General features: G+C 33.3%; 3 protein-coding genes and 1 pseudogene across 3 annotated transcripts; 1 reads left to right on the top strand and 3 right to left on the bottom strand.

Annotated features, from left to right (window-relative positions):
- Nucleotides 1–24,155: 24,155 nt before the first annotated feature.
- On the bottom strand, nt 24,156–25,782 carry LOC149543961 (zeatin O-xylosyltransferase-like). Its single transcript, XM_089798603.1, has one exon. It carries the CDS (start codon nt 25,711–25,713, stop codon nt 24,307–24,309), a length of 1,407 nt encoding a protein of 468 aa, XP_089654729.1. The 5' UTR covers nt 25,714–25,782; the 3' UTR covers nt 24,156–24,306.
- A 20,308-nt stretch (nt 25,783–46,090) lies between these two features.
- On the top strand, nt 46,091–46,931 carry LOC149543960 (uncharacterized; annotated as a pseudogene).
- A 5,947-nt stretch (nt 46,932–52,878) lies between these two features.
- On the bottom strand, nt 52,879–54,769 carry LOC149543959 (zeatin O-xylosyltransferase-like). The gene has a single exon (XM_089798602.1). The coding sequence runs from the start codon at nt 54,588–54,590 to the stop codon at nt 53,181–53,183; it is 1,410 nt and encodes a 469-aa protein (XP_089654728.1). The 5' UTR covers nt 54,591–54,769; the 3' UTR covers nt 52,879–53,180.
- Nucleotides 54,770–63,516: 8,747 nt separating this feature from the next.
- Nucleotides 63,517–65,267, bottom strand: LOC149543958 (zeatin O-xylosyltransferase-like). The gene has a single exon (XM_089798601.1). The coding sequence runs from the start codon at nt 65,130–65,132 to the stop codon at nt 63,711–63,713; it is 1,422 nt and encodes a 473-aa protein (XP_089654727.1). The 5' UTR covers nt 65,133–65,267; the 3' UTR covers nt 63,517–63,710.
- Between the last annotated feature and the right edge of the window lie 6,822 nt (nt 65,268–72,089).

Genomic DNA, 72,089 nt, shown 5'->3' with positions numbered 1-72,089 from the left:
TTTCATGATCCTTCTTTCGATTAAGGTTTCCTCCAGTGTCAAAGCCCACCTTCACTTTATACATTTTTTTAAATTTTCTTTCATTGTATGATTTATATGATTAGCTAGAATTTGGAAGGGTTGGAATTTATCCTCAAAGAGCCTATTGTTCCATTCCTTCCAGAGGAACCAAATGACACAAGGGAACACAAGCATCCAAAGGTTTTATTCAATGCTCCTTTTAAAACCCTTCCACAATCTCACATAGGTCCAATATATTCTTTGGCATTGTCCAACTCAAATTCTAGGACTTAAAGATTTCCATCCAAGTGTTCTAATAAAAAGGGAAAGCAATAAAGATGTGGGTAATTGATTTTGCCTCAGCTACACAGAAAAAACCTATTAGGAAAATACATACCTCTCTTAGTAAGGTTGTTCAGAGTCAATTTCTTTTCTTGTAGGGCTATCCAGTAAAACTACTTATTTTGGGAATAAGATTTTTGTTCCAAACTAAAGCCTAGATAAGAGCTGGACTTTCAGTCTCTTGAAATTGCTCGCACTATCGAAGAAACATAGAAGAACCTAGAGGGCCCTCTATCCCAAATCAAAGAATCATCGGTTCCTAGCTAAATAATAGAGGAATTGAGGTCGACTTGAATAGATTTTTAAGTAGGGTTGATAGCAACAAATCTTACCCATTGACCACCTCTCTAGTAGTCAGGTACCTTAGTACCTAGAAGTTGGGTGCATCTCTCTATGAGTTGATTGTTATCCACTACCAAAATTGAAGGTTTATCTAGAAGTGATCAGCCTTTCCAAAAGTCAATTCTTTTTCCATCTCCCAACTTCCATCTAGCTTTAAGATTGGAAATCACTTTAGCTAGTTGGATACCTATCCAAAAGGCAAAGCTTGACATCCTTTCATGATTGTTGAGAAAATTCTCTAGAGGAAGGGAAGTCTTTTAAGTATTTACTTCTCATAATACTATTCCAATATATTTTTTCCCTAAATCCTCCTAATTTCCTTAGCCATTAGAGAAAGATTCATGAATTTTATAGATCTAATACCTAGACCACCACTCTTTTTGGACCTACAAACTAGGTCCCACAACATAAGAGCTAGTCTTTTCTTTTCTTCCACTCTTAACCAAAGACATTTTTTTCATTCTTTCAAAATATTTTTAAAATTTTCCCAAAAAATTGAATGAACTTAAGGTGTAAACTGGAAGATTTTAAAGAGTGGACTTTATCACCTATAATTTACCACCTTGGCTAAGAAGCAAAACTTTCCATCCAACCAATTTTCTTCAAAAGTTATCCACCAAGGAAGCCTAGAAGGAACCATGGGGTTCAATTCTAAGAGGTTTAGACCAAAATAGGTCATAGGAAAGATCCCAATATGGAAATCAAAGATTCTACCTATTATTCATGGTCTTTTAATTTGACTATTTAACAAAAAAATAAAGATTCTTTCCTAGTTAATTAGTTGACCCAAGGACGAAGTGTGAGAATGAAGGAGTTTTTTACACTCAATAGCCTCATTTATAGTTGATTCTCCCATAATCATTGTATCATCAACAAAATTCTCATGAGAGCACACCAGATCCTTTCAAGAAGGTATCATGCCCTTAAGAAAACCTAAAGTGACTCCTACTTTCCAAAGGCAGCCTAGAGATTCAGCCATAAGATCAAACAAGATTGGAGAAATGTTGTCTCCTTGCCTCAAATCCCTTGTAGGCTTTGTATCATCTTAAAATGGAAGTACTTCCATGTTAAGAGCATTTAACCTTCGAAGTGAGTGATTTGAGGTCATATCAAGCACCTTGAATGGCTTCTTGGCTTAGATCTAGGTTTCTCCCTTGATTTTTCCCCATTTTCCACTTTCTTTTTGCCTTTTTCTAGCATCCTATACTGAGATCCAAAGATTTTTGACCTCAGGGTCAAGGTCAATATTAACCCTGACCTAGGTCAAGGATGACCTTGACCTTGACCTAGGTCAAAGTTAACCTCAACCCTAACCCAAGGTCCAAATTTCAAGGTCCCGTGATTTTCAGATGTCAAGTTTTGGAAATAATTGGTTTCCCACTTCCAAGTAGGCTATTTTGGTCTTCAAAATGGTAAACTCTTAAATAAAATTTAATCTAGGTCCATTTCTAGGGGTAAGGGACCAATACAAATTTATTTCTCATATGTTGGCCTCTCTAAGAGTTTGTGCCCTAGATCTCCATATAAGGAAGCCTTCCTCTCTCATTTGATACATCAACTATCTATTATTTATTATCAAAAATCCACTTTCATGATTAGGCTCTCAAGTACAAGCAAGCACTCAAGCCTTTAAGAGTTCAAGCATACAATTCACTAAGGAGATTCATTAGTAGCCATTGAAGGATTCAATCTCTATGGAGCCCTCTTGGTGAAGATTCATCCATTTTCATTCAAGCCTCTTCCTAATCCAAGATCCATTCAAGATTGGGGTTGAAGATTTTTAAGACAATTGATTTGAGACATCCTAGATCATATTCTACATTCATTTGGAGTATCCATACTTGTGGATTCAAGGATTCGAATCCTCTACACGGATTTCAACATAAGAAAGGTGAATAGTTCCATTTAATTTGTTTATACATAATGCAATTTCAATTATAGTTCAAGGTTAATTCCAAACTATGATCTGACCAAGGAAAACCACCCGTACAACAAATAAAACCATTTTTCCTATAGGTATAGGTTTGGAACAATGAATATCAATATAGATTTGAGTACCATTTTTGGTGAACTTTTAGGATCCAGGAATAGAATTTTTGTCAAAGCAGTGCAGGTCAAGGTCAAATTTTGGATCAAGGTTGACTTTTTGGGGTCAATGCCAACTTTGTCTACATAGGTCAAGGTTGACCTACCCTTAGAAAAGAAAATTATTTCTAGCTTTTGTAGATCTCTCAATTTTGGTTTAGTGGAGTGAAAGTTGACAATTTCTGAGATCATTTGACAAGGTTTTCAACTAATTCTTTTTCAGAGGTAAGTACCTTTTATTTCTTCATTTCAATATTAGTCATCTAGATTTACTTTACAAATCATAATAATCTATATGTATGTATAAAATATGGGTTTAGAATCTCTTTCATGTGCATTATTCTAAAGCCCTATTCATTACCCATATTTTATCTTATTCATTTTGGTGAACCCAACAAGCTTTCCTCCTATCTTTTGTGGAATTAGATGCCCTATTATGTTTTTGGTATTATATTTCCCTTCATGTTATCTTGTGTGTTCATTTTCATCTTACACTTTGGTAAACCTGTGATAGAGAACTATGTTAGATTTTCATTTTATGTTAGACCTTACATGCATATATAAGTAGATTTATTTTATGCTCTTATATTTTTCAAAAATACAAAAGATTGCAAAATTTATTTTAAAATACAAAAACATTTACATTTTTTATGCTTTGTGGAATTAGATGCCCTATTGTGTTTATGGTGTTTGATTTCCTTTTCAAGCATATAAATTTCATTTGAATGCATCTAGATCTATTTTTTATGCATTTCTTTTCATTATCATGTTACACAAGTTGTTTCAAATGTTTTCCAAATGTTCTTCTTCTAAGATTACACAACATCCTCCTCTTACCTTACCATCGCATGGTGTTATACCTAGAATGACTTTGTTTTGTGTGTGTGATGATGCTTTGTCCTCTTTTGAATTATCTTGTAAGGATCTATTATAGCACGAAGATGACATTAATCTATTTCCCCATCATATTTCTCTTTCTGGAGATGATCTAAGGATTGATGTTAATTCTTCTCACAATATGTCTCCTTTCTATGAGCCTACTTTAGAATATAATTTTCCTTCTCCCACCTTTAAGAATCAAGCTTTAGTGATTTATGGCGCTCCTACAATGTCCTTTATTGATAGGGATGATAATCCTCCTATTTGGGATGAACCTTTGAATTGGATGTTGATTACTCTAGATAAAAGTACAAAGCTATGTCACCTTTTAGGCTGACTTATTAGAATGAGTGAATTTGATTATTTCTATCCAAAAATCATTTTTTCTCAAACATATGATCTAGATAAATTCATTCTAGCTAAATTATATATGGTCACACACTTTTCCAATTTGAAATATCTTTATGAAATGCATGTTTTAAACTATTTTGCATCAAATTACCAAAGAAATATAATTATTTCAGAAAACTAATGTTTCAATAAATTTTACTATATATTATGATATTTTTTTATCAACATATAAACACCATATTATAGAGCTAAAAGTCAAGAATATTCTAATATAGAATTTATAGTGTTTAATTAGATATAATATATTGTAATTTAAAACTTCTATAAGAATGTATTTTAACACTAAAAAATATGTCAATTTTGAGAATAAAAAAAATATTAAATCATATCGAAACAATTTTAAAATTATATAACATTCTAGAGGAGAGAGTCCTATTTCAAAATGTATAATTTTTCGTCTAGTTATAATAGATTTGTTTTGAAAAATGTGGTGGGAGATGAAACATATCGATCTCATGCGAGTTGAAATTTGAATCATTATAAAAGAGGAAATATAAATCTAAAGTCAATTTATATTTTTGATTGTTCTAGATATATATGTTATCTATAACATAGTCCGACTTCAAATGAAAATAAGTTTTTTTTCTATATAGTTTCATGTTGGGAACTAAACCCCTAATTTTTAGCATTATTTAGCAACTTAAAAATTGTCTATAAAAAATAGAAAAATAAATCAATTTTTATTCCAAATAATTTTTGAAAACTATTATCCTAAGCTTCATCCATTTCTACACATTTCATTAGTTTACTTCATTGTCAAATTCTTAAAAACAATACCAGTTTTATGTCATTCAAGGTGAACAGTTATACTTTTGTTAGCCTTTTCCTTTGCGAAAGGGTGACACAGGTTTGTGCTTTTACCCTCTCTTCCTCATGAAACCATTATGGATGATCCTGTGGATAAAGACATTGATTTATCCCCTCCTCATGGAGAATATTTGATACAAGAGAGTGATTTATTAAGGGATGACATATTTATACATGATGGTAAATCTTTTCCTAAAACATCCTCCCCTTATGTAGACATTTTAGTGAAAGAAGATGACATTATAGATGTTTTACCACTATTTGATATTCCTTCTAGTGATGAGGCATTAGCACGGAATGATATGACTTTCCCTAATACTCTCCCTCTTAGTCATGATCTTTTGGAGAATCAACATTCTACTTTATCCTCTCCTAGGATGTGTTCTTTGCTTCTTTCTTATGAATTTTTTTATAGTGTTGAGACAACTAACATGGTTTTTCCAGAACCTCTATTAACTATCAAAGGTTTTCATCGCATTACTATTGTAGATAAATCTATGGAGTCTTTAGAGTCTTTTAGTGACCAAGATTCTATAGCTCACATATATCATACAAGGAGTGATCTTCAAGCTAATCAAATGGTTTCTACTTCTTCCCCACCTATTCAACTCATTTGTCCTCCTCCACCCCATCTTCCTAGAAAGGAGTATGATTTGATAAACCAATTGCAAAATACTCCTGCCAAGATTTCTTTATGGGATCTACTTCAAACTTCACCTATCTACTATGAAGCATTGAAAAATTTCTAGCAACTCTTTTGACTCCACCTCCTACTCGAGAGAACATTAATAACTTCTTACAATGCATGCATATTAATTGGAGTGCTCCTAAAATTGTATTTACTCAAAAAGATTTACCTTCTAAAGAAGTTCAAAATCAATATGATGCTCTTATGGTGGTTGTTGCTATCAATTAGTATCATTCATAGAACCTTGATTGATAATGTATTTGGTCTTAATGTTTATAGCATGGACATGCTCAAAGAAATTAAAGCCAATCTTTCAACTATTCAACCTGATAATTTTGTTGTGTGACTTTGATAACATTGCCAAGAACACTTTGGGAATCATTAGCTTACCTATCAAAGTAGATAAGATAATCCTTAATCATAACCTATTTTTTCATTTGGAATTAGGTTTCCATGGTTGATAAATATCTCATCTTGGAAGATGAATAGTGTGTTATCCCTCCCAAGGATTACTTTTTGTCTTCTTGTATGATATCTCTTTGCATTCGTCACTTCCATGGCATCATAGGAGCTATGGTCTTCATGGCTTAGACTGGGTGTTGTCTATGGATATTGTCTTGATGTTGACAAAGGCGTTAAATCCTTGTTCTTTTCTTTCCTTAACATATCAAAATAATATGTATTTTTTCCATCTTAAGGAGGGGGTCATATATATGGCCTCCCTCATTTTATATTATGCATTTTTGTTCTAACCTTTTGTTTTGGAACATGCTAAATCTCAGAAGGTAACACACATAAGTTGCTAAATCTTGAAGAGAAACACATTTCCAATTTTAAATATGCTAAATACTCAAAAGGTAACACACATAAGTTGCTAAATCCTGAAGAGACGCACATTTTACAAATGTATTCTATGGTGATATGAGAATATGGGTCCGTGCGTACTTTATAAAAGCCATCAGAAGATGCACTACATACATGCACAAAGCTACCAAAAGGCACATAACTTAATGGGGGTGACTATCAAGTTATTTCTTGGTGGGCCATCCTAGTCATTTTGTGGTTCATAATTAGATACACACATCTTATTGGGTGAGCTAGCCACTCCTCTCTCACTCTCTTTTTTTTCTAGTGATGTCTCTCTTATTGTAATCCTAGAGTTGACAAAGACTTTAATCCCTAGGGGCTTGATAATCTCTTTTTCCCTTTGATTTTAAAAGGTTATCTTTTCATTATGATCTCCTTTACCAAGAGTTTGCATCGATTCCATACTCTTTCTAAAGTGGGGGCTTAATGTATCATCTTAAAATGGAAGCACTTCCATGTTAAGAGCATTTAGCCCTCCAAATAGGTGATTTGGGGTCATCTCAAGTGCCTTGAATGGGTCCTTGGCTTAGATCTAGCTTCTTCCCCTGATTCTACCCCATTTCTACTTTCTTTCTACATTTTTCTACCATTTTGTACCGTGATCCTAAGATTTCTAACCTTAGGGTCAAGGTCAAACTTAACCCTGACCTAGGTCAAGGTCAACTTGACCTAGGCCAGAGTCAACCTTAACCCTAACCCAAGGTCCAAACTTCAAGGTTCCATGATTTTTGGATGTCAAGTTTTGGAAAGAATTATTTTCCCACTTCCAGGTAGGTTGTTTTGGTCTCTAAATATGAGAAATAAATTCTCATTAGGCCGTTACCCCTAGAAATGGACCAAAACAACCTACCTGGAAGTGGGAAAACAATTCTTTCCAAAACTTGACATCCAAAAATCATGGAACCTTGAAGTTTGGACCTTGGGTTAGGGTTAGGCCTCTCTAGGAGTTTGTGCCCTAGATCTCTATATAAGGAATCCTTCCTCTCCCATTTGATCCATCTACTATCTATTATCTGTGATCAAGCATCTACTTTCATGATCGAGCTTTCAATTACAAGCAAGCATTTAAGAGTTCAAGCATTCAATTCATCAAGAAGATCCATTAGTAGCTATTGAAGGATTCAAGCTCTATGGAACCCTCTTGTTGAAGATTCACCCATTTCCATTCAAGCCTCTTCCTAATCCAAGATCCATTCAAGATTGGTGTTGAAGATCTAAGACAATTGATTTGAGACATCCTACATCCTATTCTACATTCATTTGGAGTATTCATAACTATGGATTCAAGGATTCAAATCCTCCACAAGGATTTCAACATAAGAAAGGTGAGTAGTTCCATTTACTCTGTTTATACATATTGCAATTTCAATTATATTTCAAGGTTAATTCTAAAATGGAGTTTGACCAAGGAAATCCCCCCATCCAACAAACAAAACCATTTTTCTTGTAGGTATAGGTGTGGAACAAAGAATATCAATGTAGATTTGAGTACCCTTTTGACAAACTTTCAAGATCTATGAACAAAATTTCCATCAGAGCAATGCAGGTCAAGGTTGACTTTTGGGTCAAGGTCAACTTTTTGGGGTCAAGGTTGATTTTGTCTACCTAGGTCAAGGTTGAGCTATCCTTAGAAAAGAAAAATATTTCTAGCTTTTGTAGAGCTTGCAATTATGGTAATGAAGTGCAAAAATTGACAGTTTTTGAGATTATTTTACAAGGTTTTTAGCTGATTTTTTCTGAGGTAAGCACATTTTATTTTTTCATTTCAATATTAGTCATCTAGATTTACTTTCCATATCATAAGAATCTATATGTATGTGTAAAATATGTGTTTAGGGTCTCTTTCATGTGCATTATTCTAAAGTCATATTCATCGTCCATATTTTATCCTATTCAAGCTTTAAAAAACCTAGAGTAAGAACCACTCACAAGAAACATTGGTCTTAGATAGAAACATTGGTTCAAAATAGTCATAACAAGGTTTTTGTTATCATACTTTGGGAAAGGGTGTTCATGGATGACCTTAGGTTTCCAAGTAGTTTGAGAGGAGACTAAATCATTGACATTCTAAGTATGCAGCAGGTAGAATATTGGGTTTTTTTGAGTTTAATCTGAGAAAGCTTTGTGAAATAGGAGTATGGCATCGTGATAGAGTCTTAAAGGCCCCTGTATCCAAGTTAGTTGAGTGTCTATGAAACCAAATCAGCATCTAGGGATATTGTGACAGACCTAAACAAACCAGATCCTTGAAGTATTGACATGGTTGATAGGCTAGAGTGCCTAAACCTCTTAAATTTATAACTCTTATTATGTTTTGAATAGATTTTACCCTACTTGCTACATCACAAGCAGCCAATTTTTGTGCTAATATTCAAAGACCAATGTAGCCATCCATCAACATCTAATATTGCTTCTCCCTATAAGCCAAATACACACATTGATATTCTGATTAAGACATCATACAAATTTAAAAACACTATTGGAAGTAATGGACAAATTATACTCAATTAGTATTTGATGATAGAAAATAAAGTACGGTCATAAATACTAGACATTGGCAACTAAGATTATCAGTATTGGAACCAAGAAGAATAACAAAACTCAAATTAAGAAATAAAGTCAACAAATATAGATCTGTTGTGAAAATATATGATCAGCAACTACAATACAACATGACATCCAATGTAGATAGCTACGTGTTGTAAGAAACAAATACAATCTGAGAAAACCTTATAAAGTTCTTTTAAAATTTGTAATTGGAAAGTGCAGATTTCATGTCCTTAAAAATCAGCTTTCAGAATCATTCCCAATACCAATGTACTTAACTATGACTTCCAAAAACTTCATAAATAACTCATATAGATCACAGTTAACAAATCTAAAATAACATATAACTACCTGAAATGGTTTGTTAGCGGCTGTATCAATCTGAATATGCTCCCTAATTCACATAACCCATTTTTACCTATCATCTCGCACAAAGACTTGTAGTAAATACAAGTCAGAGTTCATGCATTTGAGATCAAACAATGAATGAGAGGATGGAAGAGGAGAAGAAACCATATCTACTTGGAAGAGGATGATAGTAGAGATAATGTCAACTTACCTCCCATACTGAAAATTGCAAGTGGTACCCAACACTACATAATAACCCAAAAGAATAATAGAAAAGAATAACAATATTACCTTGATCTCTTGATCTTATGTGTTAAACTCAACAATTTAATGAAAAAATTTGTATAAAATACTTGAATTGGATATGTTATATGAAAATAGTGCAAAGACACTATTACCTACTGGATGATATTTATTAAACTTTTTTACAACTCAAAGAACACAATGTAGCACAACGTGCACAAATAACACTAGCAGAAACAAAACCTAGAAATAATGCATGCATTATTTTCATAAGTAAAAAGAAAAGTCATATAAAATTTAATCTATTTTTATGTTATCTTCTACAAAATATATGTAACCATCTGTTTCCTTTTTTATCTCTTTCTACGAGGCACTAGACGAATTTTCATTTCAAATTGTTCATTGCATTGAACATCTTCGTCATTATTCTTCCTTCCCATATGTTGAGATGCAATGATGGTTGACTTCTAAGTTTCAAGAACATTTATTGCGTCATATGAATGCATCTCATCTTCATGCTCACTACCAGATGCTTGAGTTGACGAGTTTGATTTTTGGGCTTCCTATACATGACACATTTTTACTATGAAAACATAATTTATCTAATTAAATTAATCCATATTATAAAATATATTAATTGCATACATCATATTGATCACTATTGATTAATTTGTCCCCTCGATCAATCATATATTGTCGAAGGCCTTGTGAACCATGTAGGAGAGCATACTTCAAGTCCTCCTCTATTGCTTCCTTTTCAAAATGGTGAACCTATATTAACAAAGAGAAACAAACTTATAAGGTTCAATGACTAACACAATAGAAATAACTTTAAAACTTATTACTAAGATAGTGAATACAAATGATTAAATATTCACTTACCATGCTAGCACGAATGCTATTATATCCACCAGATCTTAATTTATGAGATCCAATCCTTGACACTCGAGCTTTGGTTGCATTCATTGTATCACGAAGGCGTCTTTTACTTCCTTCTATATATGGCTTGTAGTTTGGATTTTTATCAACCTTCCTCTTAAGCTTCCTCTTAAACTTGGTATCTTTCACAAGTTCATCCCATGTCACTTGATTTGTAATCCAAGCTGGACATGGATACTTCAAGTCTTTGAACAATTTTAACCTTAAATTATCTCTTTTTGAGTGTATTTACTTGCATGCAATATCTAGAATAACATCTCTATTAAAATCGGGATTGCCAAATGTTGTAATGACATAATTAAAGAGTTCTTCCTTTTTATCTTTAGGTTGATTCCTCCAATCCTTTTGGATGGTATCTCCAAATAAATTTTTCGCATGCCGATATATAAAGTGAAAGCATTTTAGGCTTGTTTCATCCTTCAATACATTTCCTTCAGAGGTGAGCAAGATTGTGAGTTTTTGTAATCCTTTTGTAGTTACCAATAATACTTTTTTAGTCTTGGGGATTGAGGTAAATCCTCTTATAGGGACATCAATCACTTGGTCATTTACTTCCTATATTTATAATGAAATTATGAAATCAGTTAAAGCCCAACCAAGAAATTAAACCATTGTCAAATTTGAAACAAGTGCAAAGACATTATTCAAAAATGAGCAATGAAAGAAAAGACAATGCTAACAAATAGAATATATGAAGGATAAGAAATTAATTTTCAGAAAATCATGTACCAAAAATGAATACTTGTTAGTCTATTATATCATTTATGTCAGCATTAACACACACACAATAAATATTACTATTGCACTAAGAGCTGTAATACATAGAGTTCTGCAAGGCATGTCTATCCTCAAGTAAAATAATATAAATAAGAAACACCCATACACAACTACATATATTTGGAGAATACAAAATTATACTTTCAATTACAGATCTTCATTGTGGTCAGATCTATCATTGACAATAAAATTTTCATCATCACCATCATGGTCATCTATGTCTTCAAGTGGGACTTCTACATCTCCAAGTAAATCATGCTCCTCTGCTTCAAAAAATTTTACTCTTCGCCCTCTTGGATCATAATCAATAACAAATGACCAACCAAGCTGTTCTAAATTTGGAATGAGAAATATTTGGTCACATTAATTTGGAAACACATAAAGTTCAGAAATGGCTTCAAACCTAGAAGTATTAATCATATAGAAACCATTATCATGCAAAAAGAATTTTTTTTCATCGCACACTTTGATTAGCCTATACCATTCAACACGAAAAACAACTTTCATGAAAGATTTAAAATCAAGTTCTATAATATCCTCTAGCACTCCATAATACTAAAGTGTGCTTGTGATTGGTTGTCTATCATTTGCATGTGAATGACATTCCACCTCAAATGATGCCGAAACACCACAATCATAGGTTTGTCTCTTTTCATTAACTTTTCTAATGTGAAAATGATGACCAAGATTCCACATTGCTTTGTAATATTTTACCTGAAATCATTAAAATAATAATTAATTAGATTGAATTAAACAAAATATAAAATAAAACACAGTAAACCTATCTAATATGCTTATATATATGAATCACCTTGCCATTCATTGATCCTTTAACAAAATTCAATTGTTGTGGTGTCACTCTATTCTTCTTCTTTTTTCCCTCATGTTCAATATTACTCTTTAGCCAATTCCATGAGCTTCTATCCGTCCATCTTCTTTTATGGCTTGCAAGTAGCCCTCAAGCAGTGTTTAGACCATGTTTATTATATATATCAGCCCATGCCTTTTCATCCTCTAATTTCTTTTGTTCAGCATACTTCTCCATCCATTCCAACATAAAATTGGAATTGTATGCAATAGAAAAATGCAATGCTTCCCACTCCTTAGCATCTAAATGAAAATATAGAATTGATCAATAAATTATTAAATATGTAAATTATTTCATTGTTAAATTTAACATAAAATGATTGCTTCAACATTATTGCATACCTTTTATCCTCTTTGATGTCCCCTAACCCTCTAATTTTTCTCCTTCAAATGATAGAGGTTGGTTATAATTCCATAATTGTGGAGCATCAAGGTGCAATTGAGGCAAGTACTCACTCAAATGAACCATTTCTTGGAAAACCACATACCCCTCAACCATGGATCCTTCTGATCACGCCTTTTGCCTAACAAATTGTTTTAAAACCTTCATATATCTCTCCACTAGCCACATTGTCTAAATATGTATAGGACCACACAACTCAATCTCTTCTACTAAGTGTACAAGGTAGTGCTCTTGAGAATTAAAAAAAATTGTAGGGAAGCACATTTGAATATCACACATCAAAAGTGAAATATTATTTTTCCAGTACTTCAAGTCATCCTAATGTATCTCTTTAGATGAGACCCACCTACAAATATTAGCAATTATTAGATAAAAAGTTTTGATATTCTCAGAACTGAAATGATTAGCTTCTATGTAGGCACAAGTAATGATGCAGTTAAAATGATAAGATAAATATATTATTAAGCATTATTGATTCAAAATACCTCAAATATTTGAACAATTTGTATATTGTTAATGTGATATCACAATCAAAACTGCTTGGTATTGTTGTAGGCAACACATACCACACAACTATTGATGAATAACCATTTTAAAATATGCATGAGATGATATTATCACTTGGATATGCAGATTTTTTACTAGGTTTCCAATAATTGTAACATACTACAAAGCTACCTTTATCTAATTATGCCAATCGTGTGTTTTTAACCCTGATAAATTTGATCCATCTCTTGTGAATAAATTCCTAAATGATGCGCCAAATCTAGAAGGAAATCTAATCACTTTCATTGTTTTAATGATGTTTTCTTTTTCGCTTGACATAAGAGTCCATTGAGCATCAGCATATGAGTTGTCTTCATGTAACCACATGTTTCGCATGATATTGGCAACTTGTAGGTCCTTTCGCAACTTAATTTGTGCTTCATGATTGGTTCCATTCAGATGTTTCCATAAGAATTCTGCCACATTTTTTCTAATGTGCATAGTATCAAATAGGTGGGCTATTGGTAAGTTCTCATAATATTCCAATTTATAGAAAATTGAGAGTCTTTTCATTCCTAGTGAAGATCTTGCCCCTTCTTTTTTGTCATACATCGCTTTCCACCTAGCACGATTCATTCTTCTTGGCTTTCTCATTTCCACTTCTTGTCCATTGAACTTATTTTTCTCAGCTCAATAGCAATGATTTTGTGGTAAGAAATGTCTATACTCATCATACATAGTTTTATTGAGATATTTTTACTGCCTATGTAAGGTTTTTGGCCCACATGTTGGACAACCATATTTTCCCTTTGTTTGTAGCCCTAAAATAAGAATGGAAGCTAGAGTTAGTAAATGACACAATAGAAATAATAATTAGAAAATGTAATTGTTTGTATATTATCACAACAAATGGAGAGCCCAGGGGCATCATGAATTGTGCAGATCAATATTGCATGAAAGAGAAAGTTTCTATCATTGATTGATCTTGATACATCATACATATTTACACCATTCCATAGTTCATGAAGCTCATCAATGAGGGGCTCCATGTATACATCCATATCTTTTACCTGATACTTCCCTAATAAAAATAATAAAATTATTAGGTTTACACAAAATTGAAGTATTTGTATAAAATCTTCAAGAAAACATTAAATTTATATGTTCTAATACTTGGTATGATAAGAGTTAACATTGCATGCTCCTTTTTCATTGCCATCCATGGGGGGAGATTATTGTTAATAATTAAAACTGGCCAAACAGAATATGTTGTTCTAAGATCTCCAAAAGGATTGGCACCATCCATTGCTAGAGAGATCCTTGCATTCCTTGGCTCATTTCTTAAATGTGGCCAATTTTTCCTCAATCTCTTTCCAATATTTGCTATCTACAGCCATATGCATGACACCATCTTGACTTCTCCCATGTGCATGATAATTCATATATTTCACCAACTCCTTGCATTTGAACATTCTCTCAAACCTTGGCTTTAGTGAAATATGTCATAATACTTTATGTGGAACCTTCTTGGACACTTGATCTTGGTGATACCTACATGTGTGACACAGTGGACATTGCGTCAAACTTGCATTCTTTCCATACTACAATATATGGTCATTTGGACATGCATCATATATATTGTACTCCATTCCAATGCCTTTCATCATTGAAGATACTTCTTTGTGAGAATGAGGTAACTTATTGTCCTTTGTAAGTATTTTGTTTGCCAAAAGCCTACATGATAAATAATAATTTTATTAAGTATAAAAAATACTTTAAAAATGAAGACACCAAAGAGAATTAATTTATAGAAATGTATATCCTACCTTAATATGTCAGTAAAGCATGTATTTGTCAATCTATGTCTAACCTTAGAGTTCAACAACAACATAAGTGTTGCTAGTATAGAAGTGTCTGCATTCAGAAATAGAGGCATCCTAGCCAACTAAGCTATGGGTGAATCATTAACTTCCTCACAAGATGTGTAGAAGTCTTGGATAAATTCATTAACTCTAGCCTCATTTATTTGTGAAGTGGTTTCATCCATAAATGCATCTTGCTCTTGATCTTGGGATTGGCTATCATCGGTATCATTCACTAGTTCTTCAACAATGTTTAGAATTGGAAGTGGCTTTTTATAAATTAAAAAAATCAATTCAAATGATCAGCAATAAAGTATTAAACAATATGCATATTAATTATTATTATAAGATATCTTAATTACAATGTACCTCTTCTATATAAACTCTATATTTCATTCTATGAATACCAACAAGTTATCGCTTATTTAATTTCCTATTTTCACACCTTTTGCAAGTGCAATATATCATTTCATTGAAGTATGTATTTGTACTTGGAGCAGGTCTTGGTGCTCCTTCATCTGAATATTTAGATGATGATGATGTCCTATTTTCCTGAATCCACCATGTACTATCAACAATAAGTGTGCTAAGTTTTTAACTTGCATAGTATATATTCTTCAAGAGCTCATGATTGCAACTTGAGATATTCAAAAGTTAAGAAACCCAATGTTTATATTTGTATGTCTTTAGCTAACTCGAGATAATATCTTAGAATGATTTGTATCATTTTTTAACACAATTCTATAGCAAAAAGGGATGTGACCATGGGTAAGAACCATCTCATCATACAATCATACCTAAGCACCATCTCATCATACAATTGTACCTAAGTACCATCTAAGTAACATTGTCTTCTTCAAAAATCTCTCTCAGAAAACTTATGATTTTCTTGGTTCAATATCCCAAAGGTAAAATTAATGTATTTGTATCACTTATTACACATAGTATTGTTGTATGGTAAGATTTTTTAAGGTGTTTTCTAATTTCAATGGTTTTATCATAGTCATAAAGACATTTCATAAAAAGTGTAAATTGCTCTAAATAATATTAAATTAACCAATTTAGTATTTTAATCATATTAATTATGAAATGAAATGTTATTCTATGTGCTAAATAATAAATTGTATGTAGTGTTTCATTTAAATAAAATGATATGAAGAGTACCAAAAATAACATAAATACTTGTTCTACCATTTTGTGTGGACACCAGGAAGATATTGGAATAGCAAGCTACAAAAGAAAATTGTAGATGTTAGTTACAATCATTACATATGAAGTTCTTAAAATATAGGAAAGCATGTATCCCAAGAAAATTAAAATTCACCCTAAATAGAAGAAAATAGAGCTTTTGTATGTTAAGTAAGAAGCTATTTCAGTAGGTGCAGCTCTAAACTAGTTTAGAAAAACAATAGTCATCAGAATTTCAAATTATTAGAATTGTAAGACTGTAAATCCTCTATTTCCTTCCAATAAGCCTACAATGTATAAATTCCTTGTATGAGAAAAAACTACCAACCATTTCTCTCTCTTTTTAAATACATCTTATTACTTATAATAAATCAAGCTGTAAATGTCAATCTTTCTCATCTGTAAAATTGTGTATTAACCTGAATATCCAATAGGATCCAAAATGGGCTTGAATTTTTGCCAAGCTCACAGATGATAGTTTCTCTCTAGTCTTTCTATTTTAAGCACATACAAAAATAAGTTATAAAATTATTCTCTCATCGAGGCTTCTCATTTTTTCATGAGATCTATAAAATTGTGTATTAACTTGAATATCCAATAGGATCCAGCTCAGAGTTGCAAATATTTAATTTCTCCAAATTTGTCTCCAGTAGACTTCACAAATTGCCCATTTGTACTTTTTTAATCATGAAACCTGATAGATTGGTAGAATACAATACTCTAATGCCATTGAAATATCACCCTAGGATATTTGCTTCAATTTTTTCAAATGGTCCATAGAAATTTATGCAAATATTTTGCAATAAAATTGATTTCTTCATTTAGCAGATTATATTGAAAAACCATATAATATCATCCTAGAATAGAGGTTTGAAATTAAATATGGATATTGCCTTCAGATTACAATCTTATTCACCAAACATATATGAAATAATCTTATAATACCTCTACTTTGGACTAGTAGGTCTACTATGTTCACCCTCACCTATCACCACAGATCCTCTACAAAGAAGATCTGTCTTGGAGGATCATTGTTGTGCACTATGATTATCCTTTATTGTGCTCTGTTTGTGTCAATTACCAACTCTGACTAGATCCCAGTTTTTTGGACAGTTCAAATTTATTTTATTTGGTCTGGACCTTTCAAATCTTAATTAAATATTTTGAACTCCTGAACAAATCATTTTTTTTGGAATCTGGTGTCTTAGGTTTTTGTTGTTAAGTACAATGATTGTTAGGATTATGATATCTCCTTATATTTATTTGTTTTCTCTTAATTTTTTTTATGTGTGAACTTAATTTGGGCTCTTTAGTATAGAATACTATTAAATGTTGACATTGTAGATTGCCAATTTAGTGATCTTTCATAGTTGTAGTCTTAGATGTTTTGAACGCCCCTAACACTATTTATAACAACTACTCTCTAAATTCATTGTCCCATAACTTGAGTTTCAAAAAGATGGCCAAGCCAACATCATGGAAGTATATGCTTTGCCTAGTGTAGAATGCTAACCAGAATTATAAGCATACATTCAAATGTACTAGAATCAACAAAGCATTTAATATCAATATCAAACCTACCAAGGTAGGTGAGGGAAACCAGTATGTTATATTGAACCATTGATGTGGAACATACAATCTTTTAAAAATAATTTTGTAGAAAATTTGAGTCTTTGAAGAGGCTCTAAGTATTCTCCATTTAAAGGTAAATGAAATGGTATGATGAAAATAGATTTTTAGATGGAAAGATCTTTGAACAGGGATTATACTGAAGTATTAAGGCAGGAAGGAGATTATTGGCACCAAAAGTCAAGGGAATCATGGCTAGTGGAAGAAGGTAGGAATACCAAGCTTTTCCACAACTCTATTAAGGTCATAAGAAGCTTCAACATGATTTCTTCAATCAAAAATTCAGAAGGAAACATATTAATAGAAAAAGAGGCAATTAATAATGAGGCTATTCAATTCTTTAAAGATAGTGGCAACTTGATGCAAGCCAAGGAGCAAGATCAAAGTCTATGGGGTGTTTCTCTTCCCATCAAAAAGAGGAGGTAACTCAAATATAGATATCCTTGTAGAAAGCATGTTCAAGAAATTAATTCCCTGGATGAACATCAAGATATCAAGCTCTCTAGATGGAAGTACACTTTGGCTAAATAGGAGAGTTGGAGATGTCATTGCTGCTAGACTTGACAAGTTGCTAATTCAACAAGATATTCTTAACCTCTTCCTCATTTTCACTAGCAAAATTATTCAGTGCATGATTTTTGACCATAAACCAATTCTTTTGGATAGTTAGTAGCAATAAAAATAGGGGTCGTAGTCCCTTTAAATACAATGCTGATTGAATTCACTTGATCGATATCCCCTAAAAATTTGAGTACAGATGGAATTCTTGATGCCCTTCCAGCAATGCTCAAGACATTTGTAAGTTCAATATCTCCAAATTATAATTTTATTTGAGAAAATGGATAAAAAATTATTGATGTGCCTAAGAAATCCCCGTTGCTCCAGCTTGAGAAAAAATGAAGAACAATCTAAAATACTACCCCTCACTAAAGCTCTTAAATTAAAGAGATTTTTTTCCTTGCCCAGTTGTATAAAATAGTCAGGCAGGAAGATCATTTGAGGGTCAAATTCTACATAACTTGATGCTATGAAGGAGATGCTAATAAAATACTTTTTTCACCTCAAAGCATATCAAAGGTGTGAAAGGAACATGATAAGAAAAATTGTGTTGGCAAATGGCAATATGATTTTTAACAGAAAAGGAATGAAAGAGGCCACTCAGCACCACTATAAAGATCTTTATCACAAGTCAAACGAGACCCTATTGTTCAAGATTCTCTCCTTTAATGACATTCCTAATATCATCACTAAAGAAATTAAAAATATTATATTTTCAAATGGTCACCATGAAGGAGCTCAAGGATTTCATTTTGAACATGGCTATAAGACAAGACACCTAAACCTGATGAGATCTCAAACTCTTTTAGCCATTAGTTTTTTGAACTCATTGTGGCTAACCTCCAACTAGTTGAAGATGTTCACAAAGTGGTATGCTCATTGAAGCCATCAATTCCACCTTTTTAACATTGGTACCTAAAGAAGAGAACATTGTTGCCAATAGGTTCATGCTTGTTTCTCTTTGCAATTCATCTGACAAATTCATAACTAAAATCTTAGCCAAAAAAATAAAAAAGATTTAAGTTTTAGCATCCTTGAGGAGAAAGGATGATTCATTCTTGGTAAGTAAATGCATGAAAATATTGGTATTGTTGCACTAGATACCAACAACAAGGTGACTAAGAAAAGAATTTCCATTGAACTTGACATGGCAAATGCCTTTGACAGAATTGATCTTAACTTCTTGACACAAGTCTTGCAAGCTTTTGGGAACCCTTTTTTAATCATGAAATTAATCTTTGATGCATAATTAGCCCTTGGGTGGGTCCAATTATCAACAAATCTCCAGCTCAATTTCTTAAGGCCACTGAAATTTTAGGTCAAGGCAGGTCAGTCATTCCCTACCTATATATCATTTTAGAAGAAGCTTTTTGTATGTCCCTATCAACTTCAACAAGAGCTTCAATTGGTATTGGAATCAAGTTTATCAATGAGATTAGAAAGATTACTGATGCTCACTTCATTAATAACACCATTTTGTGAAAAAGTCAATAACTTCAATGTTAGCCAGCTAAAGAGTTGTCTTGACAGTTTCTACTTTCACTTTGAATGATGCCATTGATGTTGAAAAATGCAAATTTTACACTATAAAGTATAAACGCCTCTTTTGTTAATAACAAAGCTTTTCCAGATTCCTCAATTTGTGCAAAATGATGTTAATCTCTTTTAATAGTTGAGTGTTCCTATTAACTTCAATTTGTAAAGCTCTAACTACTGACTTAACTCTTGGAAAAAAATTGACATGCACATTCAAAGCTTCAACAATGGGAAGCTAAATCTCACAGGTAGATTAGTTTGATAAAATTAGTCATCTCTAGCCTTTCTTTATCAATTCATGTCATATTGTGCTACCATTCTAATTCTTCAGTTTTGAGATAAAAAATAACATTTTATGGCAAGAGTGTAATTGGATCTATGAGAAGAAAATTCATTTTGTTAGCTGATCATGAAATTACTAAAGAAAAGTTACAAGGTGGTTTGGGAATTAGATCTCACTCACAATGAGTACTACCATAGGGACTGAGCTTGTTTGGACATTCTTATATATTCCATTAAGTCTTTGTTTTATTTCATCAAATATGGTGATGAAAAAGAATGCATGTGCTTACTAAATTCCATCCTTCAAAAGAAAGGCACCTCTAAAATATGGACTCTAGCTATTAGAGTTGCTGATAAATTAAGCATCCTAAAGATAGCCATAGAATTATAGCTTACTTCTTAGATGGTCCAGCTCTTAGTAATGAATGCTTAAGCTCTTTGAGTGGCCCCTTTTTTGTCCATGAAACAACTTGTGGCAAAAGCTTGAATACTGCATTCGACTAGAAAGGATATTTCAGAAGTGTTCTGGTATTAATGGGCTTTCTAAGGAACTTCAAAATGAATGGGTGTTGATTAGGAAGAGATTTTGGGGCATTATTCCTACAAATTCATATAGGGCTGAAATTTTAACTTGGAGAAAAATTAGTTCTACAAGGATGTATTCAGTTGGTGTGGTTCTCATCTTCTCCAAGAAGGGTAACCTCTTAATAGTCCTCTAAGTCAAAAACTTAAAAATGTTTTAGCATTACCTCTAAAGTTGCATGTCTCAATGGCTTGTCAAGCATAACAAAGTTCTCACCAATGAAAAAGGGGCATTTTGGGACCTAATATTTGCTTCAAATGCTACAACACCTATGAAACCCAGCCTCACCTTCTCTTTGACAAAAAGAAAGTGTTTTCTAGTTGGATTTCTCTCTCTCAATTTTGGTGTCTACTTTCAAACAAATTTGAAATTAGAATTCTACACTCGGCATTAAAATTTAATTTTGTAAGTAGTAAGTCCCTTATTAAGTTTATGTACTCTCCCTTTCCTATCTTTTGGTCCATTTGGATTGACAAGACCCAAAGAATTTTTATAGACACGGCTACCCTGAAGAACACCTTGATACGAAATATTCAACAGGCTATGATGAAAAATATCAAAGCTTATCTCAAGAAAAAATGAACTCTGACTGTGCTATCTAATGTGGAAATTCATTTTCTCAAAGAATGAAACCTTATGAAATTCATCAGTTACTCATCGACAAGTTTCCTTTGTCTAAAAATTCATTTCAAATATCCTTCTTTCTTTTTTTAGTGGTTCCTTGAAAGCCAAACTTGATATTTCTGCTACTAATTCTGTGCTTTGGTCTAAACCTCCTTTAAAGTCATCAGAATTCAACATAAAGCTCGAGCAAGCATCCAACAACATTGCTGAATTTATAATCTAGAAGTTTGGCCTTCCTTTTGAAATTAAAAAATTTAAAGAATCTTTAACATTTGTGGAGATTCTAAGTTGGCAATCCAATGTCTTTTGGGCAAACATGTAGTCACATTTGTACAGCTTCATCTTTTGTTTAATCTAATTTTAAGATTATTCAAAATTTTGATCAGATTAGCCAGTAGTTTATTCCCCCAAAAAATTAACACTTGTTGATAGAAAGGCCAATGAAAATAGCCTGCATAAGACATTTTCAAAGCTAAGGAGCTATCAAACCTGATTGTCCCTAGGCACGTCACTGGCTCTACTGGACCATCCTTGGTGTAATTTCTTTGTCAACATCCATTATATTTTTTCAACTTCTTCTTGTGATTAAATAAAGACTTCCCTTTATGAAAAAACAAGGTGTTAAGACTAATTTTAAGAATGAGAATTAGAAAAGTACACCTCTTTGTCTTTCAAACTATATTATTTTCAATGTAATGAAATATTGCATCCCGACATATTTGAACTAAAACCTTAGTAATCTACCTTAACAAATGTCATTAAAAAAAAAATTTGTGCATCCAAAGAAGCTTTAACTACTACCTTCCTCAATATGATGATCTAGTTAAATTTGTCCTTTCTATGCTCTCTATGAATGGATTCAAACTAGGAAGAAAAAAAATCATGTAGAAAAAGATAAAAATGGCCTACACAAGGTTCAAAATGATACATGAGCAGAAAGCTATTATAAATCACGAATCAAAAGAATGCACATTAATCAAGTGCAAAAAAAATAATTCTAGTAACATTAAGAGAGTAAAATGCAGAGTATTAATTCATGAAAATCTTTCACAAACTTCCATCATGTCTTAAAAGTTAAAAAATAGCCAAAACTTGAGAACATACAACTGAAATATCATGAGTATCCGGCGGTGAACAGATCTACTATTGTGGGTAACCTACCATAAAATGAATATAAACTGTTTCACCCAAATATTGAATTTAATATTTGCATAATACCAACATTGCAAATAGAAAAACACATGAGATCTAGTATAGGTCCATAAGAAAATTTATTACCTATGTGAAGGGCAGATCTAGATATCAGAACATTAGGAAAACTCAGCTTCTTACAGAGAAACTAAATCCTAACATTTATTTTTCTTTCTTGGCATCAAACCAACTGCATTATTGCCAAGGCAATATGAGCTAGGTTGCATCTCTAAGACATTGATTGGTGCAACCTTCTGGCTGTGATGGGTGAGCGGACAAAGGCATTTGATTTGCCCAATTTATCTCATTCACAATCTGTAGACTGAATAGGGGTCAGCGTTCTCGTACTACAAAAAGGAAAGGTCTTATTACCCATATGCCCCTCACTCGGCCTCATCTGATTACCCCATGAATCCTTCACTCTGCCTCATCTGATTACTATTGAATCCCTCACTCTCCCTCTTCGTGAATTAGACACAGAACCATGGAAGAAAAGAATTAGAGCATATTAAAAAAAAATTGGGAGTCTAATACAAATAGCCAGATCAAGGCCTTGCATGATGATCCTTCAAGCCGCTTTGATAATTTCAGTAGATCAAGCCTCGGTCCTTGCCTTTGGAGAAGTAGCAAACATTGAGTTCCTGCGGCAGAACCACGAGTTCAGAGCGCTCATGAACTAAAGATTATAATAATGAAAGCTTGGTTAAACTCTAAAAGTGCTTTTGTCTTTACTCGAGAACAATTATAAACTAAAATATATAATTTAATTAATTAAAATTTGTTTAAGACGGAAATAAGATTTTGTCTTTATTTATCGTCTTAAATAGCTATGCCGTGTAGTAGTGACACTTTCTTCATCTTTTTAGGGAAATTCAAACTCCACTTTATGCTTTAAAATCCCTTGCTTTGAGTTAAACACAATAGACGAGGGAAGATTCTCTAGTCTCCTAGTGTTCAAATATACCCAAGGATAGAGAAGTCTAAATTTAGGGTAACTTGTATATAGTTGATTATACACATGAATCATATTTTTTGTTACAATTGTATGTTGATTGTGTGTGTTTCCCTAAAGTGTTTCGAATTGTATGTTAACTTGTATTTCCCTAAAAACATATAAATTTGCTAATAATTAGATTCCACCTTAGTGACTATTTGATTGCAAAAATAGTATTTTCTTGTATCAATTGCAAGTTATTAATTTTGTAAGATTGAAATTCTTGCTGATAAATTTTAATCTCAAAGTAATAAAATGATATTAGATAAGAAGATATTATTTCAATAAGTACAAATCATTTTTACAAATACATAATCAAATTTATTTAGTCAAAATCTTACTTATAAAAAATAAATAATATAAAATTTAACAAAACATTTTTAGAGAAGATCATTTCATTAAAGACATAATTAATTTCATAATTAATACATCTTACTAACTCCCAACATATAAACACTATTTTATTGACTATAAAATATTGTCATTTAAACAACAACAAATATTAATATGAGTAAGACATAGAAAAAATTAATTTTATAATTTGCTTCATTAAAGATATAATAAATTATCAAATAAGAAATTGATGGTAAACTATATAATGATTGTCTATTTTTAATGTTATATAATAATAAATAAATAAATAAAGTACAACTGCACAAATTTCATATCTATAGCAATTATAAGAAAGTCACATGAACCAGAGTTTTAATTTTTAAACGAAGAGTCCCTTCACGTGAGGCTAGCCCTAATTTTGATACAGTTCTTGTAAAACGAGAATTTAATTAAAACAGACGCTACCAAGATTGCAGGGGCTGTTCGCAAGGTCCTCTAATCGGAAAAGTACTCAGAGAAGTGATGGAGAAGAGAATCCAGATCCTCCACCGAAGACCCTCCATCGCCAACAGCCCTCCGAACCTCGCCTCTCAATTCCTGCGCCCTCTTTCGCACTTCCATTCCCTCCTCACTCCTCATCAATCGTTTCACCGCTTTCTCAACCTCCTCCGCACTCACAATCTCACTTTCTTCGTTTCCCCAATCTTTCACATCCATGCCGGCTTTCAACTCTCGTGTTATTAGAGCGGCATTGGCAAACTGATCGGTATGCAGAGGCCACGCCAGCATACCCACTCCGGCGCTGATGCTCTCCACTGTCGAATTCCAACCGCAGTGGGTTAAAAACCCACCAGTCGACTTGTGAAATAGAATGTCAAGCTGCGGCGCCCAATTCCTCACAATAAAACCCCGTCCCTCTAATCGCCTCTCGTACCCTTCACGTTCCAGAAACTTACAAGCCGAATCGAACTGCACTTCTTTGGAGGGATGAGCCCCGTCGGAAATCCTGAGCACCCACAAGAAAGGATGTCCGCTGCGTTCCAATCCCTCGGCCAGCTCTCGGATCTGTGTCGCTGAAAGAGAAGATAAACTGCCGAATGAAACGTAGATAACAGATGCAGGAGCCTGTGTGTCTAACCATCTCATGCACTCCGTCTTCGCCTGCAATCGCAACCGCTGCTCGTCATTGAAGAATGCGGCCTGTGGAAGAAGAGGGCCCACACTCCACACGGGCTTCCCACCGTATACTGATTCCTTTCTTCCCTGCTCAATGAATTCGGATTCCAGTGCGGTGAAGGTGTTAATGATATATCCCTTGGAAGCCCCTAGGAGAGCCCTTTGCCGCCTCGAGTATTTGAGCAATCTTTCAGGAAAGCAACGCTCCAGTGATACTCGGGCAACAGGGAGCACAACCCTTGCCTCATCACACACCCGCTTCATCCACAGATTATAATAAGCGCCTGTGGGTTTGAACGCATAGGCAGGGATTGAGTACCTTGTGGCTACACTCTGAACCCATCCGATAACTGCATCGTAGACTAGAACCACCCTATTATTGTTGTTGGAGCAGATAGTACGCATTAGTTGATCCAAATGAGGGCCTAGCTGATCCTCCACGGCTTCGAACAAAGAAATCAAATGAAGCGGAAACATATGAGAGCTCTGCGCATCTTGCTCTTCAGGTGAGAGATTCGGCATGGGCAGCTCGTGGAAACGAATATCGAAGTTGTTAAGCTCCCATCCCTCAACTCGGCGGCGGACTTGGTGAATATGGGCGGAGGTGGAAACGAAGGATACGGTTGCTCCTCTTTGGGCGATAACTCTGGAGAAATGGAGGAGCTGATTGAGGTGTCCCTGTGCGGGGAGCGGCACCACCACCACTCGCATTCTTGCACCACTCATCGTTCCCAAATCAAATTCAAATCACCGCCTTACAATAACAGTAAACTGTATCCTTCCTTAGCTATAAGAGGCTGCAGCCACTAATAGAGGAAGATATTTGTTTTATAATTGAACTCAACCTCTTTATCCTGGCACATTCTGTCATTTAACAATCATACCCTCTTTTATGTCATTATCGTGACAAATCATCTAGATGCATTACTTCCTTTCTAAGTTTACTATAAATTTCTTACACTCATCATGTCTTCCCCTTTACCTCGTTGAAGAGCATGCTTCCCCTCCTAAAGTATATGTGTTATAACCGAGACAATTATATCTTAATGGGAAAAATGAAAAAGTACACGTGAGTTAGTTTAACAGGGACTATCAATGGCTATCACAATGTCAATATTGTGACAAAATATTTATTTTCCATAGTAATGATTCCATCGATCACATTAATATTGCCTATCTATCGTATTGTCTATCTACCATATGGAGCATTAGTAAAAATCCATCTTTAGGTTGCATTGGGGTCCACTCTCATGCTTAGGTTTGTATAACTTTTAATCAAATACAAACATATAATTAGATATATTTGAGTCAAATGTCTTTTAAGAATATTAATGGTTTAAGAGAACAAAATATAAAAGACAATTCAGAAATGGCATTCTTCATCATGCTAGTGTGTCTTTTTTGAATGAGACTGGAGTTTCATGGAATCTTCATTCACCCAGTGAATGAATATTTTGGAATTATCTCTTGCTGATAAGTCACTGACCCCTGAATTCAGTGGCTTTGACACTGTTGAGCTAAATAAAAGAACAAAAACAAAATAAAGTAAAATTGAAAGTTAAAACTAAATAAAAAAGATGCAAGAGTGGACCAAGACTTTATAGTGGTTCATCCAACTAATCTAGACTACATCCACTCTTTCAAGCAGGGGAATTTCTCTTATTTAGATAAATAACTAGTTACAATGAACATTAGCATCAAATATCTTTTCTATTCTATATCAGTAACATTCAATGGAAGGCAAAAGGGCTAAGAAGAGGGAGAGATGCCAATGATTGGACTGCACAATCTGAGCTGATATGTATTCCCTTGTCAGAATTGTTACAATCTCCCACTTGAAGTCCAATCAGTGTTGCATAGAGATATCACCTACTTGGAATGCTTATGGCTATGTCGTGACAATACCAAGAGAAGCTCTACAGAATTCAGACTTCTCTCAATGTACAACCTTTGTAAACACATCAGCCAAATTAACTTTTGTATCGATCTTCTCTAACTATAGCCTTCCCTCTTCAAGAACATGATGGATAAAGTAAAATCTAGTTTCTATATGCTTCATGCGACTGTGAAAATCTGAATTTTTAATAAATGAATGACACTCCTACTTTAAGAAAATAGGATAAAGTTGGATTGTTGAAATCTCAGCTCTCCAAATAATTGTTGCAACCATGTCATCTCTTTAGCCCCCTCAATAAGAGCAATATATTCAGCCTTGATAGATGAAAGAGTGACAACTTGTTTCTTATGAGAATTCTAGCTAATCATTGCCCCAAAAAAAGTAAACATGTAGTCTATTGTAGACCTCCTTTTATCTATATCTCCAGCCATATTAGAATCAACATATCCGCAACTATAAGGGGTCTTACTATTAAAACTTAAAACATGAGAGGAAGTGCCTCTTAAATACGGAAAAAATCTATTGAACTACTTGCCAATGAGTTTTACCTAGATTACTCATAAAACCACTTATGACTCCCATTGCATGAGCAAGATCTAGATGCATACTAACCATTGCATACATTAAATTCCTAATTGTTGAAGAATAAGGAATACAATCCATCTCATATTGTTCTTCTGGAGTGGAAGAACACATCTTTGAACACAATAAAAAATGATTAGCCAATGAAGTGGCAACTAATTTGGCATTTAACGTTTTAGACTTTTCAAAAACTTTTAAAATATATTTTTCTTGAGATAATCTAATTTCTCTTTTTTGTCTATTTTTTATTATATCCATCCTTGGGGAAAGAATCCTCTTTGCCATCCCTAAATCTGTCATGGAAAAATGAAGAGCTAAATGCATATTCAGTTCATGAATGACTTGCATACTATTTACAGCAATCAACATATCATCAACATACAATAGTAAAATCAAAAAATCACCAGTAGGAAGCCTTTTGTAGTAAACACATGGGTCTAATTCATAGCAAGTGAATCCTTCTTGTGTCATGAAGTTATCAAATTTTAAGTACCACTGGTGCAAAGCTTTCTTTAGCCTATATAAGCTCCTTTTTAACCTATAATATAAATGTGCTTGCCCTATTTAACAAATCCATCTAGTTGTTCCATATACAGTGGCTGGTTGGTTATGTGGCATTTGAAGTCAAGGAGTACCAAGGCTATTTCTAGTTTCCTCTTCCATTGCTTGAGGTTGGAATCCACCGTATGGTAAAGGGAAAAAAATAAAGTGGGGAATGAATCCTTGTGTAACTCATGGGATTGGTTGGATAGTAGAGAAGAAGTCGCCATGCAAATTCACAACGGAGGAAGAGTCCATTCGTGCGAACCCTAAAACATCAAGAAATATGGGTATGTGCAAGCTGACAGATATGTCACGTTGTGCAAGGTCATTATTTGGGCATTGAACACTCGGTGTCAAGTGAATAGACAGAGCATTGAGCTTGATCTCTTTCATGAAGGCCTTGTTTGATGTAGCCATAGGATATAGAAGGTATATTGGGGACATGGAAGTCAGTGTGGATAGCGAGAAAGATGGTATAGTGGGGAACAGAGCAATATATTCTAGAAATTGGGCACCACCTAGTGTGGATGGATCATAGGATACAAATGAGGGGTGTTTGAAAATGTTATATTTAGGATAGGAGCATGTATGTGTGGCAAACAAAGGGAATTATCCCTTAGAGGTATTTGCAACTAGTAGTGTGTGATGAAATGCAGAAATTTCGACAACATGGTATATGATTTGTTGAACTAGAGATTTTGTTATAGTTGGAGCAAAAGTAACAAATTTGACATTTGTGGTGTTTTTTTTTTTGAATTAGAATATGTTCCAATATCAAATAAATTATATTCAAAATGATTTTCAGAGCTAGTGACCAATTTGTGCAAACCTAAGAAAAACTTATCATTGAAAATAACATCACAACTATGAACAAGTTTCTAAACTATTGTATCCCAGAATCAGAAACCAAATTGATCCTCACCATACCCCAGAAATATGCACCTTTTAGATGTAAAATTCAATTTTGTTCTATTCTCCTTAGGAATGTGAACATATGCATCACACCCAAAAACTCACAAATGAGAAAATGAAATTCTTTTACAATTTCATCTCTCTTCCAGAATATCAAAATCCAAATATGGCAAAGTAGCTTGATTTATTAATAAACAACGATATTACATGCCTCTGCCCAAAATTCATTCCCCAAACTAGCATTAGATAACATACACCAAACCCTTTCCAAGATAGTATGATTCAACCTCTCCGATGCAACATTTTCTTCAAGTCTATAAGGGATTGTTTTAATCCTCTAAATACAATGATCTACATAAAAATTATCAAACTCTAAAGAGAAAAACTCACCACCATTGTCTATCAACAAACATTTAATATTTTTCAAATAAAATAGTGTAAAATTTTTGAATACAATAGGTTCATCATGAACTATTTAGCATAAAAGAGAAGGAATCTAAGGAAGCTACCTGAGTATCATACTTTTAACACTACCATATTGCCACTAAACATGACTTACAGTGTAGTCAACCCATTTCTTTCACTTGAAAAAGTACCAAAACAATATCAAATCTACATTGTATATCCAAAAGATTTACATAGTGCTAATTATGAAAATTAAACATGATATTGATTTATATTTTTGCCCCATCCATCATTAGAATCCAATGCTTGCAAGAAAGTTGTATCTAACAATTCATCATTCCATCCTACTAGAACCTCTTCACCAGTAGAAACATTTGGAAGGGGTTGTTGGGTACTAGTGGAAATGTGCAGATCCTCTATCATTATTTCAATTTGTTTAATGTCATTCAAATCTGTCATATCCTTGAATTGATCAAGGTACTTGAAATCCTTAACTTCATCTTTATGAATAAGTAGCATTCCATCCTTGACTAGTGTCATAAATTGAACCATAGAGATTTCTAGATAAAGTGACACTAGAGACATAATAGATAAATGTGTGAGTTTACAAGTAAACTTAGGAAGCCCTCTATCCTTCTACTAAAAGACATTTTCATTTATTTCTTTCCAAAGGAACCATAAAATCTCACATGTAAGAACAAACCTAAAATATTTAAGCTTAGAGTCAAAAGCTTCAACATATCCAACTAAAATTTCACTCTAGGAAAGACTTGGTTTTGAATTTCATAAAATAGGATTGCCCAAAAAAATTGACCATATCATAATAGAAAAATCACACTAAAAGAAAACATTTTCAAAAGACTCAACTATATCATAGACTTTTCAATGACCAAGAGTAAGACCTAAAGACTCCAAGTTAGATCCTAAGGCAAGTTTTCTGAGCAATAAAAGCCACTCAAAACAAACTTTTTTGGGTTCCACTCTTGACTGCCATAAGCACTAAAAAAGAAAGACCATTTAGAAAAAGGAGAACACAATCCTCGCCCTTGGATCACTATTTGAAATCTTTCAAGATGAGACACAAGCATATTATATAACTAGATAAAAGTACAAAGTTGTGTCACCTTTCAAGTTGACTTCTCAGAATGATTGAATTTGAGTATTTCTATCTAAAAATCAATTTTGTCCAAACATATGATCTAAACAAATTCATTCCAACAAAGTTATATATGGTCTTGCAGTTTTCCAATTGAAAATATCTATTAAATGCATGCTTTATACTAGTTTGTATCCAATTACAAAAGAAATAAAATTATTTTAGAAAAGTGGCATTTCAATAACTATTACTATTTTTTATGATATTTTTTTAATAACATACAAACACCATTTTATAGAGCTCGGAGTCAAGAATATTCTCATATAGAGTTTATAGTGTTTTAATTAGAAAATATATAGTAATTAAAAAATTCTACAAGCATGCATTTTAACACTTGAAAAGATGTCAATTTTGAGAAAGAAAAAATATTAAATCATATTAAAAAAATATTTTAAAAATTATATAATGTTCTAGAGGAGAGAGTCTACTTTTAGAATGTATAATTTTTCTCCTGGTTAGAATAGATTTTTTTTTTTAAATGTGGTGGAAGATGAAAACTATCGATTTTAGGTGAGTTGAAATTTGAATCATTACAAAAGAGAAAATATAGGTCTAAAGATGATTTTTTTTTTTTTTTGTTCTAGCTATATATGTTATCTATAACATAGTCTGAGATCAAAGGGAAATAAGTTTATTTCCATCTAGTTTTGTGGTGGGAACTAGACCCATAATTTTTAACATTTTATAGCAGCTAGAAATATATCTATAAAAATTAGGAAAATATATCAATTCTTATTCCAAATAATTATTAAAAAATATGATCATAAACTTCATCCATTTCTATACATTTCATTAGTTTACTTCATTTTCAAATTCAAAATAATAATACAAATTTTATGTCATTGAAGCTAAATAGTTATACTTTTGTTAGCCATTTCCTTTACAAAAGGGTGACACAGGTTTGTGCTTTTAGCCAACTATTTAACTATTACTAAGAATTTTTCCATCCTTCCACAATAGTTGTATGAAAAATTTTTTTGAGTCAATAGCCTTAGAGAAGTTACATGTACCAAGTGCCTTGCAAATTAATGTATAAGTTTTCTTTTGAGTCTGTGTGATACAAAATCTAGTTCTAATTTCATCCCAAGTACCCATCCAATTATCAATCATTAAGTCATTGATTAAATTCACTCCCAACACATTCCAGTGTTTTACTGAGCAACTTTGTGTAAGTGTGAAAGGTTTTCCATTTAGGAACAACCCATACCAGATTGATCTATTTGTGACAACATAAGATGGGGAAGAACCAAAAATAGTTCTAACTGGAAAGAGTATCCTTGAATGGGTCCAAGCCTTCCAAAGGGTAGCAAAAACATTAGAACTAAAGACCTTGATCTTGAAGTCACATAATAGAAAATCAAAGAATTGAATGTTCATCCAACTTTTACTCTTGGAGATGATAGAACATTGAATGTTATTTCTAATTAATAATTTCCAAGGTTCATTACCATATATGGCCTTAAGAATCCACTTAGAGGAAAGAGTAATAACATGAGTTTTTAGATCCTTCAAACCTAGTCCACCATATTGATTTAGTTTAAAACACCACTACTAATTCATATAGTGTCCCTTTTTGTTTTCCATTCCATCAGACCATAGAAGCTCTCTCCAAATTTTCTCAATTTTATTCATTTTTTGATTTTTTTTAACCAAGTAGAAGCAAAGTAAAGATGATGAGATGAAAAGTTTATGCACAACTTGTACCCTTCATTCCAAAGAGAGATAGTGAGTCTACCATTTTACATGTTTCTTTTGAATTTTATTAAAGACCCACTCCCACATAGCTTTAGTAGAAGGATTAACAACAAAATGGATACCAAGGTATCTAACAATCTCATTAGGGCCTTTCCATTGCCAAGACATCAACTAAACCCAATTTGAAGGAGATTTAGACCAACCTAGAACTAAGGATTTATGAATCCTATCCAAGGTGGTCGAAAAATTCATCTCTTCAAGTTCCAAGAACAAGGAAGTGTCATCAACAAACTAAGAATTTAGTAGCGTATCATTATTAGGAAGGAGGAGATCTTTAATATGAGGACCAAGATAAGGAGCTCTAACAAAATAAAATAGATCATCAAAAAAAATCACAAATAGGGAATGGGCAAGGAGACAACCTGTTGCAAGAGCACCCTAGGCTTGCCTATAATCCTGCATGTTTGGAGGGATATTGGTTAAGTATTGAAGAGCATCAAGCTTGGATTTTGGTGAAGCTATGATTTCATGGTTAGCGATGTGTTGGAGATACATTTAGGAACCTTTCCACGTGATTGCATAGAGATTAATTGGATTGAGTTGAAGTTTGAACTATTTTTACCTTACTGCTAGAACTGTGTTTTTCTGGTTTTTGGGTGCCTGTTGCAAGTTGTATAACTAATTTTTTTGCAATGAATGAGAGGCTTCACATTTCAAAGACCTAAGAGGATCTATATTACTATCTATGATCCAAGGTGAAAGTTCTAATTTCTTATAAGTTGGGAGATATGGCAATTCTTCTAGAGTGTCCATTTCTAAAAGTTTGCGCAATGAGTTTTTGTGCGTGACTTTCAGGATGGATGCACAATTATCCTTGGTGAATCATCCTTTGCACCTTTAAGTGTATTTAGAGGACCTAAATTAATACCCTTAGTTTGAAGCACAACTTTTGATTCAATCAGAGCTATGATATATCATAATTTTTCTTGGATATCAATTTCTGGACATTTTATTTCTATTGGAGGCCGACTTTTGGCATTTAATTTATGTATGGGTATTTAATTTGTGTTGTAGCCAACTTGTAGCTTAGATTGGTATAATTAGGGGTCTTTTTGTTGGATACAATTGATAATTGCATGATTGTCTTTGATGTTACACAAATGTCATATCAATCATCAGACAGAGTCCACCGAGCTCAGAAGGTAAGTACAGCTGTTGACAGAGTTTACCGAGCTTGCAAGGTAAACAAAGGAAGTTCAGTGTTTTCCGAGCTCACTCGGTAAACAAAGGATATGAGATAGGCTGTCAGTATTTACCGAGTTTACTCGGTCATCAAAGAAAAGTAGCAGACAGTGAAAAGTAGCAGACAGTGTTAACCGAGCTCACTCGATCATCGAAGAAAAATAGCAGATAGTGTTAACCGAGCTCACTCGGTCATCGAAGAAAAGCAACAGACAGTGTTAACCAAGCTCACTCGGTCATCAAAGGAAAGTCGGAGAAATCGGTGTTTACCGAGTTCACTCGGCGACTGAAGGATTTCATGAAATTCTCTGTATTAACCGAGCTCAGTCGGTTAACACAAGAATTATTTTCTGTGCAGTATTTACCGAGTTAAGTCGGCCAGCGAAGGATTTCTCGAAGGTTAAATAATTAAAGTTAATTACTTTATGTAATGTATGAAGCCGACTTATAGCACAATTATTTATAATTGTAACTTGTATTTGAGCCGACTTAATAATCTGAAAGGTATATATGAAGGATCAAGTTGCGAATTCAAATATGGATGTATGAATGTGAACAAACTAGCAGATATGATTGAATATCTAATATGTGAATTATAAGGAAGGTCAGAGCAAATTTTTAAGGACTAGTGATGTAGAGTTGCATTTGATCAGAGAAGATCCAGAGGAACAGAACAGAGATCTGTATCAGCAAAGATAAGTTGTATTTATTTCAGATCACTCATTGTTACTTTCTAACAATTGTAACAGTGTTTTCAAATCTCTTAACAGAGTGGGTTTAACAGCCTTTTGTAAAATCCTCTAACAAGGTGGTAATTCAGTTGAATTGATCTAAAGACCTCTAGCAAGGCCACTCCTAGCAGGGTGATTAAATCCTCTAACAAGGTCGCACCTAATAGTGTGTTTTGTAACTTTTAACAAGGTTGGCTCCTAACAGGGCTCACTTCAGAAGAGTGAAAAACAGTAACTAGTTACATTGGTGGTTTTTCCCATATTGGGTTTCCACGTTAAATCTGGTGTCTCTTGTCTCTTGTTTCTTGTGTTTTCAGTTTGATTATATGAGTATCAGCAATGAGTATTTCCTTTGACATCTTAAGGGACTTGTGGGAAAAGTTTTTGTAGTAACTGATTCACCCCTCCCCTCTCAATTACTCCATTCTCATTTCCAACAATTGGTATCAGAGCTTATTGGTGCTTGCAGGAAAAGATTTCAAGGATCTAAGCCAAAGATCAAGATGTCTTACAAGAGAGAAATTCCAAGGCTCAACAAAAATAACTTCTCTGCATGATAAGGATTGATGAAACTTCATTTGGCTACTATTGGTGATACAGGACTGAAATATCTTGATGAAAAATACAAAGAACCTTCCGGCACATTATCTGTCACTGATATTGCTGAAAAGAAGACTCATAACAATATGATGACAAACATTGCATCTGCACTAAGCTATGAAGAATTTGATGATATCAAGGATTGCCAAACCGCTTTTGACATGTGGAACAAGCTGAAAGAAATCTATGGAGGAGATGACAATGTGAAAAGAGCAAAAGCAGAAAGTCTAAGAGGACAATTTGACCAAATGAGAATGAGAGAGGATGAAAACATTGCCAAATATGTTGATAGAATCAAAGCATGTGTCAGTGCAATCAGGGCATCTGGAGGTGATATCAAAAAAGAGACGGTTATAAGCAAAGTTCTCAGAACCTTGCTTCCCATCTATGCAATCAGAGTTTCTGCAATTCAAGAAAGAAGGTGTGAAGCAAATCATAATATCAATTTGGAGGCTATAGTTGGAAGACTAACCGCATTTGAACTAGACAATTTTGACAACTATGTTCCAGCTTCCAAAAACACTGAATCAGCATTTGAGGCCAAACTTTCACTCAAAGATAGAGGCAAAAAGAAATCAGAGTCAGAAAGTGATGATGAATCAGACCAAAGTTCAGACAGTGATCTTGAAGTAATTGAAGCTCTACTGGCAAAGAAATACTCCAGAGGCAGAGGAAAATATAAAGGTAAAGTTCCTCTAATCTGTTTTTCATGTGAAGAAATTGGTCATATTGCAGCTAGGTGCCCAAACAAGTAGAAAAATGATGAAAAGAAGGGTCATAAATGGAATAGAAAGAAAGATTACAAATCATTCAAGAACAAAGGTAAGAAATCATGTTTCATGGCTGAAAATTCTAAGGATTCTGATAATAGTGAAGATGAAATTGTTTATATTGCTGTGAAAGATGATTCTGATAGTGATGAGGAAGATAAAATGGCTCTTATCTCTCATATAAGTATGAATGATACATGGATTATAGACAGTGGTTGCTCTCATCATATGACTGGTGATAAAACTAAGTTTGATCAGTTTGAAGATTATGATGGTGGCAGTGTAAGGTTTGGTAATAATGAACCTCGTTTTATAAAAGGAAGAGGAAGAATCTCTCTAACCAAAGAACTTATATGCAACAATGCCTATTGGGTTGAAGGTCTTAAACATAACTTGCTAAGTGTGGCACAGTTACTCAATACTGGATTTAAGGTGGAATTCATGCATGGAAAGGCAAGACTGTTAAATGAGCAAGGAAAGCTGATAGGATCTGGCACACAAACTAAAGGTAACTTGTTCTACCTAGAACTTGGTGAATGCTCATGTTTTATTGCTCAAATTGAAGAAAGTTGGTTATGGCATAAGAGGTTGTGTCATGTCAATTTTGATAATCTGGTGAAGATAAGCAAATTCAAAAAGGTAAGAGGCATTCCTAATATAAAGAAACCTGAGGTCGGTTTATGCAAGAATTGTCAGATTGGTAAAATGGGAAAGACTAGTTTTAAAAGTAAAAGCTATCAGTCTGAAGATATATTAGAAATTGTGCATACTGATTTATGTGGACCCATTGGAATTGAAAGTTATACTGGAGAAAAGTTCTTCATTCTTTTTGTTGATGATTACTCAAGAATGATGACTGTTATGTATCTAAGGAATAAATCAGAAGCTTTTGAGAAATTCAAATGGTACTTGGCAAGAGTAGAAAAAGAAACAGGGAAAAGATTGAAATGCTTAAGGTCAGACAGAGGTGGTGAATTCATTTCACATGAGTTCAATAACTTCTGCATTGAAAGAGGAATTAAAAGACAAGTTTCAGCACCAGGAACTCCAGAACAAAATGGGATAGCTGAAAGAAGAAATAGATCCATTATGGATTGTGCAAGGATCCTAATGATTGAAAAGAACATTGCTATCAAATACTGGAAGGAAGCTATCAGCACTGCAGTTCATACCTTGAACCGAGTACAACTGAAAAAGGACTCATTCAAAACTCCCTATGAATTATGGTATGGCTACAAACCCAATGTAAGTTATCTGAAAATATTTGGAAGCAAATGTTATATTCTGAAAGAATCTAAAAAAGGTAAATTTGATGTAAAAGTAGATGAAGGAATATTTCTAGGTTACTCTTGTAAAAGCAAAGCATATAGATGTTTAAATCTATCTACTCACAAGGTCATAGAAAGTGCACATGTGAAAGTTGATGAGTTTGCAGAGAAATCAGAAGAAGAAAGCAAGAAGGTTCCTGAAGACTACAGAAGATTTATTTACATTGAACCTGATACTATACCAAGTACTCCAGTTAATCAGGAATCCTCAACTCCCGAGTCATCAATGACCAAGTTGCAGGAAGTTCAAACCGAGATACAGGAAGTTTTTACCGAGCTAAAAGAATCCAAGTCACTTTCAGACTCTACCAAGCAAGTATCTACCGAGTCTGAATCTACCGAGCGAGAACAACAAGAATCTAAAGTACAAAGGGACAACAATGAAACTCATTCAAGAAGTAAAGAACCTGTGTTAGCTAAATATGTCAGAAGGCATCATGCTCCAGATCAGATCATTGGAGACAAATCTGAAGGAACTTTGACAAGAAGTAAGTTAAAAGGCACTTGTTTACTTGCTGATTTTGAACCTAGAAATATCAAAGATGCATTGGCAAATGATAGTTGGATTGAGGCTATGAATGAAGAAATAGAACAGATAGAGAAAAACAAAACATGGACTCTTGTATCTAGACCCAAAGATAAGAATGTGATTGGAACAAAATGGGTATTCAGAAATAAACTAAATGAAGATGGCAAGGTATCAAGAAACAAAGCTAGACTAGTATGCAAAGGATATGCTCAAGAAGAAGGTATAGACTATGGAGAAACCTTTGCTCCTGTTGCAAGATTGGAAGGTGTAAGAACCTTACTTGCATATGCTACTCACAAAGGATTCAAAGTTTATCAGATGGATGTCAAGTCAGCATTTCTCAATGGAATACTGGATGAAGAAGTTTACATTGAACAACCTGAAGGTTTTATTGATCCAGATAAGAAGGACATGGTCTGCAAATTACACAAGGCGATGTATGGTCTAAAACAAGCTCCTAGAGCATGGTATGAAAGATTGCATAACTATCTTATTCAGATTGGTTTTCAAAGGACTAATGATAACAGTAGCTTGTATATAAAAGAAGGTCCAGATAATAAGATTGTTTTGGCAGAAATATTTGTAGATGACACTGTTTTCACAGGCAATGATGATCTATGCAAAGAATTTTCAGAACAAATGAAGAAGGAGTTTGAGATGTCTATGTTTGGTGAGATTAAATTCTTTATAGGTCTTCAAATCCAACAAAGTAAGAATGGCATCTTCATCACACAGTCAAAATACATCAAGGAGATATTAAAAAAATTTGGTATGGAGGATTGTAAACCAGTTGGAACCCCTATGTGTACTGGATTGAAACTTACCAAGGAAGATGAATCCAAAGAAGTGGATCAAACACTGTATAGATCTATGATTGGAAAGTTGTAGTATGTAGTACATACTAGGCCAGATATTGCTCTTGCAGTCGGTATTGTAGCAAGATTTTCAGCAAAACCAAGAGAAACTCATATAATGGCAATCAAAAGAATAATGAGATATTTGAAAGGAACTGAAGATTATGGGCTATGGTATAAATTTGGAGGTAATTTGGATTTGAAAGTATTTACTGATGCTGATTGGGCAGGAAACCTTGATGACAGGAAAAGCACAAGTGGAGGAGCATTCTTTCTTGGAAAGAGATTGGTTTCTTGGACAAGCAAAAAGCAGAATTGTGCATCCCAATCTACAGCAGAGGCAGAGTATGTTGCTGCAGCAGTAAATTGCTCAAATATTGTTTGGTTTAAGCAGTTATTGCAAGGAATGAGGATGGAAATCAACGAACCAGTTGTTATGTTCTGTGACAATACTAGTGCAATCAATATATCAAAGAATCCAGTGATGCATTCTAAAACCAAGCATATTGAAATCAAATATCATTTTGTCAGAGAATTGGTACAAGACAAGGAGATCAGATTGGAATATGTCAATTCAAAGGAACAAATTGCTGACATATTCACAAAGCCACTACCTAAGGATGCATTCTTGTATCTCAGAGGTAAGTTAGGGGTTACACCCCTATCCGAAATTCACTAAAAACAAGTTTTAGTGATGCATCAACGCATACCAAAATGAAAATCTATCTGTTGATGCAGTCAAATCTGAAAGCTTTGCATATGAATCAGTACTACAGGTACATTCCAATTCATTTAAGTTCTATTGTCTTTGGCATTTGTTGTCAAAGAGGGAGAGATTTCCTTTACTGTCATATCTTTCTGAAATTTGTGTGAAAAAGAAAGTTCTTATGTAATTCCTTCACAGAGGGAGATTACTTAAAGAGGGAGAATTGTTGTGATGACACATTGTGCTGATAAGGACTTGTTTTCAAATTTCATTTCTGTTATGACATGTTGTGTTGCCATCAATGCCAAAGAGGGAGATTGTTGGATACAATTGATAATTGCATGATTGTCTTTGATGTTACACAAATGTCATATCAGTCATCAGACAGAGTCTACCGAGCTCAGAAGGTAAGTACAGTTGTTGACAGAGTTTACCGAGCTTGCAAGGTAAACAAAGGAAGTTCAGTGTTTTCTGAGCTCACTCGGTAAACAAAGGATATGAGATAGGCTGTCAGTATTTACCGAGTTTACTCGGTCATCAAAGAAAAGTAGCAGACAGTGAAAAGTAGCAGACAGTGTTAACCGAGCTCACTCGGTCATCGAAGAAAAATAGCAGACAATGTTAACCGAGCTCACTCGGTCATCGAAGAAAAGCAACAGACAGTGTTAACCGAGCTCACTCGGTCATCAAAGGAAAGTCGGAGAAATCGATGTTTACCGAGTTCACTCGGCGACTGAAGGATTTCACGAAATTCTCTGTATTAACCGAGCTCAGTCGGTTAACACAAGAATTATTTTCTGTGCAGTATTTACCGAGTTAAGTCGGCCAGCGAAGGATTTCTCGAAGGTTAAATAATTAAATTTAATTACTTTATGTAATGTATGAAGCCGACTTATAGCACAATTATTTATAATTGTAACTTGTATTTGAGCCGACTTAATAATCTGAAAGGTATATATGAAGGATCAAGTTGCGAATTCAAATATGGATGTATGAATGTGAACAAACTAGCAGATATGATTGAATATCTAATATGCGAATTATAAGGAAGGTCAGAGCAAATTTTTGAAGGACTAGTGATGCAGAGTTGCATTTGATCAGAGAAGATCCAGAGGAACAGAACAGAGATCTGTATCAGCAAAGATAAGTTGTATTTATTTCAGATCACTCATTGTTACTTTCTAACAATTGTAACAGTGTTTTCAAATCTCTTAACAGAGTGGGTTTAACAGCCTTTTGTAAAATCCTCTAACAAGGTGGCAATTCAGTTGAATTGATCTAAAGACCTCTAGCAAGGCCACTCCTAGCAGGGTGGTTAAATCCTCTAACAAGGTCGCACCTAACAGTGTGTTTTGTAACCTTTAACAAGGTTGGCTCCTAACAGGGCTCACTTCAGAAGAGTGAAAAACAGTAACTAGTTACATTGGTGGTTTTTCCCATATTGGGTTTCCACGTTAAATCTGGTGTCTCTTGTCTCTTGTTTCTTGTGTTTTCAGTTTGATTATATGAGTATCAGCAATGAGTATTTCCTTTGACATCTTAAGGGACTTGTGGGAAAAGTTTTTGTAGTAACTGATTCACCCCTCCCCTCTCAGTTACTCCATTCTCATTTCCAACACTTTTGGATTCTTTAGTGATTGAGTTGGGTATGGAATGAAGGATAGATGCAAATTTGAGGAGCTAGAGCTACAACTTAGGAACTAGAGGATCTCTTGGTGGACCTAAGCATACAAGTGTGGATTCTTCTTGGTGTTCTTATCTAGTTGTGTATCTAGACTAGATGAGATTGGTTTTGTAAGTTGGATCTTGTTGGATCTTACAAAACTAATTTTGTAATTTCTGTTTGTATTTGGCCCTAACCTAGAAGGCCTTACAACTGGGCATATTGCATGTAATCAGTTATATTTTATGAACGAATTATTGCATTTTGGTTTTATCTTGCATTTTTGTTTCTTGCTATTGGGTTTCCACTATGTGGTTATATTTGTTGGAGGATGGGACATCTCCTTTGGGGATACTCTTGCCCTACATTGCATCACAACCTTGTCTTATTTATCTTTCAAGAGGAATAGGTTTGGTAAAATTAACATTCATATCTATGACAGTGGAAGAGTCCTTGAAAAACATCTTTATCCATATGCAAGAATACTCAGGAAATCTAAGAGCTTGCAACATCCCAATAACAAAAGGCCATTCAATTCTATCATAGGCTTTTTCACAATCAAGTAATATCATATCCACATTTTTCTTGCTCTTCTTATTCCAATGCATTGCTTCACAACTAGTTATTAAATTTTCCAATATATAACTACCCTTAATGAAAAATGATTGTGTAACTAAGATAAACCTATTGAGAAAATTCTCAATTCTTTAGCTAACAATTTTGCAATGATCTTATAAGAGATGTTCAATAATGTTATTGGCCTCCAATTTTTTATTTCAGCTTTGTCACCATTCTTTGCCATCAATTTGATAATGCCTGTATTGATTTACTTTTTTATGGATCCTCTACTAAATGAGTCTTCATAAAGTGCCAAAAAATCACTAAAAAACCAATCTATAATAGTTTTGTAGAACTCAGCAAGTAGATGATCACATCCTGGTGATTTGTCATTGGCTAAAGAGTTAATAGCCCATTTAACTTCTTCCAAAGTAATAGGATTGTTTAGTCTATTACTATGTTCTTCTGACACTATTCTAAGAATTAATTGAAGACATTTATCAAGCACCTCATAGGTAGCATCAAACATCTCATATGAAAGAAGCTGAGAATAATACTCAAAGAAAGTTGATTGAATTAACTATAGGTCCAAATATTTTCCACCATTAAAGTGAATGTGTTGAATGAGTTCCCTTTTATTCTTTTCCTTGATAGTATTAAAGAATTATTTAGACCAGCTATCTCCTTCCAGATTCCAATTCAATTTGGATCTATCTCTCTGACCTTGGATCTTATAGTTTTGGATCTTCCTTAAAGAGTGTTTAGTCCTAATGAAATCAACTTCTAACTATGAATCTTGAATTTTGATTTGGAGATCTTTCTCTATTAGGTTAAGATTAGTCTGTGCCCTAGTTTCTTCAACATTTAGATCCATACTTTTACTTTTACCAATAATTTGGAAAATCTTTTTCCAAACTTCAACTAATCCTTCCCACATTTCTCTCAATTGAACATCACCACTAACTAGTTTATAAATACCAGCAACATACTTGATATGACCAATAGTATCCTAGTATTTACAAAGAGAAAGATTAAGTTTAAAGGGCTTGTTAACCTTTATCCTAGAAGCCTGAGTCTGATCTTCCAACCCAATATTTATAGAGATAAGGGAATGGTCAGAGAGAAAAGCTAGAGTAACTGTGATAGGTGAGTGCCCAGGATCAGAGTAAAAACATAGAAGAGAAAATATTGTTAGTGTAAATAATTATTATTTACACTTTACTTAAATTTACTTAGGTTAAATGCATTATTTTATTATTTATTAGGTTAGACACTTAGGAGTTTGCTCACTCATATGAGTTGTCATGTTGACAACACAGGAGTAAGCAACTCTAATTTAGCACATGGTGTCTACAACATCTCTACATGTGAGACACCTTGTCATACTTATCCTCTCATTGATGCACGTATATTCATGCACAATGAAGGACATATTCTTAGTTGTCATGCTTATCTCCTAGTTCATTCTAGATGCATCTTAGAGGCCTTTATATGCAGGCACCTCTGATGTACTATACAATCAATTGAATATCATATTGTTATTCTAATCATACTCTATTGGTCTATTTTGTGCTAGTTATTATGCTTCTTGGTCTTGGGTGAATTTTTCTCTAAGGAAAATTCTGACATTGTATCAAAGCTGGTGCAAATTTCACATCCAAATAGTCGTCGCAGCAGTTCTATTTGGCCTGAGATGATGGTCATATGACTATCAAATTTAATGATGGGTTCCATTGATGTCACCAAACAATTGGCCCCCTAGCTGATGTGGCAAATGAAATCATGACGATGTCAACAATTTAAAGACTATATGGACTAGTTTGATGTGGCAGGGTACAGATTTGACATACCAGGTTGATGACATGTATGTTTGCTACATGGCAATGTTGACATGTTTGACTATACTAGATCTGTTGACTAGATAGGGTCATTACATAGACAAAATGCCATGACAGCAAAGGAAGTGAGAGTAGACATTCTACATGGCAGAGTACAATCTATGTGTCCTTTGCTAGAGTTATAATCGACAATGCTAAGTTTTTGAAATTCTGTTAGAAAGACTATCACCGGAGGAGAATTGATGGTGGGTTTTAATCCCACATTCCCTATGCTAGGGAACCTAGAGTGTTTAAAAACATAGTGCCTCGATAGTTAGAATAACTAAACTGGCTAGATTATATATGAAGGTCACTGGTGATTGTTGCTTACCGTGTGTAGTGTTGGATTTGTATGAGATTTTCAAACTTCAGAGTTTGATTTTTTTATATTTGGGACTTCTAATGTTATTTCACCAAATGATGTGGTTTGGGAAGGTTTGAAAGATCAACACACACAAGAAATGATTGATGAAAAATGCTCTTCTAAAATTATGGCTGATCACACAATACAATGTCTATCAACATGTTTGGATGGCTCTTCCTACAAGCATTAAGTTGATTATGAATTATTCATGTTTGATCTCTTGGAGACTAATGAAGCATTATTACAGCCTAAAGCACCAAATGATTGCCAAAAAGTAGGAAAGGATTCATGCATATTTTAGACCCTTGTAGATCTTTTCCCCTCTGTTCCTTTGGAATAATTGATGCAACAGATTATAATAGAAAAATCACACTAGCAATCCAAATATCAAAGGACTCAAGGTATGGAAAAATAGTTGGCATTTCATCTATCTTTTTAAAAGATAATATTGATTTAAAATATGTTGAAGAAAATCTTGAGTCTATATTTATTTTCCCTCCCATGCATTCATTTTCCATACATGAGTTAAAGATCACATTGGCCATGTTGCTCACTTGTGTGCAAAACATTCTTCCATTCAATCAGGAATTGACTCGAAAAGCCTCATACTTTTTCCAGCTTATAAATGGTCACATTTAGTTTTTAGGGTTTTCCTCTATCCAATGTAAATAACCTTCTCCTTTCTGCAAATTTTGGCTTGAGTTTGTTTCTTGTTTTGTTTTTCTATTGTTTCCCTTGAATAGGTTGCATCTTTTTGAATTTTTCCCTTCCTTGAATCAATCCATATTCTGAAGGATTTCCATAAATAAGGGTCCTTATTGAATTGATTGGTAACACCTTATGCCCATCTAGTTTTACTTCCAAAGTTGTCAATTTCAAATTCCTTTGTATTTCTGGAAGCCATGAACCTTTTCTACATTTTCATTTTGAATATTTGAGGCTTTCATGGAGATGTATGGTGGGTCATCTAGGTCATGGAGTTACAATTACATTTGTCATTGGTAATTATATGAATCCTTCACTCACATTAATATGTGTGGCAGCCTTCCAAAATATTTTGTAGCCTTTGAAATATTTATTTGATTGACAACCTTGATTGTAACACTCTAATTTGACCACATAGAAGAAATATTAAGGCAGATATGATAGTTCTTTTCAAGGAATGAGATATTTCCCCAAGATGAATTTTCAAATAATGATGTATACGAACTGTAACTATTTTTCATCTGTATTTGGACATAGTGGGTACCTCCAAAAGAGTTTGGGAGCTTGAAACATGTGGGATCTCATTGTTTGGAAATGTTGTTTCTCTGATATTCACGGATTGCAGTAGAGTTGCAAGTTGGTATAAAAGTGGCTCATATAGTAAAAGGTGATGCATTATAGACCAAGAGAATTGTAGGATGGTTGCTTCAGCATGCATCAAGTGTAGAGGAATGCAAAAATAGTTATATTTGATGGACAGTTCCAAAACTCATCCAAACACAGTGCATTCTATAAGCTTATTGGTCGCTCCAATGACCACTGCCATTATTCTTGATCAACATATCGATGCAAACTTCAAGGATAAAGTATTCGAAAGGTCAAAATATGCCAATGGATATTGTTGTGTGCAATGATTCTCTATTTCTAACCATGGGTGCTCTATCTCTGTCAAGAAACATCTTGAGTTGAGAAGTAGAATGTGGGCCAACCAAATCAAGCTGACACTGAATAGATGCCACAGTTACTCAATTTCCTAAAAGGTGTAATGCTGAATTCCACAACAAACAAGATCACATGTGATGGCATCTTAAAGTAGTGAGTGTGATATTAAGTCTCTCCAAATAAGAATGGTTCATCCAAATGAGATTATAGAAGGTGGTTTGATTTGGAAAGTTGAAACCATGATGACTACTCCAAATGCACAAGTAATAATCTCAAGGCTCATCTAGCTATTGAAGTGCACAGGTTTGTTCACATGTTGTCAAGGTCCCAAAGAAAACAATTGTGAATGTGTATTATGCAGAACTAAAGCTTTTTATAAAATTGGATTTGGGGACAAAATGATTATGTCTTTTGATCAGGGTGATAATCAGTTTCATGTTTGTTATTTAAGCAATCATCAAATAGTTGACCCAATGCTAAAAGTTATCCCTATTTTTTGATGTCACATTAGAAGATAGAAAACAACCCAATCTACAACTAATGTCCATAATTTATTATACAAGTTTGAATTTGGATGAAGAGATGCCACCAATATAGGAAATCAAACCATCATTCAGCCGATTGTGATAAAAAGGGACATTGATTAGCATTTTGAAGAATATTCTAGGTTCATGGCTTTTGAATTTGAATAGTTTGGAAATGAAACAACCCATTTTGCGAATTTTGTGCCCTTCATGGATCTGTGCCTCCTTTTACTTGTAGGCTACCTTTGAAAGCTTTTAGTTTCTCAATTGAGAGAGTCATGTGGCTCCACAAGCAGGAAACTTGTCAAAACTGCCATGGTCAAAGATATAATTCAGCAAAATAGTGGCAAAGAAGTCTTAGAGATGGAAAGAAAAAAACATGGTGAAAATGTTATATGCCCTAATAGTTTCATAAAGTCTATTTGACATGTAGAAGGTGTGGTGGTAATTTCCTATTTGATAGAAAATGGATGATTTATTATGCTGATGGAATCATGGTTCATATTGTAAAAGACACTCAATGTACAAGGTAGTTCAAATGTATCAAATTGCATTTGGCCATGCTAGATGAGCTTTAACAATCTACCTAAGAGAGGCTGGTGATTTTGTATCTATAGCATGGAGGAGTTAAGGAAAAATATCCAACTTACAAGAATGAGTTATGAGGGAATGCATGAGGTAGTAGTAACCTTTTTATCCAAGTAGTGTTACTAAACTTCAGAAAGGAGATAACCCCCTTTCTACCAGAAAAGATAATGGATTCAAAATAGAAAATGTTGAACAGTGCTCAGACAATCTTGTTCTTAATATCTCCACAACACTTGTTGTGCATAGTGAAGATGAGAGAATATCTGTGATAGGTATTTGGTAAAGGCAACTCTCTAGAATAGAACTTCATTCATAGCATACACATATGTTGGTGAGCTTCCTAGCTGTATATTTGGGTTAAATAATCATGGGTTGACTTTTTACATTGAAATTTGTTCATCCAAGTAAGGAGTTTGAAATGGGAGACATTGGGAGAAATTTTATGTCTCATGATTTACTTGAAGTAGTCAGCATCAGAGATGCATTAAGTTAGAAATTTTGAATGAGCACTTAGATTGATTTTTGTTTCTTCATTACCAGCATGTTTACTACATCCAATGTTTCATTTGGATATAGCTATAATCTGATTGATGTTAGATAGTGCAAAATTTTGAATGTTGAAACTACATCCAACAAAAAAAAAAATTGGATTTCATTGCTAGAAGTAGGCTCAAATTCATTCTTCCATGCAAATATGTTTTTTGTACCTTGATATCAGCCAAACAAATGATGAAAGTTCCATTAACAAATAGAAACGAACAATATCTAAATAGTTTGGAGATTTAGTGGGTAGGTACTCTATGAGTGGAAAGTTGTTAAGCATAAAGAAAGTGTTCAGTATTACTACTAGAACATCAGAGCTTGAGAAATCTTATTGGTGACTTATTTTATAATTGTTCAAGAAGTTGCGGCAAATAGAGATGTACTGAAGTTAGAAAGCTCTTGAAGAGACTAATAATTTTGTTTGAGGTCCAACCTTGAATTTCAATATTCAAGATAAATGACTCTATGACCCAAAGGATAGGCACTAGACCATCCAAAGATTTTGGAGTTCTCTACATCCTATATAGAATGCAACCCCTAGAGAGAGCCACTGTTACCTAGGGTTTTGAAACCCTAAGGATTTCCCTCTCACTCAACTATGTGAAAAGAAATTAAAAAAAAGAAAGCTTTTACATTAATAATTTATTAATTATTTTTCTTTATATAATATTTAATTCCTAAAAGAGTTAAATATTAATATATTTAAACGCAAAATTATTAAATGTCAAATTAATTTAAAAAGAACATTAATCTCTCACATAATTAATTCTACAAGAATTAATTTATTATTATTATCATGGGAAAAGAAGTAAACTAGTGAGTTAGTAGGAGTAGATTGAACTTGAAGAAAAATGTAAAATAATTAATTCTTAATAGAATTATTTTTTATTGCAATGTGCATAACGATTTGTGAAATTGGATTGGGGGATAAAGTAAAGAGATAAAATTAAATTTGTTTGGCAAGGAGAACTCTATTTTTCATTGTCTTTTGCATTACCTTAACTGGAAGGAGGCTTTACTTGGAGTTGGGCTTCGAAACAATGTCATTGCTAAAAAAATTCAACAAACCATCTTATTGCACATCTGGAGAGTCTGTTGTAAAGTAGCTTTTGATTAACTCCTATTCATTTTATTGTCTTGCTTCTATTTTCTCTCAATTGCAAGCAGATTCCAAGAAGAGTACCATGACAACATATTAGGTGCAATGTATATAGCACCAAGTAATTCAGCTAATCAAGAATCAACAAAATGGGATAAATTGTATTTGAAATTGTGCTCTCTTCTCTTTGTACCCCTGTGGGCTATTTTGCCTCTTATTTCTCCATTGTAATGTTGTCTTCATTCTTTCGAGGAATTTTCTATGATCTGTTCTTCTTACCTTTGTAATTTACATTATTTCAATGTGTGTGTGTGTGTGTGTGTGTGTGTGTGTGTGTGTGTGTGTGTGTGTGTGTGTGTGTGTGTGTGTGTGTGTGTGTGTGTGTGTGTGTGTGTGTGTGTGTGTGTGTGTGTGTGTGTGTGTGTGTGTGTGTAAGTTGGGGTAGTCAAACTTCTTTGGAAAATTATTTAATGGGTGAAAAAGAATTGTAATAGGTTCTTCTTCTCAAGGAGAGATGTCTATACATTTTTCAAGAAAGGGGAAGGCATTTTAGTTCTAAAATATTTTTAATAGAAAAGGGAAGGAACAAATGGTATTTATTTTTGTAACTTATTTCTTATGTAAGGAAAAATAATCATATGGTTGTTTGCTTGTCTATTTGAAATGAAGAGGAATTTATCATGAAATCCTATGATTTTAATTTATTTTTCTCTAGTTAGAAGTGATCCTATGGTCACTCTAGTCACATTTGAAATAATGTATTGCTCTCATTTACCAAGATTTTTGGTTATGATGAAATCTTGAGGTTTCATTCATCCAAACATGCAAACTGAATATTACATTCCATTTCATTTCTCTATAGCAAGAAGATTTATTAGGTGGCCTCTATGTTATGTATTTGATTTCCTTTCAAAATTATTTAAATTAAGGTTCGTATTCATATCATGTTGATGAATGAATGTTAGTGTTCCTTCTTGGTTAAAGGCATAATAGAAAATTATTTATTTTGAATCCAAAGGAGGGAGTTGTACCTCTATTTCAAAATTCAAAGAGTACTTGACAAAATAATTGCAAGTGACTCTATTGTTGGTTTCAAAGTTTGTCTTTCTTTTTGGGTATTCAAGAGTCAGTTGTGAAGGTGTTTTTTGGAGAGGACAAACCTATTTACTAACTTATAGGATATTACTATAGAATCCATCATGGTTTTGAACTTATGTTGTTGCTACTATCTTCATACTAGAGTCGATGGTGGGTCATGGTCATAATAGAGGTTATGTTTGTACAACACATCAAACCAAATCCTAGATCTCAATTGTAATCCTTTCATATTAAATAAATTGCAATATTTTACAATTCATTCAATAACAAAATCCTTAAACAACAAGACGCAGGACTAATGGCCCTGGTAGGTAGTGGATTTATGACTTTGGGTTTGAAGCTTGCACTACACAAGATGTGCATTTAATTCCTGAGGCTTGTATGCAAGCATTACCATTTAAATTAAATTCTCAATAAAAGTGTCTATCAATTTATGAGTTGTCACCGTATTCAAAATCACAATCAGTAAATTATTTCCTAATGACTTTTTCCCGTCATGAGTCAATTTTTTATCAGAGGCAACTCCAAAAGGAAAATCTATCAACTAATTACATCTCAAACCATTCAAACAAGTTTTTGCACAAAGCCTAAAGTTCAAATATAATTCTTTAGTTATTCTAATTTTTTATCCTTGTATCAATCTCTTAGTTTGTACATACCAAAATACTAAAAGGGAACATTACATAATCTATGTGAAATTCATAAATCTAGAAAAGAAAAAAAATTAATTATGTTGTCTCTTAATGATGTTGTCGAATAAACTTAAATTGGTTTAAGCTTCTCAAAATAGTGCAACAGAGTATCAAGAAGAGAGAACAAACACATACATCAATTCAGCATGGTAAAGATAAAAGATACATAAAACCCATTTGTTCCCTTATCTTGTTAATGCTGGAAGCTATGCTAATGAAATACAACTAATCTAAATTCACAAAGAGAGATGGATCAAAAATATTAACTTCTTACCATTGGAAACAATTTGTTGCTCTTTACAATTTTTTGTTCTTTAATAGAGCTAAGGAAGTTGAGATGCAGATATAATTGTTAAGCTTGTAAGTCTATTTGTTGAACCATTGATATTCGATCAACAAAATGAAAGTTTTTTTCCAATGCAAAATCATTTGTTCCTCTATTATTGTGACAAAGCTCTAGTAGATACATCTGCAAAAAATGCTATTCGAAACAAAGTATGTGAACTATTCTACAAGACACCTCAAAGAGATGAGTCTAATGAAATGCAAAGAGTGAAAGCACAAACAAAGCACATAAACTATCTAAAAGATGTCTCAAGTCCCAACAAGATTTCAACTTATGAAATGCTATCTAGACTAGACTTTCGAGTTAATTCTACAGGCTGGTGTAAAAGTCCTATCCATCATGCCATCCCTCTAATTGAAGCATTGTGGTTAGAATAAATGTCCAAATATAATTACTAGGTGACAAGAAACCAGTAATAAGTATCTATTCTATTATTAGAGATGAATAATTAGAAATCATGATCTGAAAACTATTTTCTAATAGTATTTTATTAGTGTGAGAATAATTAGAAACCATGATCTGAAAACTATTTTCTGGTAGTATTTTATTTTTGTGAGACAACTCCGAAAGGAAGCCTATCAACTAATTAATTTGGATGTTAGAAACTTACTTAAACAAGAGCTATGTGGTGCTATAGTCCCGCCTTATGAAAGAAAGAAGATGTATTTTTTAAAAATTATTTAGTAAATATTTAAGACACTACAGATGAAATGATAGGATGGTTTATTTAGGTGTTTTCTTACTTATTTAGATAAATATAACATAATATTTGAGTTGAGATATTTTATTGTATTAATATTTAATAATAGAAAATTATGTATAGATAGAATTTCAATTGTATAACATATTGTATTCCTAAATATAGCTTCAATAGTAAGTTTAATATGAACCATAATCAAAATTACAAAATTATAATTCTAACCATTGTGGTAACAAGTACAACCCATAAAAAAGATGAGAACATTATCTATTTTTGTGTTAGATGAGCCTGATAAGTAATAAACATGTTATCTTGAAGAGTACAAGCTCTCATTTACAAGAACAATGATGTGTTTCAAATTGGCTGGGTGTAATGGTCTTTTGTGGCTATGCTTCCCTTCATATGTAATTATTAACACTCTGTGATCTATAGCACCTATAGTAGCTTCATGAAATCTAAATTAGTCTGGAGAATTTTCAAAACAAGTGGCAAGTAGAACTTTTGCCAAATAGACCTTAGTTTTAACTTTTGGTGACAAAATAAAATTATGAGGAATTTAAAGTTATGCTTATTATAAATAAGTGATTAAAATTCAAGTAAGAAAGAAGACTACAGGTAGAAGCCTCTGCACAATAAACCCCAATTAAAAATGGCTTGAGCTTTTTACAAAATAAAGGTCACAGTCATTACAAATAATCAAAAGATTTTTTGCTAATAAGTTGGAGAGAGGGAGTAACTTCTCTAAACAAATCTCATTGATAAATAGATTGGGCTCTTAGAGAGAGAGAAACTCTGAGACAACTTCATGAAAGTCAAATTAGCTCAAAGAATTTTCAAAACAAGTAGGTAGGTTTTCCATGGGCCAAGAAATAGAAAGAACCTTTATGACACAAAATTATACAACCCAGCCTTTAGTAATTAACACCTTCAACTCTTAATTAAGGAAAAGATAAATTCAGTGAACAGAAAACCAATAATTTTTATTCCCACCTCTACTGTAAAAAAGCATGAAAATTATGTACAACAAGAATTTTCCTTATTATATGACTACAATGAATCAACAAAACTATAAAAAGTTATGGAAAAAACCAAAAAAAAAATCATGGTGTCCTCAAATTGTTTGATTTAAAGGTGCAAAACAAAAATCATTGTATTATTATTTTGCAACAATAGAATGGAATAAAACATGAAGAATGGTGACTAAATGTACACATTGTTCTTGTCAATCACTTTTTAATATACATAAAAATCAGAAATTAGCTTTGGAGAGTACAAATTGGCACTAGATGAACTTCTGGTGAGAACTTTAGATCAGCATCACCAAATGTTGAAATGCATCGAAGGATGAAAGATTTTGCAGATAGGCTTTCAAAAAAATGATTATCAAAGACCTATGAAACACATCCACAATGCTTGGTATTAACTCCTATGATCATGCTAGTTATCATCATGGATACATTTAGTGATTGTGTGGTTAGGATGTCTCAATGGCTGCAAACTAGCCAATGCACAAGAGTCTTAAGAGCATGGAGTTTTATAAGAAAATCGATGGAAGAGATGACAACTATGTCATCCTCTAGCACATTAATCTCAGATCCTGTCTTGAAGGCATATTTAGCCCTTTCCCTAGCTCATTTTCATCTTCTTGCTCTTGCTATCATTGAACAAAAATTGCATAGAGTCTGATCTCTAGCTTTTTGTAATTTCAATCTTTAACAAAAAGTACTAAAACATTCTCACAGTCTCATTATTTAAGATTCAAGACAAATACATGAAACATTCTTCTACAATCTCAAAATTGAAACTTTGACAAACTTGTAATGAAAGACATGTGCACACTCTCAAAATTTAAGCTTTGAAAATGTCAAAATCTCAAGCTTTAACATACCTATAATAAAAGATCCTCGCACAATCTCAAGCCTCAAAGTTTAACACCACTGAGAAAAGAAGAACAGACAACAAACATGATCCTCTTGAACCAAAATTATAGCAGAAATATCAATGGAGACAAAATGCTTGAACTCATTGTTATTAATTACAGTTACAAAATTTCAACTCCAAATAATATAAGCAAAGGATACCACGTAACAACAACATGCATGCATCCATTTGAATCATTATAACAATGCCATCTGTCCATGATCCTTAGATAGGTGGACTCTTACTTTTTTTCTCAATTTGTTAACCCTAAAATGAAAAAGACTGGTCGTAAAATTGGACAGAGTCAATCATAAAATAGTAATGAAAATACAAAAATTATGTTTAATAAAATAATATGAGAGAACCATAGCTTATAATTTGTAGCACAAATTTCAAAACAAAGATTAATTGGTGACAAGCAGGTGAAAACTATAGTCTCGGCTATACTAATAAACAGACACTCCATATGAACCCTAACTTTGATAGATATTTGTGAAATGCTGCAAACACACGTGTAGCTCATATGGTCACTAATATTCTGCACAACAAATAGATTCTGACAATGTTTCCCACTAAAGCGGTCGCAATTAAGAACGGTCCCCTGGGCACACGGAGCACATTGATCTAATCAGCAATTGATGCAGAGAAGTGATGGAGAAGAGAATCAATATCCTTGGACGAAGAACCTCCGTCGCCTAAGGCCCTCTGAGCCTCCCCTCTCAACTCCTGCGCCCTCTTTCTCACCTCCATTCCTTCCTCACTCCTCATCAGTCGTTTCACCGCTTTCTCAATCTCCTGTGCGCTCACCACCTCATTTTCCTCTGCGTTCTGCCATTCTTTCACTTCCACGCCCGCTTTCAACTCCCGTGTGATCAGAGCCGAATTGGCAAACTGATCGGAATGCATAGGCCAGGCCAGCATACCCACTCCAGCGCTGATGCTCTCCAATGTAGAATTCCATCCGCAGTGGGTTAAAAACCCACCCGTCGACTTGTGTAGCAGGATGTCAAGTTGAGGCGCCCAATTTCTCACAACAAGACCCCGTCCCTCTAATCGCTTCTCGTACCCTTGTTCCAGAAACTTCCAAGCCGAATCAAACTGCACTTCTGTCGAGGAATTAAGCCCGTCGGAAATCCTCAGCACCCACAAGAAAGGCTGCCCGCTGCGTTCCAATCCCTCAGCCAGTTCTCCGATCTGTGTCGCCGAAAGACAAGATATACTCCCGAACGAAACGTAGACAACGGAGGCCGGAGCCTGTGAATCTAACCACCTCATGCACTCCGTCTCCGCTGGCAATCTCAACCGCCGTACTTCATCATTGAAGAATTCCTGCGGAAGGAGAGGGCCCACACTCCACACAGGTTTCCCGCCGAAGACGGATTCCTCTATTTCTTGCTTAATGAATTCTGATTCCAGTGCCTTGAATGTGTTCGTGATATATCCCTTTGCAGGCCCAGCCAGAGTCCTTCGGCGCCTCCAGCTATTTACAAATTTTTCAGGAAAACAACGCTTCACGGATACGTTAACAGGGGACGGAAGCGTCGTCTGATCACGTGCCCGCATCATCCAGAGGTTGAAATAAGCACCAGTCGGTCTGAAGACATAGAAAGGGATTGAGTGTTTGGCAGCCAGATTCTGAACCCATCCCATAGCCGGGTCGAGGACTAGAACCACTCTGTTACTCTTCTCAGAGCAGATTTTGTGCAGCAACTTATCAACATGAGGGCCTAGTTGATCCTCCAGGCATTCAAACAGAGGAATCAAATGAAACGGAAACAAAATAGAGCTGTCATGAGCATCGAGCTGTCCAGCTGAGAGATTCGCCATGGGCAGTTCCTCGAAGCGAATATTGAAGTCGTGAACTAGCTCCCATCCCTCAGCACGGCGACGGACTTGTTGAATATGGGCGCATGGGGCAACGAATGATACGGTTGCTCCTCGTTGGGCGATAACTCCGGAGAAATGGAGGAGTGAACTGAGGTGGCTCTGTGCGGGCAATGGCACCACAACCACATGGATTCCATCTCCAGCCATCAATTTCTATTTCAATTGCACAATAACTACTACGATAAAATGAATTGGAATCCCATGTATATTAAAAGGACTGATTTGCACCCGACCGATGACGTGTGACACTAGAGCCGGGCCGTCAATTGGTCAAAGATAGTTGTTTATTTGGAATAGCCGAGCTCTGTGTCCTTTTGTCGTGACGTCTTTTTTGAAAAAGTACTGTGGGCCCCGTGTTCTTTTGTCCTGGCACGTAAAAAGAACTACGGACACGTGAGGGGAACTCGATTGAATACACTAGGGAATGGCTTTTAGTTGCAAAGGTACTGCACATGTAGTACACTCGAGGCTGTCTAATTTAATTTGGGTAGTTATGATTGAGGACCACATGGGCAATTGAATATACAATAAGAATATACTAGTAATTAGACCATTAAGTCAACAGATGCTGCTTTTTCGTGAGAGTTGTGGATGAGATATATTATTATTTTTTAATTGCACTTAAATCGTATTTAAATATAATATAATATAATATAATAGGAACGTGTGCAAACTAAATATTAAATTGTTGGACATAAAAGTAGATTGTGTTTGTCTTTCTAGGATACTACTCTAAGTCTCAATAGTTGAGAGGTTGTTATGAAAGTTAGTTATGAAGATTTTGTTTGTCTTTGTAGGATACTATTCAAGTCTCAATAGTTGAGGAGTTGTTATGAAGGTTAGTTTGATTTTTTTTGTTTTTCTTCTAAAATTTAGTTGTACATTTATCAATTGTTATAATAAAAGTGAAATTGTGTTTCTTATTCATATCTTATATCAATGTCTTGATTCAATAGAGTGCATACACTTATTTCAAGTGTCAGACAAGTTTAATGAGATAAGCATTTTCTCCTATTTTTCTCATAAGGTTGCATATTAGTGCAAAAATTAATGTAATGAAATGTTTAAATATCTATTGATTCCAATATTATTCAATATTCAAGGGAATGAGAAAAGTTAAGGTATAATAATATAATTGATTATAGTAATGAGTTATGATTTTTTATAATTCTACATTTCCACATGACTTGTTTCTTTCATTGACTGCTCGTGACTAGACATTATTCTAATTTGATTCAATCTAATCGCTTTACATTATTTTTTAAACAGATTTGTGAAGTCTTGCTTTTCCTTACAAGAACTACCTACAAGAATGTAAGTTCTTAAAAGTTAATATTTCTTTTAATACTAACATTTATTTTATCTAACCTAAACTAACCTAAATTAATGAAATAATTCAGTTCAAAATATCCATATTTGTCATTGCCATTGAAAATTACATTCCTATACTAAAAGCATTAATTGCTAAAGGATTTGACAATTATTTTTATAAAATAGTATAGAAAAATGATCTAATATAAAATTCTTTACAAAAATTGAAAAATATAGTAAATGATAAAGTTATTCATAGTACATATGTACAACCAATTCAAAACATAAATAAGGATGCATTACACATTGAGCTACCATAAAGGAGAATAATAAATTTCAACATATACAAACATAAATGTGAATCTTTAGATATTGTAATTAAGAAACTCTTACAAGAAAACTATATACACCAATATAATCAAATTAATATGAATTATCATTTATCCCACATAAATGTAATAACTTTGCACATGATTCTTATTTATATTTTAATTCTATGGTGATTGTCTGTGTTTCCCTAGAGTGTATAGAATTGTACCTTAATATGTGTTTTCTCTATTAATTACAAAGTAGTTTCATTAATAAGTACACTCCACCTTAGCAACTATTGCATTGCATAAATAGTAGATTTTGGTATTAATTGCAAGTCATTAATATTGTATAATTGAAATTCTCGCTAGTCATCTTTTATTCCAAAGTAATAAAATGAAATTGATTTTATTTCAATAAGTACAAATTATTATTTTCCAAATACAAAACTAAGTATATTTAGTCTAAATTTTATTTGTAAAAAAATTTAATAATATAAAATTTAACAATACATTTCTATAGAAGATAATTTCACTAAAGACATAATTAATTCATCTTACCAGCTCACAACATTTAAAGACTATTTTGATGACTATACCAATCTCAATGGATTATCTAGCTAATTGGGGGTTGGAGTTCAATGTAAAAATGCAAGTGAATGGTAGCAACTACCCAAATGACCTAAAGACAATTCTAGTAAATGATTGATAAGTAGGAGATAATTTCCACAGCAAGTCAAATTGTGATATTGCTATCAGGATTTAACTGTGTGATTTCGAGTCAAACTCATTGACCCATGTTTTATGAGTAGTGATTCAACATAGTTACAGAGAGAGTATCAAGGGTAATACTAGAGGGCCTTGTGTTATTATCCTAACTATCATTTTAATGCATCTTTGTTGCATCAAAAACTTTCTAAATAGTATCCCTGTTGATACTCAAGACTATAACTTTTTCAAATTGAAGGTTAATGGGAAAGTCCAAACTTTTGGCTTTCCATATTTATCTTATAAATTGAATTAAGAGGCCTAATAATGATATGAACATCCTCAAGGGTGAAATTGTATCATTTTAAAGATGTTGTTTCTAGAAATTATAACTCTTTAAAATTTTATTTTTGAGATGGGGTGTCATAATAATCATTAATCTAGTTTTTATTATCTCTCATTCCAAGTTCTATATGATTTTGTATTCTCAAAGGTTCTCTACTAAGTGGCTTTATTCTATGAAGAGGCAAGGAAGCAATCATGCAAAAAATAGAGGAGCGTGTGGTAAAAGTTGCTAACAAGAAAATCAAAATCATGGAAGAAAGTGAGGATTTGTGACAAATGAGAATGATGGGAGGTCCTTTGAAGAAATTTGAACCTAGATAATATCGTGAACTTGTTCATAAAACTGAAATATTGAATTATTTCAAGATTTTCAGGCTTGGAAATTATATTTTGGCTATGAAAGGTTTTAACAACCTTATGTTCACCAAGTTCTGTAACTCCTAGCATAGGGGCAGTGTGAGGATGGGTAGTATTAAATTTGTTGTTACTCTTAAGCTGATAGAGTAAGCTATGAGCCATAAATGTGTTGGAGAATGCATGGGACACAAAAGTGTGGCAAGTTTAGGAAGTAGTTCTTTGTAGATAAGGAAAAACTTATGCTTGTCAAATCCAAAAATGGGTATGAAAGAGTATTACTCTCGACTCCTTTTCTTGTCATTTTATCATGGGTTATGAAGTATTTTACTTTAGAAGGACATTGTTTTGGTTATCATGGGTATCATTTCCCTTTGTTGAGCCTTTTTTGACATGGGGATAAAATTAGTGTTTTGTATTCTTTGTTCACTTTGCTAGGTAATAGCATTGTGAATGGTGATAATCCCCTATTTCACCAAGGTTTTTATGTTTGTTTTGTATTAGCACATCTTCTCTCACTGCCTAAGGTTTGGGGGAATTTTAATTTTTACTAAATATGCCAAGCGGGATCCACTGTTAAAATTGAAGAAATAGGTTCAAAACACATGCCTGAGATGCCCCCTATCACTGGTCCCTGTAATAAAGATCCTAAGAAACCCTAGGTTAAGAAAACCATATTTGTATCGATAGAAGAAACCATTTTGGTGGAAACCCCTTCCAAAAGAAAAAAAATTCTACCCACAACAACAGTCTTGTTCTACACTTAATGTATTAAAATAAAAAGGGAAATTATAGATGTTAGAAAATAGGGCTCAAATTCTAACCATGAGAATGCTAGCATGTACCCTATTGACTCTACTAAAAGTTATGATTCTAGTTTTGGTGAAATGACATCAGAAAGGATGAGAAAAAAGATAAATACCACTTATGCCAAGGACACTAAAAATGAAACCCAAGTTACCAAGAAAGAGGAAATAGTTTATGAGATGAAAGATGAGGTTTCTCATTGTAGCCAAGAGGTTTCAAATTTAGAAGATAGTGACACTGTGGGGGAAGAGGTCAAAAATACTGATGAGTAAATGGAAGAATACTTGGAGGCTCATATTGAGTTTCATCGAGGGGTTGATGAGAAGGAACTGGGGAGGAAAACAAGAGAAGTGGAAGCAAGTAAGATAGGGCAATCCACTCTTAATTGGATGTAGATGAAGCTAAAAGAATTGGAGAAGAGTTTTATTATCCACATAGGCAACCTCCAAAGAAAATTCAATTCTTTGAATAAGATATTCTCTAAGGCCATCACCAACATCAAATGTGGCCTCATGGTTTCTACAGAATGTCTACATGCTACAATTAAGAGCACATCCTAAAATATGGAGACTATACAAAGATATGATAAATTTATTGAAAGAATCATTCATACAGAGTTTTTGTATAACAAATTCTATTGTTTGGATTGTATCTCCTAACAAAGATGGAATGTAGTCATGTAGACTTGGAAAGATATATAAGATATGATAGAAGACTAGGAGGCTCATGTATTGAGGTTCATATGGGGATCAAAGAGAAGGAACACGGGAGGAACACAAACAAGGAACACAGGAGGAACACAAACAAGATGGAAGCAAGTGAGACTGGGAAATCCACTCTTCACCAGATGGAGACAAAGCTGAAAGAGGAGAAGAGTTTTATTATCCACATAGACAACCTCCACAGAAAAGTCAATTCTTTGAATATGATGTTCTCTAAGACTATCATGGGCATCAAATTTGGCATCATATGTTCTACAAAGTGTCTACATGCTACAGTTAAGAGTACATACAAAAACATAATAACGTATAGAGATATGATGGATTTAGTGAAGGTAGCATTCAGACAGAGTTTTTGTCTAATAGTTACTTTTGTTTGGATTGTATCTCCTAACAGAGACAAAATATGTTTATGTGGACTTGGACAGAGATAGAAGACAAGATGAAGATGTTGTGCTCAAATGTGCATATTCATATGAGCATTGTGTAAAGAGTTATGAAGATTGTGAGTTGACAATTGTGTGTAATTATGACATGTGTAAAGATTTAATGTAACCTATAAATTTGAAATATCTTAAGTTGGTCCTATATTATTATTGTGAATTGGGAAAGCCTCAATGCTGAATCAATAATGTGTTTTAGGATGTGATATAAGGGAAATGTGTTTTCCTTGAGGTAGAGGGTATTATATTTGTGTAATGTGCATATGCGAACTTGTTTATGAGATACATCAAACTAGATAGTGAATATCTTTTGATCAAAGAAGTATTTGGTGTAGTAAGGTGAAATGAGTAGACAAAGAGTTGTATCTCACAAAGAAGATGTTGTTGGATAGTGTTCATGAGCCATTGTATTATTCAGTGAGGATAGTACTGAGGTTGTTTGAATAGTGGGTCCATCTATTGGAAATATGGATAAGTAGGATATGTTAGGGTTGTCATTTATGGAAACATATATCTCAGGATGAGAAGGCACAATGTACAAATAAAGGTTTCACAGTTAGATGTGGAAAATTATCTAAGTATCAGATAAGTTCACTAGTAGTACAGAGACAGTTTTCGTATGTGCAATCTATAGAGATAGTTTGGGCACATGTGCACTTGGATACAGATAGTACAAAGTGTCATGATGATGTATGAAAGAGCACAATACAATATGAACAGTATGACAACAGATATAATGGTTTCACCAGTAAAGGTAGTGAAGAGAGTAGAACAAATCACATCAATAATTTGGTATGTATGGGTTAAGGAATTATTTTGGTGAAAAAATAATTATTTAAGTTATTAGGGATGAAATCCTAGATGTTAACCCTAAGTTAGCAAGATCTAATTTTGTATTATGTCAAGCATGTGAATAATTGAAGGCCGACAAGGTAAGTTTTGTAAAAAGGAAAGGTATAAGTAAAAGATTGAGATATGTAAAGTAGTGTGGTAATATGTGCAATATGTGAATGTGTTGAATGTGTGTTATGTGAACTTATGTGAAAGCTAGCGAGGTATATATGATGTGAATTTTGATGTATGACTAGAGATACATCTATAGAAGACAATAGTAAAGAGGTTTTTGTATCTATACTTTTTTGTATATAAGAACTACATTGTATAATTGCATGTTTGGGTAGTGGGCTCATCTTGAATACATTTTTTAATACCAACTCCTAATAGGTTTGAGGCTTCTAACAAGGATCAAGACACTATATGTAATTCATAGACACCTAACATGGTCAATATCTTTAACATGATTCTTTTGTTTAGTGGATCATCGTGTGGGTACCATCCCACCAAGGTTTACCCTACTTAACAAAATATGGTGTTATGAGTTCTTCTTGTGTATAGTTTTATTTAATGTTCAACATTATTGGTTTACTTTCATATGCATGTTATAAAGTAATTAACAATACTTAGCTATGGGAAAAAGTTTTTGATTCACACCCCCTTCACCCAGTATTACATATTTCTAACAATTGATATCAGAGCTCAGTTACCCAGAAGAGGCTTAACAACTTGAGTAAGATCACTATGGATATAGAATAGTCAAAGAGGAATCTTGAAGAAGCCCTTGTGTAGATTGATCTTCTTACTAAACAAAGAGACAACCTAAAACAAAGGTATGAAGATGCAAAAGATTATATTGGGAAACTAAAAGATAAGATAGATCATCTCAAATCTAGAAAAGAACCTAAAGAGCAGACAAATGATAGTAATGAGGTAGTGACCTTAAAGAAAGAAGATGAGATTTTCAAAGTTGAAGATTGTTGAACTAAAACTAAGTCTGAAGAAGGATGGTATCAAAATTGAATCAAACCCTAAAATCTAAGAATGCAGATCTAGGATCCTATCTCACACAAGTGACATGTGAAGTAGATTCTATTAAAATAGAGCATGCAAAACTTGAGAAATACATTATTATTGTGAAAGGAGAACTGACCCAAGCTAAACAACCATTAGAGAAGCTATATTATGGTAGTGAGAAAATTGATGAACAACTACTCTATTAGAGGTCTTCTTATGATAAGATAGGTCTTGGATGTCTAATTGGAGAAAGATTAGCAAAGAAAATTGAAGTTATGAAAGAATCAAATCCAGTTGCTAAAACCCCACAACCTAAGAAGAATGATTAGAATGAAATTGAGGCAAGTAAATTTAATGAAGTACCTAAAGAAGTTGAGCAAAAAAGTCAACCTAAGAAATGTGATTAACCCAAACAAATAGAGCAAGTTGAACCACCTGAACAGGTAAGATATGAATTCATAGGTAGAGGCTTTATATGTAATGAAGTTGGTCATATGTTCTTGAGTGAGATTGTACAAGTAATTCTTTCAAACCTATTACTACTTTATACTATTATAATTGTCATAGTTTTGGATATAAATTAGTTGATTATAGGAAACCTAAGTTTTATAATAATAGCAATAGTAGAATGTTTAGGGATATTGACCCTATAGGTTACAAGGAGAAATATTGTGTGTTACAAGTGCAACAACTTTGGACACATTACTAGGAATTGCATAGCACCAATTAATTAAAATGGACATAATCAGAGAACGAGTACACTTGTATGTCAATTATGCAATAACTTTGGTCATGTTGCAAGATTTTGTAGAATGGACATGAAGAACATCAAAAAGAACCAAAAATTTAGAAGGAACAACAACAAAAATGATAGAAGAAATGACAATAGCAATAGCAGTCAGAAAGATGTACTCAAAGAACATGTTGAAGAATTCAAGGAGGTATTTGTGAAGTTAAAAAATCTATCAAGTTCACATATGCTATTAGAAGAATAGTATTTTGATGCACCTAATGAGAGATTGAAGTCAGCCATTGTGTGTGATTCATCTTATTTGGACTAAGCACTTTCCCCTTGAAAACAGAGTACTAGAAAGATAGAATAAAGGTTAGAGATCAAGTTGGAAGAAGGAAAAGAAGATCATAAGGAAGCTCTAGTTAAGAGTCCAAGTCAATTGGATATCGCATGAAAATGTACAAATGAAAACAAGTTTAATGGTTAACAAAAATAGATTTTTGAGGATTGAGTACTTGCACAATTAATGCAGAGATCATTTTGAAAATATATAAGTCGTGCGAGCATGATTGTGAGTATCATTCAACCATGTGAAGAGTTAAGAAGAAATCAAGAGAGACTTGATAGTAGAATTAAAGGAGATTTGAAGAGTTTTTAAGTGTGAAGAATTGGAAGACCTAGTTATGCATTTAATAGAGGCATTTTACTCTTAACCAAAGAATAATTCTAAGAATTGTATCAACAATTCAATCATACAGATGGATAAGTCTTTAATTCATAATGTGAAAGATGAAGCAAGGCCTAAATTGAAGGCTAACCCTCTTAAGTATGTGAGTGATGACCCTGGTCCCACATTATCAAGAATGCTAGAAAACATTGTTCACTTAGAAGATGTGGGTAGTTATTTGAGAAGCAAATTTGAGAATTTAAGTGAAGATCATATTTCAAATTAATTTGATAACATTTACAATTAGGACATGAGCTATAAGCAAGGCTCTGAGTATCTAAAAGATAATGACCTAGTTAAGTTTCTTTTCTATAATGAGTTTGATAATGAAGAATGGACTAGGATAATTTTAAGTTGAATTCATGATGGCAAGTCTCGTTAGGAAATAATGTAGTTAAGATCTTTGCTAACTGAATTCATGAGGTCATTGGACTGTGTAATGAAGGCGACATACCAGTTAATGAAAAGAATGTCAAGAAATTAGTGCTTGACAATACCAAGTTAGTTTACAATGGTATAGGCATTTTCATAACTAAATTCAAGCAACATGATGTCAGATTCTTGAGCAAAACCATAGCAACATTTATTTTCATAACATTTAAAAGTTTTCATTCACATGAACATCCATTTTGATAACATATGACTATTTGTTAATTTAATTATAAATACAAATATTTTATAAGACTAAATAACAATAGAACCCCTCTTCCGATATGAAACTAATTATTTAAATAAGGCAGACAACACTTACTTTGATGACAAAATCCTTACTCTAAACATCTAAAATTTCTTGCATTCAAAATAAAATCCTTTAAAAAACAAATAAATAATAATGAGTTAAACAAATGGATTCGATCAACTCTCGGTAACTAAATTTTGCAACACGTGGGACTTCGATGGCCGCTAATATTCTATCCGGAGTGTAACTAATAAGTTCTGATTTTCGACCAGATCGGTTGATCTAATCGGCAATTGATGCAGATAAGTGACGAAGAAGAGAATCTTTATCCTTCGACGAAGACCCACCTTCCCCTACGGCCCTTCGTGCCTCGCTTTTCAATTCTCGCGCCCTCTTTCTCACCTTCATTCCTTCTTCACTCCTCATCAGTCGTTTCACCGCTTTCTCAACCTCCTCCGCACTCAACTCCTCATTTTCATCTGCGTTTTCCCATTCTTTCACCTCCACGCCCGCTTTCAACTCCCGAGTGATCAGAGCCGCATTAGCAAACTGGTCAGTATGCAGGGGCCACGTCAACATGCCCACTCCAGCGCTGATGCTCTCCAACACGGAATTCCAACCGCAGTGCGTTAAAAACCCACCAGTCGACTTGTGAAATAGGATGTCAAGCTGCGGCGCCCAATTCCTCGCAATAAAACCACGTCCCTCTAATCGCCTCTCGTACCCTTCATGTTCCAGAAACTTCCAAGCCGAATCGAACTGCGCTTCTGTCGAGGAATGAGCCCCGTCGGAAATCCTAAGCACCCACAAGAAAGGCTGCCCGCTGCGTTCCAATCCCTCGGCCAATTCTCGGATCTGCGTGGACGAAAGAGACGATATACTGCCGAATGAAACGTAGAGAACGGAGGCAGTAGCCTGTGTATCTAACCATCTCACGCAGTCTGAGTCTGTCTGCAGTCGCAAACGACGTTCTTCACTGAAAAAGGCCCGCGGAAGAAGAGGTCCCACACTCCACACCGGCTTCCCGCCGAAGACTAATTCCTCTCTTCCCTGGTCAATGAATTGTGATTCCAGTGCACTGAACGTGTTTATTATATATCCCTTGACGGACCCTAACAGAGACTTTTGGCGGTTAGCATATTTTAATAATCTTTGAGGAAAGCAACGGTTCGGTGATATATTAACAGGGGCCAAACCCCATGTTTGATCACTTAACCGCTTCATCCATAGCCTATAATAAGCACCAACGGGGCAGAAGATATAGGCAGGGATTGAATATTTGCTAGCCACAGTTTGAATCCATGCGACGAGCGAGTCGTGGACTAGAACCACTCTATTATTGTTCTCGGAGCAGATAGTACGCAGCAGCTGATCAAGATGAGGGCCTAGCTGATCCTCCATGGCTTCGAACAAAGAAATCAATTGTAGCGGAAACAGATGAGAGCTCTGAACATCGTTGAGCTCTTCAGGTGATGAAAGATTCGGCATGGGCAATTCGTGGAAACGAATATCAAAGTTGTGAAGCTCCCATCCCTCAAGTCGGCGGCGGACTTGGTGAATATGGGCGGAGGTGGAAACGAAGGACACGGTTGCTCCTCTTTGGGCGATAACTCTGGAGAAATGGAGGAGGGAACTGAGGTGGCTGTGCGCAGGGAGTGGCACCACGACAACATGCATTCCCGCACCAATTCGATCTCCAGTCATTGTTCCGAAAGCAATTTTAATTCAGTCTTTCGATGCTCCTAACCTTTTTATCCTCGTCTTCAATTATTAGATGGCCAATTGTATACAAAGACTAGGGATGAAGAAATTCGTTTCCTCATACAACTCGAACTCTCAACACTTGCGCTTCCTGTCGTTGCCCACAATGGAACGATATAAGACAAGTCGCAAGTAACGTTATTCAGCAACGTGATAGTTTATTTATTTGAATGAGAGCGCAATTTCACGGAATCCTATTTTGTGTAGGTAATCAAAATTGTAGCTTCCGAAACAGAGTAAACTTTTGTAGGCGGTGCCATGTCTGACTAACACACTTATATTGACCAAATTTCGTTATAGAATCGAGTTATATTGACCAAAATTTGTTAATAATTAGCATGATTGTTTTTATTTTGTAATTTTTTGGACTTTTAAAAAAAAAATTTTTTAAATGTCATGAATTGACTAACTTCATCACTATTCTTGTTTTAAGAGCTTTTGATCCCTTTTTAAATTTAGTACAAATTGATTGCTTATGGTTAGTTAATCACTATTTTTTGGGTAATGAAAAGATGAGTTTTCTATGATTATTTAGGAAACTTAATATTATTTTTAATGTAGTAAAATAAAAATAGATGTTTAAAATTTGGTCGTGTTTGTGACAAATTAGCATCTCAATTATGTAAGTTTACCATGGTAGTGTTTTTATGCCATATCAAAACTATACCTCTCCTCTTATTGAAGTCTTTGACATCTTTATATTGTTAGTTCCTAAGATTTCTTCTATTCTTAACAAAGAATATATGGATTCCTTAATTGAAAATTGTTTTGTCTTTGTCTTCAGACGATTGTAAGCAAACAATTGTCTAATAAAATATTTAAGCTTTTGGTTTACCAATGTGCAAGTTTCATTGAGGCTCCCTATAAGACATCAAAGTCTATTATTATTATAGATCCTTTTTACACAAGCCATTAGAATTCTTAATAAGAGATTGACAATATTAGTTGAACTTAATTTTTAAGCAATTGACTATATTATGATGTCAATGAGAAAAAATTAATGGAGTTTGTATGACAACTTTATGAGATGCCTCCATATAAAACAACCTAGAGCTAATATTGCTACTTCAATATTTTAAAGTAAACAAAATAAGGATCTAGATAAATTTAGATTTTAGGACTATGAAAGATTTCAAAACTAAAATGTATTTTGACTAAGATATGTATCGTAAAAGCAACACTTTTTTTTAGTTTCTAGCTACCTAGAGATTTTAAAAGGAAAAATGCATTGAGATCGTGATAAAATTTGTTATACTACGAATGACATTGATTAAATAGAAAAGAACAAATGAATCTTGTTTTCCTTTCATATCCATACTAATGTTGCTACTATACTTTAATTAGTGAATAAGCTAGTGAACATAAAGTGCGAATAAGTATAAAGATCATAACATATAATTTTAAATCTCTTATAGAAATCTAATTAATAATAGTGTAAGATGTCAATTAAAGGAGGTCTACAAAGTGATGTTGTCTTTTTAAGTTAATAAAATTTAACGATTTTTTTTTGTGATGACAAATATGTGTGAATATGTAGGAGATATCTTCATTAACAAGTTAAATTATGATATTGCTATATAGATTAAAATGTGTGGTTTTTTTAGACAAACTAGTTGACTCATGTTTCATGAGTAGTGGTTCAAAACAATCCATCTCACAAGTATTAACAGAAAACTAAGCACACATTGCATCGAAGTGATTACCATCAAGATGAAGCACTGAGATTTCCCTAGAGGCCAATAGCCATCCCACTATTACCCAACAATATCACACTTTGAGTTGGGTAAAATATCTCCTACTTATTGATTGATGAGTTTAAGGGGCCTTCTAGTGAGTGAAACTTTTTAGTTAAGCGAGCTCGAGCTGGTGTAGTACTCATATGGGTAAGCTCACAAGAAGCCCTAGTGCTTCACCTATGGGGGAAACACCTTGATGCAATGATTGTGAATTTTTCCATTCATTCTCTTGAGAGATGAGTTCATGTTAACCACTACTCATGAAACATGAGTTAATGAATCAAACTAAAAAAACAACATAATTGAATCTTGATAGCAATATATCACAAATTTGTATCTTGGAAATGAAAAATATATAATTTTTATATTAAGTTGATAAAATGTTTTATCCCCAAAATTATTGTTATTTTTTTGTCAAAATCACAATTGTGCTTTCAAAAAATATATACTAAATTGGTTTTTAAATGTTAACTTAATAAACTATTATTTTGTAAAAATAAATATAATTAATAAAATAATTAAAAGATATATATTTTCTCATAATCTAGAATATTCTTTTTGTTAGTATAATATTTGAACCATTATTTCTTTTACACCTAAAATTAACTAAATATATAATATCATCATTTTCACCATTATATTAATCTTTTATTAACAACACTTCATCTATTAATTGTTTAGATAAATCATCATTATCCTCCAATATCCATTCCACCATAATATTATTGAATCAAATCATATTCTTTTAATTTAAATAAACTCTTACTTCTCTACATTAATTTAGTAGATTAAAAAAAGTGATGCATAGGATAAAATTTATAGAAAATTTATAGAACATTAAAAAAAATTACAAGATTTATTGATAGGAAATTTAATTTATGAGAATTAAAAGGTCCACATGTAGTACCAATAATACTAGATCTAAAGAATGGTTTAGACAAGTATATATGAAATGACTTAATTGATGTTAATAAGATTGTTATCAAGTATTAATCTACAATACCAAGGGTGAATGAAACAATGAATTTTTAGGGTGGTGAGAAGTTACAAGACTCCACTTTGTAAAGTAGGCCTTCTCTTAGGCCCTGGGAGTGGCAAACAACCACCAAAAGCATAGTAAAATTAAAATTGATATGACTAACACAACTCAAAATCACTCAACACACATTTTGCACTACAATAGTTGGATTCATTTTGTGATGACAAACCATCGCAACTGTGACATCCACTCATCACATAATCGATAGAATCTCTCATTGACTCCCATCAAACTTTTGTTATCACAAATTACAACAAAAAAGGCATCCATTATAATGGCGATGGTAGACATAGTCGCAACTTGGAGGAAGGGAAGGGCAAGAGTTCATGTTGTGGATGTTATAATTCCGACAGTGGTACTAAACAACTACATATATATGTCAAACTATTTTGATTGGCACCTATCATAATTAAGATGGCTAGAGTTGTTAATTGACCATCGCAATTGTGATGCCTTTCAAATAGTTGTGCTATACAACCAATGGATGTCTATCAAAATGTTCTGATAATAATTTGTTGGTGGTGCTTAGAATGGATTGTCATTGGAATTGCGATGGCTAGCTGAATTATTAAAAAAATTATTGCAATGGAAGCTACTTTACAAACATTTAGCACTATTGCAAGACAAGTGTCAACTATGCATGAAATTTTTTTGCCGTCACTAGACCTTATTTTGGGAATGATTGGTAAATTAGTAGTTCAAATATTTGAATTTTGTAACTTAATAGTTTGGCCATCAATAAATATTTTGGACTACTATGTCAAAATATTATGCAACTGATCTTATATAGATTGAATGGCTAGTAGCTTGATAGTTTGAACATGTGGATTGCAATAATGAGAGTACTTATTATTTTTGTAAATAATTTTCCGCTTCCAAAATGTTGTAAATATATTTTGCATCATCTAGAGCTTGTCTTTTTTTTAACTTATTGAAGGGAAAGGTGTCTAGATTATGTGTGCAATGTATTTCTTTATCAATATTTTGATTTGTTATAGGGAGTTTGTTGATTGTTTGTCAGTTCTATGTGCATTAAAATGTAAGTTATCATGGAGATTTGCAAATATCAACAAAAAATGGTGCAACATTTAGAATATTTTCAGTTTATATTCTTCAACTTAGACATGCTAATGTTTGAATAAAAGTGGCACAAGCAACATGTTGAAATGGGAGCTTTTGAAGGCTATTTGGAGCTAATTTTTATCTATTTTATATTTCTTTGCACTGTTATCTAGCAATTTACCCATTTCCTCCTAGTCTTAGGTAATGGATTTTTAATCTCACATGTAAACTTCAAGAATAATGTTGGAATCTTCACAATGAAGTATTGATTTAATTATGGATTGGGTTTCAACCATTGAACTTATTTAGATTAGAGATTGAATTATTGAAAAAAAAATATTGCAAACTCAATAAAAACTTGGAAAAATTTGGAAAGAGTCTAAGGAACTGAAGAGATTGAAATTATGCAATTTTCAAGGTCATTGGCATTTAAGAGTTTTGTGCTTTTCCCTTTTTGAGTTTTGTGTATATATCTACACCCATGTTGGAATCTACTCTCTCTCTCTCTTAGTGACTTTTGGTGATTCCAATTTAGTAGAGAGCATGAATTCAACATCTTGCAAAGTTGTTTTAAAGTGATAGGATAATGTTATTGTTGATTGGTATCCCTAGAAGCTCAGGAATTGCAATAAACTCATAAATTGGTAAAGATATAATAGAAATAGAAGGTAAGTCCTTAGTCTTAGTTTTTACAAACTATGTTTCTCCAAGGTAATCTCTTGTGTTATTGTGATTTCCGTTTATGTGTTTTTTTAGTTGTAATTTTAATATAGGCATTGACACTTAAAAAACTAGTTTATAAGATGAGAAAACAATACTTATGTCGTGATATAGATCATATTCTAAAGTGATGAATCATTTTTGGGTAAAAGCACAAACCTATGTCACCTTTTATAAAGAAAAAGGATATCAAAATGCAACTGTTCATCTTTGATGACATAAAAAATGGTATTTGTGTTTAGAGTTTCATGATGATGTAAACTGATGCAATGTGTGGAATTGGATGAATTTTATGCCTATAATTTTTTTAATTTTTTTGAGTTAGAATTTATTCATTTATTTAAATTATGAAGTCCCTTTTATAACTGTAAAGATAGAGGGTTTAGTTCCTGTCAAACAAGTATATACAAATCATCTTTTTTTTGTTCTGATTTAAAAATATCTTATGGATGGCATGTATAGCTATGGAATTAAAAAAATTATGTATATTTTCTTTGTTATAAGTACTCAAGGTTGACCTTATCAGAATCTAATAGTTTTTTCCTCTCATCAAAACTTCCCTATCAAATCTACGCCTTTTTGAAAAAAAATACACATTCCTAAGGAGGACTCTCTCCTCTAGAGATAAATATAATTTTTTTATATGATTTACCATTTATTTCCTTTTTTGAGGGAGTCTTTTCTGAAATGTTAAAATATCGACTTATAATATATTGAGATTATAACATATGATAACTAATCAAAATATTCTAAAATTAATATAATGATGATATTGAATCTGAGATCTATAAATGAGTGTTTTTAGTTTTTGAAAAAATAAAGAGTTTTGATAGAGAAATGAGATTTGAACAAAATAGGTTTTGGTATCCTAAAAGGTGATATAGATATGTGTTTTTTACCTTTTTATTTTAAACTAAACCCCTCAGCTTTAATAGACTAAAGACATGCTAATACCAAATAGGAACTTTATAAATGTCTTCTCTACTCTAGTGAAGTTTTCTCATAGATATTATGGGATGATGAGGAAAACATTCAGTTTATATTTGCCCTAAATGAAAAGCCATCAATAAGTTCCATAAAAAATTCAAGCAAGAATAGTTTTAAGGCCTAAAAGTGAAAGAAAATGTCTTCCCACCTAGTACAAACTTCTAAGGTACAGTCAAATTTTGTACGCTAGTATTAATGAATCTTTCTCTATTCAATATTCAATATTCTGCAATTGTTAAGGCAAAAAATAGATAGAGAATTTCATACTGATTCTTGGTGGGAGCAATACATGTTCCCAAAGCTTTTTATTGGAGTCCACATGGAGGTGGTTTCAAGGAGTCTATAATGGTCATCAGAATTAGAATGATCATTGCTTAAAATAAAGTACACGCCCAATTACTCACAAGCTTGAAAGAAAATAAATGTGTACATAATCCAGTTTAAACTCCATGCTCAAAAATAATTGTTATATTATATTGAACGATATTTGGAATTTTTTTTTTATCATGAAATATTAAAAAAGAAATTATACTTCTTTATGTTTTTAGTCATATATTTATTGGGAGTTCAATTTCTTAATAAAGAGAAGAATGGAATCTTTATTTCATACCACTCCTTTAAATTAACTCTCTAATTCAATAAATTTGGATCTTAATTTAGTTTCTTTTCTAATAATGACCCAAATGATTTAATATTTGGTTGTCACATAGAATGTCAAACTCAATCAAGATATTCTAAAATGAAAGAGCTTGAGTGGTGGCATTAACAATCTCCTAATTATCATAATTTACTAACAAATCTGTCTATATCTATTCATGCCAATTTCTACACTCTCATCTTGAGCATATTTTCTATGGAAATGATTACAATAGAGATATGTGACATTGAGTATAAGACTCCTATTCAAGAAATTTTATCAAATATGCATTCTAATTCATTTTCTCTAATATTATATAAGGAGTATTTTTTTTACTTCAATTTAATGAGGGAACATATCCTTTCTCTTTACTATAGATATAGATTTTAGTACCATTCATTAGTTAGTTGAAGCTGATGTCTAATCTATTGATGCACATCCTTCATCTTCCTCTATTGTTCCACATGTGACTTTAACATTTATTAAATTTCAGCTTACAATGTCCCTGTCTAATATGTTCTCTTGTTATTGTAAGAAATTTGTAAACAAGAAATTAATGAAGCTCTATTTTTTCAAATCATTAAATTCTTTCTTCAAAATAAAATAATCCTCTTATGCCTCTTGCTTACTAAAAGGCACCTATTCACTAAATATTTTTAAAGGAAAAACATGAACCTAAAAAGAACTTAACATGTTGAAGGAGGCATCTGTAAGGGTCC

This window comes from Cupressus sempervirens, chromosome 8 (assembly GCF_028749045.1).
Source record: "Cupressus sempervirens isolate cs-2001-9-10 chromosome 8, ASM2874904v1, whole genome shotgun sequence".
Classification (NCBI taxonomy): Eukaryota; Viridiplantae; Streptophyta; class Pinopsida; order Cupressales; family Cupressaceae; genus Cupressus; species Cupressus sempervirens.
Note: the sequence above shows the minus strand (reverse complement) of the source record. Positions and strands in the feature narration are given on the sequence as shown.

Bases quoted from the DNA above. Each gene is read 5' to 3' on its own strand.
- LOC149543961 (XM_089798603.1), bottom strand. From the start codon at position 25,713: ATGAGTGGTGCAAGAATGCGAGTGGTGGTGGTGCCGCTCCCCGCACAG.
- LOC149543959 (XM_089798602.1), bottom strand. From the start codon at position 54,590: ATGGCTGGAGATGGAATCCATGTGGTTGTGGTGCCATTGCCCGCACAG.
- LOC149543958 (XM_089798601.1), bottom strand. From the start codon at position 65,132: ATGACTGGAGATCGAATTGGTGCGGGAATGCATGTTGTCGTGGTGCCA.